The 72,089-nt window shown below is 44.2% G+C and overlaps 2 protein-coding genes across 2 annotated transcripts; one reads left to right on the forward strand and one right to left on the reverse strand.

The window, feature by feature from the left end:
- Positions 1-1,006: 1,006 nt before the first annotated feature.
- On the reverse strand, positions 1,007-12,454 carry LOC306796005 (protein phosphatase 1H-like; the record flags this gene model as incomplete). The annotated part of the gene is made up of 10 exons (XM_079294766.1): positions 12,042-12,454; positions 10,092-10,257; positions 9,324-9,695; positions 7,512-7,624; positions 7,077-7,161; positions 6,823-6,941; positions 4,546-4,609; positions 3,438-3,545; positions 1,882-2,033; positions 1,007-1,154 (listed from the first exon to the last, which is right to left on the reverse strand). The coding sequence occupies exons 1-10, from the start codon at positions 12,275-12,277 to the stop codon at positions 1,007-1,009; spliced, it is 1,563 nt and encodes a 520-aa protein (XP_079150892.1). The 5' UTR covers positions 12,278-12,454.
- A 3,628-nt stretch (positions 12,455-16,082) lies between these two features.
- Positions 16,083-25,712, forward strand: il17rel (interleukin 17 receptor E-like). Its single transcript, XM_079294748.1, has 18 exons — positions 16,083-16,247; positions 17,691-17,718; positions 18,292-18,441; positions 19,521-19,627; positions 20,054-20,168; positions 20,473-20,517; positions 20,858-20,997; positions 21,409-21,480; positions 21,574-21,628; positions 21,760-21,923; positions 22,538-22,582; positions 23,088-23,145; positions 23,252-23,397; positions 23,881-23,940; positions 24,030-24,087; positions 24,681-24,803; positions 25,191-25,247; positions 25,333-25,712. Exons 1-18 carry the CDS (start codon positions 16,134-16,136, stop codon positions 25,452-25,454), a joined length of 1,659 nt encoding a protein of 552 aa, XP_079150874.1. The 5' UTR covers positions 16,083-16,133; the 3' UTR covers positions 25,455-25,712.
- Positions 25,713-72,089: the final 46,377 nt, after the last annotated feature.

Genomic DNA, 72,089 nt, shown 5'->3' on the forward strand with positions numbered 1-72,089 from the left:
AAATAATAACATCCAGCCAAGTTGAAACACCATAACCATGACTGCTGTTCACCAACTAGCTGCAACTAAAAGTTACTGAAGACCAACGGATTCTTTGTTAGGAACATTTTTACATGTTACGACTCCATATCAGATGAAATGACTTGTGCTAGTGAACATCTTTTTCCGTGCAGATGTTTCAATGATGCCAATTTTCAAATGAAACTTTGTTGATAAAACATATCACATTCATACAGAGCTCCCACTCTGATTTGCCTTGCTATTGCGAGGTGGTAAACTTCAGGTCCTCGTCTCTTCTTTTCACCGTCCGCATTCTTAAAAAACATGATGTTCACCCTCCGACCCCACCCCCCGACCTTCCACGTGACAAAAGATTTCACACCAACTGAAAGCCACAAAAGATTTATGCTCGGATTAGGTCGAGCCAAAATCTCAGCGCTGCAATCAGCCCGTGATCTAAAAAGAAAATGTGGAAGCAGTTCTTCAGCGAGTGAGTCCCTTCGAAGCCACACTGTGGCAAAACAGAAAACGCAGCTGACCCCGTCAGCTCGGTCCAAGGTCTCAAGAAGACGAAGGAGGTTTGCTTTTGATAAACAAGTTGACTGCACAGGAGGAGAAGAGGGGAGGACTGAAAGAGTGGTAAGAAGAGGGGACATGTAAAGCAGGGACAGAAAGGGAAGAGGTCCTTGATTCGTTTTGGAAGAACATTCATCTATTGCAGCTTTCACATCTCTGCAGAAGTTCAGGGCCGGTCGCATAACAAAGCAGAGCTCACTGTAGTGGTCCCCAGAGCAGCCAGATTAGGTGGCTGACCAATTCTGAACCCCTATAGAGATATGAAACACCGACAAATCTAAACATCCAAACATTAGGATATCCTCAGTCGAAGGACGGAAAAGTGCAAACGGCACCGAGGAAACCGAACGGGGGGGGGGGGATTCTCAGTTCACATCGATCCGGTTGGTTCTCGGAAGCCGTTGAACCGCAGCCTGTCTGTCGGGGCTCCTCAGGGCTGAGGGTTGCCGTACATCAGCGGTATGATGAAGGCAGAGATGTCGTCTCCGGAGCCCAGACGCTCGTTGGTGATCCTCCAGCCTCGGTCTCTCAGCACGCCACGCGCTCGCATCACCAGGTCTTGTGCTGCCATGGTGTACCTGGACAGCAGAGAAAAACAACAAGGAAGCCTGTGATCCTCAGTATGTGGGGCCGAATAGTTTCACTAGTTAGTCATTATACCGTCCCACTGGATTATTCTCAGATTTTTTTATGACATTAAAACACGTGAAACCAGTTAAACCAGTTGCTCTCACAAGTGTGAGAGCAACTGGTTTAACCTTGAGAGAGAACCGGTGCCTGTTAAATAACACCGTTTAACAGTGTGGTGTCACAATGCAGACAGACACACTTGACATTTACTGGAGAACTAAAGCAGTAAAGCTGAAATTAAACAGAAAGTCTCATAATCAGCCCTGCTCTGAGGTTCTGTTTTGTTTCTTTTCATTCATTCGGTTCCCCATTTTATTTTTCACCTCGTCTTTCCCGCCCATGTGATTGCCCTGATTAGTTCCACCTGTGTCTCATCACCCTCCTTTCTTTGTGCGTTCAGTCTTTGTGCTCTCCCCTCTTTTGTCAGTGCACCCACTGTGTAGCATTCAGCCTTTCCCCCCCCCCTAGTGTTCACTTTATTTCCTTCTATCTTGTGGATTCACTTCCTGATACCGATGCCAGACAAACTGCTTTTGAACTCGGTCAGCGTTTTTACTTCAATTAATCATAGAAATCACTCTGCCTCTTACTTTTCTGCATTTGGGTTCAGTTCTAGTTTCTCTGCGTTGCTAACTGTGACAAAAACAAAGACCGACAAATAAAGAAGCAGCAGACCTGTGTAGGTCATCGGCCTCGCAGTTGGCCAGGAATGTGGCGACGGCTTCGGCTACTTCCTGGTTGGAGAGGACGTCCCAGAGGCCGTCGGTTCCCATCACCAGAACATCGTCAGCCCCGTGCTCGTACTGAATCAGGTCGTACACCATCACCTGCATGCCAAAACATGAAGAGTTCATTAAAAAGTAGCCGTGAAATGAATCGGCGTCTGACACGATGTCATACCAAAGTGAAAGATTCCTTGTAAGTGGCTCGCAAGATCAAGATTCACACTCAGAGAAAAGGAGCTGAAGTTTTTCCACCACACTGAAATCCATACTGACCAAGCCATCACACTACTCAACGCGTGGCGTTTGTTTTCACAACTTAATGAAGTCAGGGCGGTTTTCATTCACCGAGCGCATCTCGAGAAACCACTTGAAAGACTCTGCTGAGGGATGAAAGAGAAAGACGGAGACACAGAGCGCCGAGAGGAGTTCAGTCTTCCACGTGAACCTGGTATGAACCCCGGTTATTAATGAATTAAAGATCAAGCAGGGAGCGCTGGGAGGGGAAATGTAAAACTCTATAAGACAAAGTGCAACACATCAGGAGATGAAAGAGCTTTGAAGCCAGAGCCAGACAGGTGAGCTTAAGTTCTCCCCACAGCAGAGGACCCTTTTATTCAGACAGAGACACAGCTGTGACTGTCGGGCAGATACGACAGGCATAGACGCAGGGCAAGTCATGTGTTTGACTTATCCTCTCACATAGGACATGTGTCGTGAGTCTAAACAAGGTCAGGAATGTGGTCTGGCAAGAACTAGGACGAATGGAGGACAGAAACATCTGCGATGTGTGATTAGGGTCGTTAAGAAGTTGGTTAGTTGAGATTGTAACCTGCTCCATTGGAAGAACGTCTGAGGGTCAATGGGTTTAAGGGGATAGATGCACTATTCCTCATGTTTGGAAAGCCGAGCATGACAAAATGAAACACAGGCCAGCTGCAAGAACAGTTCCGACCTGCTGCCACAATCTGTAACTGTTGGCGGTGAGATGGCGTTCTTATCGCTGCCTTTGTTGCCACATATTCTGTGTGTCTTGGCTCGTTACACCTGTAGATCATTACATATCATGGCGTCCAACTCGGCAGATGTCTCCATGCATGAAGTCCATAGATAACTGCTGTGTTGGGCCTAATAACAGGTTGGTATAGCCTTGTAAAAAAATGTAGCCTTTAATTTAGAAAATATTGTTCTCCTTACATTTGGTTACAGAGAAGAGTGAGTCACGTCTCCATGTTTAATGAATTATAAAGCAGCCGAGCAGCTAATTAGCCATCTAGCCAGCAAACTGACTGCTGGCCTGGTACCTTTGTTTGAATGAGAGCTCTTATGTTATGAAGCAGAAATAAGGTTTCCATTTACGTAGACATGAAAAGGGGATGGCGTCATGAAACAGAAATATGTAAATGTCTCCCTTTTGGTTTAACACAACACAGTTGGCCTTTGAGCACACTTCGGTCATCAATGACTGCGTTTGTGTCAGCAGGCTATATTTGCCGAGTTGGCTCTTACCTCAGGGCAACAGGAAAGGAACGGTTTGATGTAGATGTTGGAGTCATGAACTTTGAGGTCATGGTCACCAAGCCCACGGGTCACGCCGATGGTGGCCAACACTCGTGCCTGTAAAAAAAACATAGACCGGTTCAGCTTTCTTACTTACATTTTAAATTTTTTTTACAAAGCATTTCTGTCAGAAAAGCTGCTGTTAACCATTAATGAATGTGTGGCTGTTCCCATAGTGACCGACAGTAACCACGTTGACCTGTTAGCTCCCTGTCAGAACACGTGGGCGGCTCACAGTGCAGTGTGTTGCAATATAGCTTTGCATTTTGGTGCATTAAATGTAAACTTATTGGGTGGTGCAATAAACAAATATCACAATATGCGACTGTGTTCAGAAGTGTTGTAAGCACGAGGATATTCCTTTCGATTTCTATTCTAATAATCAAATTCCACCCGTTCATCGCTGTGTGAAAACCCGTTTTGTCAACAGACATTCATCAGACAACACTGGCGCTGTGTGGTCGTCAGATGGCGTATTCCTTTAGCTTTGTCTCGCTTCGCATAAAACCGAATTGATTGAAATAATGAAACAAACTGACATGACGGAAAATTCCAAATGTTTTGTGCAATTTATTTGGTGGATTGCTTTCATTTTGGGTCACTTCTCCTCATCCCCTGCAGTCCAAGTGGGGATTAACTTCACTTCTCAGAGAGACGAGTGTCATCCCCGAGTGGTGTGTGTCTGTGTGTGTGTGTGTGTGTCTGTGTGTGTGTGTGTGTGTGTGATGTAGCTACTGGAGTGAAATGGATGGACTGTCTCCTCTCTCTTCGAGTGAGGGTGCACGTTGACACACACGTGCACGCACAGTGTGGCGCTCGCACATCAGAGGCAGAGTGTTCGCCCACTCTCTGGGTGGCTAGCAAGCATGGGGTGTGTGTGTGTGTGTGTGAGTCAGATTGACAACGTTAGAGCGAGTGATTTTCTCTGCAGTTCTGAATTCCAGAGTAGATGTACAGAACTTGGAGTAGACTTACACACACACACACACACACACACACACACACACACACACACACACACACACACACACACACACACACACACACACACACTTACCTTTTTCCCTTCCCCATATATTAGTGGAAACTTGAGATCTTCATCCCCGACGGTCTTGTACGCCCTTGTGTTTGAGGAAAGAATAGAAAAGCAGAACAAGACCGAGAGTTGAATCTTTTCTTTTCTTCCTGTCTGACACATTCACACTCAAGAGGCACATAATGGAGTGAGTGAGTGAGAAGAGCCTCTCCCTCAGGTGCATCATCATCCATCCAGATGTAACTAACTACAGTCGGACTGATGCTTTCTCGCTGAGATGTCTCGCATCTTTCACGGCGCAGTTGAGCCATTCAGAATTAACCGTGCATTAAATAGTGGGACTTGCTGGAGTCCATCTTCCGAAAAGCGGTCAAAATTGGTGCGGCAGGAGCCAAAATATCCTGACTGTTAATCCCTAGAATGGGACAAGCTCCAAACAACCTTACCTTGATGACATCATTAGAACTATTTTTACATTAGAAATTATAAAAAACTGTTGGCACAGGCAGAGTGGGGTGTGATGAATGAACTGATCTTGATGAGGCAACATGGTGAAGTGTAAAGTTTTAACATCTTTATTCAGCGAGAGAACATTGAGGGGGGGGGGGGTCTTCGACTACACGAGCGAACAAGACAGAAATGAGTTCAGAAGTGCACAAACGGAAGCAGAAGATCTGAAAACGCACTAAGAATACGGAGCTTTGATGTCTGACTGAAAGACTCTGCGGCTGACGCTGATGTCCTTAAACTAGCTAGATGAGACTCGGTGTCACCAGTTCAACGGAGAAGATCAACAACTTCAAACGGCTCCACGTCTGACCAGGGTTTGCTCCGTATCTCTCTCTCTCTCTCTGCCCATTTGTCTGTCTCAAGAGCGAGATGTGTACTTTTCCCGTCCCAAAATGCAACGCTCGGTCTGGCTTCTCTGTGCCTTTGTGTCGGACCCTCGCTCGTCAAACTGAACACCTCTTGATCTGAACAGTGAGTCACACGCTGCTCCGACCTATCCGGGATGTCTCTGCACGAGAACCATCCTTCTCACTATTTGAGTTCCACACATTGACTTCTTCATTATAAATGCCACCGTTTTGCGCTTGCCCGCTGCTCAAATGTGGGGTTTTGTATCTTAACATCCTCGGGTTTTCGATGTGTGCTTATGACAAGACAAGCAATTTCAAGCCCTCGCCTCGAGCTGATGAACCTGAATGCTGCCTTGCTCAGGGGCATCTCAGAAGTGTCTGCTAAGCCCCAGCAGCCAAAGGTAGAATAATTATAAATCTCTTGGCTTTCTCAAATCCTACAAACTTATTCTCCAGCTGTGATGGCCCCTCTGTTTGGTTCCCTCTGCTTTGCTTTCCATCTCCAGGGCTGCAGACCTGATTGGAGAGTAATCAGTGGCATCGGACACACCTGGGCCCGGTGTGCCTCGTGCTTAAAAGCTTGAGCAGCAGAATTCTTCGGATGGCACCGCTCCTCTCGCCGCAAACCTTTGTTGTGGCGTTTGGTCTCTTTTCTTTGTTCTTCCACCCATGCAGCACATTTTCATGCTTTCACTCCCTGCACTGCCTTTACAGTTTCCTCCCATCCATTTGTCTGACTCCCACACTTTTTGGGGCGATGAATCACTTTATTTGCTCAGTATACCCGAGATATGTTCGAGATAGGAAGAAAATCAGGGAAAAAAAAAAAAAAGACTTCAAACTACTTCCTTGCTTGGATGTGAAGGGAAACATGAACAGTAGTCCAACACAGTGGCACATCCTGGCTGGCACATATCTGCTCCGGAGGGGCGGTCTGGTGGTGAAATATACATCACAATGCACACTATGTATGTGGCTCTATGCGCCAGTGAGCGAGTGTGAGTGAGCGAGAGAGAGAGAGAGAGGATAGCGGTAAAAGCACATCTCATTACCGGCTTCCTCTGAAGCCACAGTCAAACAGCATGGTGCCCTGCCAGCCCACAGAACACTGCACATGCATCCATCTCTGCTGTATCGTCATATCATATCAAGTTAGGCTGCTCCCTCATTAGCTCTCTGCATGGTCTCTGGCTGTATCGGAGGCTGTGAGCAGCAGCAAGGGAGGGCAGCTCATGGAATATTTTTCTTATGATTGTTGAAGGCGGGTGCAGCTGGAGATGTCTGTTTGCCGTGCCATAACATTAGCAGTTTTCACTTCCATCTTAAAGCACACATGTTGAGGATGGAGGGGTCCGCCATCTTGACGTGCTTCGTCTGCTCGGTGCAAAACAAATAGAGCGTAAGACAGATAATGAACAAAAGACGGAGGGAGACTTACCATCCGGTCATGGTGAAATCTCTGTAGAGCATCCTCTTGCCCACCTCCTTCCTCTGAACTCTCCGGGGAAATTCCAGGTGCGTGAACTCATTTCCTAACAGGTGAGGCTGCATGAAACCCTGGAGGACACAACGATGGTCTTCAAGTCAGTCAAGCAGCTAAATGTGTGCAGATCAAACCACGAAAGCCATCCACGAAAGCCATCCACGAAAGCCACGAAAGCAAACACTCCTACAGCTCAGCGTTTTTCTCACCAGGAACTGGAGTCGCTGTCGTTCTGATTCTGGTGTGAACTCTGTCGACACAGGGATGATCTCGTTGTTTCTAATGATGATAGCCCTGCGGACACAGAAACAAAGTTGGGAGAGGTAATGTACAGGCAAAAACCTTGACGACCATATTTTTGAGGTGTGATAATAAGCCAATGGATGTGTAGCATGTATGCTGTGGAGGCGTAGCAGCAAAAGAAGGTGAGAAGGGAGAGACAGAGGACGCATGGAACAGCTGACTACCCTTCGAGTGTCGGCCAATTTCCCTGCTGAGGTTGGCCACGAGAGCGTCCAAAACAGCGGGAAGGCCGTCACAATGCACTGACATCACATGTTTTTGGGTTCCTGTGGTGCGGTGTGATTATCAGTGCCTGATTTAGAGGCTCTTTCATGTAGTGGACAGAAGATAAGCACACACACCTGCTGTCGCCTGCATTCCCGATGTAGAGTTTTCCAAGCAGGTAAACCACCGTGAGAGCCGTACAGCCTCCTGTGATGTTGTGGACTTGCTTCTCCCTCTCAATCTGGGCATCCTGGGAAAGCGAGAGACGGTTGTCAATCTTGAATGAAGATTCACTTAAGAAGCACAATCGGGGGGGGGGGGGGGAACCTCTCACATCTAACCACACAGTAAAAGTAAAAAAAAACAAATCCACACTGTGTGCAGCCCACACAGGCAGAGGGACGGTTTAAATACATGGACTCTGCCGTCGTGTATTTAATAACATTCATAAATACGACTGTGAGGACGTGAAGGAGGAAAATGATCAGGAACAGACACTGAGCAAGAAACAAGTCTGAGATAATCAGATCGACTTTCTTTTTTTTTTTTTAGAAAGACACTCGATGTTTAAGCATCGTTGTAGACTATTGATCGCCACACACACACATTTCATAATGCTCATTAACCTGTTTTCAGTTTGTTTGTCTGTAATTTCTCCTTTTTTTTTGCATTCCAATCTTGCAGAAGCCCTGCAGACAGACGGTTGACATCTTCCTACAAAGACGACGGCTTTAAATGACGCAGTGAAAATCTCCTACAAAGGGATGTCAAGTCAAATGTAAGAGAGCTTCTTTTGGTGGTGGTGGGTTGATCGGAGGGGAGCTTTCACAGTGATCTTTTTTATCTGGCTACCGCAGGGTCCAGCTTGAACAGCGTGGACTGTTTTCCATCGCCATCTAGTGGTACTACCGCATAGACTTTGGCTTCTTCAGATACGTCGCCACAAAGCAACTGAAAAGAAACGGTGAAGGAAAAATAACAAAGAAACACACAACTGAATGTTACAAAATAAGGAAAAAAAAAAAGTTGATTGGCTTGTAGCTGTTTCTTCAGTCATTTAGGAAGTTTCTGATAAAAATGCCTCGTGAAAAAGCAAATTACGTATTTAGTCAGATGCTGCCCTTGAACTACAGAAATCCGCAGTGCGTACGTGTGCGTTTAGCGTTCCATCAGCTCAGCTCTCTGAGGCCAGATGCCGAAATGAACTGTAAACAGACACTAATAAGGTTGCGGTGGGGAAACTATCTGCACGAGCACCTCTGTAAACCGTCTGTGTGTTGGTGAATGTGTGTGTGTGTGTGCCTTTCTGGTCTCGGGTCAGAAAATCTGTGTGTGAGATATTGTGACAGCAAAGACTAATTCAGCAACTGATACCAGCTTTGGTTTATCTGACTGGATTTGCATATTTGCTGAGTGTTCATGCAAATATGTACTGCATACACACTGGCAAAAATATACAGTTTGACGGGTCATGCACTCCAATGCTAATATTTCACTTCAAATAAGAAAAACAAAAAAGGAAAATGTGGTGAAAATGTTCCTTTTGTTTCCCATACATGAAATCATAATTCATTTCAATTAAATATCAGGATTTGTGAATCTTGTGAATTTATTGTGGTGTGACTGCATTTCAAGATATTTTAGTTCATATATCTATATGTTATTATATGACACATCAACTGACCTAGACTATAATAAAACGTAATAAATACACTTCTAAATAACTGAACTATTTGCCGACCGTCAGCTACAGAGAAACACATTTCTGCTTATGAATTTAGGTCACGAGTCAACTGTCCATGATCTTTATAATATTTAGTTGTTGTCTTAATGAAATGATTCATCGTTTGGATCCAAGAGCCAGAGGTGACAAATTCAAATGTCTTGTTTTAGTTCAAGCTCAATGATATGCGAGTGTGAAAACAAATGAGCTAGCACCAGACTCTCACCATCTCTTTAAAGGCGTTCTCTATGGCTCCGACCACCAGACTCTCATGCTGGATCTTCTTCTCTGTAAAGAAGCGAGGCGGAGGCGGGGTGTTGCACGGGGAACTCGGCGCCCCTGCGGCCCCGCGCAGGGAGGCGGCCCGGGTCAGGGCCCGGTGAGGGCCCGGGGTGTTCCCCTGGAGGTAAGGGTTGCTGTCGGGCTCCTCGCCCAGGACGGTCGGGGGGAAGGAGGCCAGGTTGCGTAGGATCTCGATGACGGCCTGGAGCTGGCAGGCGATGTGGTGCTGTAGCAGGCGGGACGCGACGACTGCCGCGCCTGAGCCGGCGTGGCCGTCGAACAAGGCCCAGTAGTGGAACACCAGTCCTTCACCGTCCTGCAGACACATTTACGAAACATGTATATTCATTTATTATCAAGTGGAAAGTTCAACAGCACACAGCGAGGGAGCAAATTAACAGCGGAATGAAATGTAATCACATCACATCCTTTGGTTTTAGGAAATCACTATTTTCTGATATTTTACTGATAAAGTGAGAAACAACCAATCGATTAGTTAACATATGAACCTGTAGATTACTTGATTATTGAAATGATGGTCAGTTGCAGCCATAAACGCATCATTCTAGACGCATGTCACAACTAAACACACAACGGGAACCCTGAATGGCACATAAACAGCTCCACATATACAGTACATGAAGTACATGAATGCACTCTGTAAACCCTTTGTGCATATGCTGAAACATTGAGTGTATTTGTGTCTCCTTACCTCTCCCAGCTTGCCCTCTCCGTTGGGCAGGGAGTTGCGTCTCTTGGCCGCGGGGGTCTTGCTGGGCGTGGAGGGAGGGCAGTAGCTCATCGGCCTCCGTCTCGCTACGACCACCTCGCAGCAGGCCTGGTCCTCGTTCAGTGCACTCTTACCAGCATTAATCACCCTGCAACAAAAAGGCACGATACGAACAGGTTGACTCATTTCATAGACATGCAGAGGTCCTAATATCAAAATCCTCATTTGGCAACATACTTTTCGGGGATTTTTTCCCCCCAGATACAATTTTGCTGCGAGCAACAGATGCGCCACTTGCTGCGATTGCCCGGCGTGTGACAGCTGTGGTCCGGAACAGGCGGTTGAATGAAAGCCGACGTCGGATGCTTTTTGTTGGATGAAACAGCAGCACTGTGGTCTGTCATGGTTATCATGGCTCAATGCAGGACCACAGCAATTAGTCTGGAGAGCCTGCAGCCGGAGGTTTCTATCTGTGCACATTTATCCTCATTTCACCATTTGCAGGAAGAATAATCGTTTTTTTTTCATTTCCCCGCCAATCACGGTTCATTCGGAGCAATTAGCTTTCCTCCCATTCGGAACAAAACCCAATTGTCAGACATCTAATGCCCTCTTTGTTTCTCGACCCTCTGCAACAGATTCTGGGCCAGACAATGGCCCCAAGGATGAGATAATTATTTGGCGAAGCACAGTGCTTCATATAGCTTTGCCTCCGTTTAACTGAGAACGTCAGAGGAACAAAAACAGCGAAAGATCTACGAGTACAATGCATGAAACAGTCTTTCACAGTCTAAATTTTTGTACATTTTCTTGAATGTTTTGGTCAGGATTGCACCACCACCTGACTATCAGAGATAAGAAAACACAACGGCAAAATGGGAGCGTTTGAATGGAATGCAAGAAGAATGGATGGGTTCTTCTTCAACATGAAGTTGTGATAATGGTGGAAAATGTACGCTAAAAATGTGCTTGTTTTCCAGTGTATTTATTGGACAGGCGCAGTTCTAAGGGTGGTTTAGCAAACAGTCAATTCTTAAAGCACTTCAACAAAAAAATGTGAATACGTCACTTTATATTGTCTCGGACTTTGCTTCATTCCAAAAAGAAAAGGAAACTTAGCAGAGTTCTGCTGTTTGGATTGTGAGCAGAAAAGAGAGTGTGTGTGTGTGAGGTGTGAGAGTTAAGAGAGGCGAGAGCCAAAATGGCTGCTGTAATGACAACACAGAAGGCTTTAATTACAGATGAATGGCGGTACGAGCTGAACTCATTAACGACACCGGTCCCAAAGAGACACTCTCGAGTGTCAGTGAGAGTGTGTGTTAAAGAGAGAAAGGACGATGTGACTAAAGGCATGTCATGGAATAATATCCTGGATCCACGCTTTTACATCAGATTATATGGAGGGATGTGACATGATTACCAGTACACTGGTGCTTCTCTGCTATACTACAGTGTGTGGTGCTGACGGGGCAGCGATGACGAGCATACTATGCAAAAAAAAAAAAAACCTGTTCACCAAAGTGCGTTAAGACGAGTCAGCAGTCTGGAGCAGGAAAGCCAAGGACAGAATATGAGGCTGCATCTTTTTGAACTGGTTTACTACCCTGAGAGTGCAGCTGGCTGTAAATAGAGCACCCATGACGAGACTAATACCCAGATGCTGCTGGTGCAGAAGTGGATGCATCATCCTCTTGCACGTGAACACCAGCTTGGGCTCTCAGGGTGGATGAATGCCGTTTATCCATGACGCCGGAGAGCAAAAGGGGATGCTGGGGATGGATGTGGGTCACAACAGGTGCGGGTGTGTTGTGATGGATACCTGCAAGCATTTAGGCCTCCACAAGACTTAACGCACATATGCTTTATATCAAATGCCACTGTGATGATGATGACACGTTAAAGGCATCAGCAGATTTAAGAGCAGTTACTTACTCAGCGTATCCGGTGGCCCACGGTAATCTCCTCGTCTCCTTCAGGATGAGGATGGGCCGCGCTATGTGGTCCGCGGAACACTCGATCTCATCCTGGGACAGCCCAAGGAACTCGGGTCGCATATATGGGAATTTCAGCGGCAGCTCGGAACCAGCGTTGTCCCCTCCGCCGGAGCTGCCCCCGGCCATGAGTCCGCCCATGAACCCGGCCACCGCAGACTTGACCCGGGTGAGCATGTTGGTGGCGCGTCGCGGCGGGGTGTCCGTCGGCCGGTGCGCGGCGCCGCGGCTCCCTTTCCCCGGATTCCCCCCCAGCTCGGCCGTGCTGGTCGACGGCAGGCTTGATGGAGGATAAGAGGGCGGCGGAGGAGAGGAAGAGGAGGAGGAGGAGGAGGAGGACCTCAGACGGTTAAAGCTTCATTCATTCAGAGCGGAGACAGCAGCCGCAGCCGGAGGAGAGGATGATGAAAACGGCTATGATGCACAAACAGCTCGGCCGTCGTGAACGCGGAAATACATTGAAGATTAACGGGTCATGTGACAGAACCATGGATTCACACTGCAAAAAAATCTCAATTCCATGTTTGGTCTCCACGTTTTTATAAAGCCCACAATACATTTTATTTAAAAAAAGAAATAAAGTAATATAATCATATAAATATTAGTGATATAAAAATAGAATATAAAACAGCCAGTGGTGTGGGATAAATCTTTTTCTTTGTTTGATACTGTATGACAATTGTAATCGACATTTGATGTGATGAGTCATTGTTAATATAGCTCTATTTTGTAAACAGTATGGGTTATGCTACACCTCTCTACTGGAAAAAAAGGAAATTATTATAACGGATTCTAATTTATTCATGCAGGACTGTAACGTTCGTATAGGCTCAATGACTGTTATTTTTTGCAGTGCAGGATGAGCAGCTTACAGAGGCTGACAGCAGGTTAAAGGTGACAGCCCGACAGTCTTTACACGGGCTGTGGAAACCCTGCCCTTGTATTGTAGATTGTCCTAATCAAAATATGATATATTGCAATGTAACACGTCATACCGGACGCTTGTATCATGACAGAAATGATTATGAGTGATATCGCGAGGACTTTCCTTTAATAACAGATAACTTGAGATGCGAGCGGCTGGAGCTGTGCGTACGCATGCGCATCATAGGACAACATGTAATCAACTAAAAGTACTTTAGACATAATCAAGCAGCCGAGGGAGATAGTGTTGGTAAGCGCAAACATTTACATTTGGAATACAATGGAAACAATGAGTTAACATGGTATTTTTCCCCTTCTTCTAGTATCATGATTATTATTAATATTAGCATAACTTGCTCTTTAATTCGCGAGGAGGGCCCCTACTGTACTGTTCGACCACTCACATTTAGGAAAAGAGCTGCAGAGCATCAACAGAAATCTGTTAATGGACAAATCATTAACATTTACAACCGTAAACATGATGGATTATTCCACTGGAGGAATCCCTTTTTTATGACCGACAATAGAAACTGCAGACTTGATGACTTATCAAGTCATCAAGTGAGAGTCTACTCATGAATTACCAAACGTTATGACTGCAGCCTTGATGGTCCACTATCAATCCAACCTTTGACTAATTATTGATGAATTGCTAACATTTATAACTTCATTATTGTTATGTATGGGAAGCGGCATGACTGTGGGGAAAAAAAGGAAGGTATTGTAATACACACGGAGTCCCAGTAGATAGAGCCATTACACAAACGTAGAGCAGGTCTGACCTGCTGATTACCCAATGATGACTGTGCAAGGTACCAAAAGTATTGATCCAGGAACTGCTTCAAACAATATGATAATGCTCTTCTGTGAAATAGCAACAATAAATACAACAATAAATGGTCTTATGTCAACAGTTCTGTCATTGATGTTCGCTCCAGGTCTTGGTCATAGACCAATATTCTTTGACTTCCCCAACACTTTCGTTGAGGAAGCTCAAAGGTGTCACAGGGCTAAGAGCCAGAGGCAAGTTAATAGCCTGTTATTTACACCTGCCTGACATTGTCTATGTGTGATTTGATTGAAGCAAGGCATGTGATGGGTGTGTCTCCTCTGTCTGCACATAGCTGGATAATGACTAATATATGCCACCTGTTTTACTGGCACCCTTGAAATGAAAGTATTTCGCATTTACGTCGTGGAAATATAAAAACCTGCTTTTTAAGGCCACGAACTCCAAGAATGACTTGAGTTTGGCTGTGCCTGGAATTGAGCGTTGCGGTTACCAGCTCACTTGTCCCACTGGTTGAACGCCTTCATGGTCTTGCTTAGATGTTATTGCACAACACTGCGTTTCAAAGAAGTTAAGTGTCTGCTAGTGAAACACAAGTGAAGCTATTGCGCATGCAGTGACGCTGCAGGGTCGCTGTTGACACACGTACCAAATACCTTTGCCTCTTTCTACCCCCCGTTAACCCACGTTTTGGTAACCAGCCATTGGTTGCCATCAAGACCATCAGACAACCTGAGAATAATGAGTTTGTGCTTGGAAGTGCCACATGGGTGATTTCTTCCCTGTGTCATTCCCAGCAATAGAACGGTAGGAGGTGCACATGTTGCTTGGAGACATTCTTGACAGTTGTTTTGTTTCCTTAACAGAACATGTTGCTCCGGGCATCACAAATAGGCCCAGACACTGATTTATTTATAGCACCTTTAATTATCTTTTTCTTTTGTCGTAACAATGGGTCAAATGACTGCTTTTTAAAAGTGTTTACTCTCACGGCTCTCACAGTGTTGTTGTTTTGGCCCAACCCAGATGCTGTTTTCAGCAAAGACAAGTTCTGAAAACACGACCTGTTTGGCACCAACCAGCAGACAGTCACAGTTAACAACAACATAGTGGAGCATTAACCCGCTAAAGAGACAGATGTTTCCCCTCAGAAGTTGGTCAAAAAGAAGAGTAAACATTGGACTTCGCCAGGTGGTCAGAAACCCAGCATAAGTGCTAGTGGGGCTAATATGTGAACTAACTGTTTACTGTTTGTCATATTGAATTAAAATGTTATATTATGTAAACGTAAAAAAAAAGAAGTGATTATCCTTTTTTTTAAAGACTAAGAATGTCCTTCCATGCTACGTTCAACCGTGCAGTATGTTTTCCATGTTAGGGCATGCAGTAGCATAAAGGAAGGAAGAGGAAGTTTTCTTTGTGGGGGAGTTACATGTCAAGAGCCACTATTATGGTGAACTGATGCCTTGGGTCAAAGTAGAGTTGAACAGAAACATGACCTGCTCAAGAACCTTTTAAGTAGCCAACTCTTTCCCAATTTCTCTTCTGAATCTCGAAACAAGCAATTATGTTTTCAAAAAGGTTATACAGGTTGAACGCAGCACAATGATTGTATCAAGTTGCATTCTCCGAGTCGCAGTCGTCACCTTCTTTGACTTGAACCAGATTGAACAGAAGGATCGTTGTGTTCACAGGAAAACAGAAAAGGCTTTTTGTTCAGGGAAAAGATGCAACAGGTATATGTTTCTATCACAGAACTTCACAGTGTGTAGCTTGAAGCAACAGTAAAAAGATGTAAGTTGTGAAATTTTGCACACTTCCAGTCAATGCGGATGCAGATTTCCTGGTGGTACAGTTTGTCTGTGTGTGTGTGTGTGTGGCAGTGGCAGGGATTCAGTATTTCCACTTAAATGAATTGCTGTACCAGATTGAACGTTTTAAAGTGTGTCACAAGTTCCAATTATAAACACGAAATGAAGAAGTTACGGGGACATGCAGTGCTTGTGTGACAATAAACCTTATTGGAAATGTTATTAAAGAGGCAAATGAGGAGAGTTTGTGTCCACCCAGAGGCCACACCTCCACTCAGGAACATTTAAATCCACTGTTAACAGCAGCTTGTGTCTCACTGTGTGCTTGGCTCTGGTAACGTCACACAGGACAGCCTCCTCACCATCTACCTACCTGTCATATATACAGCCCGAGCCTCACCTGACCCTGCCGGAAAAAGGATACAAAAAGATTACAGATAACCCAGGGACCCAGAGAAGCAGAGCAGGAAGAGAGAAGAAGTCTGTGTCTCAGCGCTGGCTGGTGAAAATGGTCCTGTGGGTCGCCTTGCTGATGTCCCACTGTTGTTTGGGTCTGATTGGAGCTGCAGCAGACAGCACGGGATTGGAGAGGATAGAGAAATGCGGCACCAGTTGTTCTCAGGTAAAAACTGCATCCTATGGGTACATTAACGACAAACAGACATATGCCGGTGATCTCTGAGCTTCTAAATATAGTAGTGTTCTATTATTACCTCCTACGATTCTGCTGATGGTGCTGCTAGTACCACAGTCTTGTGTTGCTGCTGCTTGATGTTCTTCCATTGGGTGGCAGAAATACACCGATGTCAATCACAACTTCTAGTGCTACTACTAATACTATGATTACCTGTAAAGTCCCGACGACTATTAATAACCCTTCTACACAGTTTTAGGTGACAGGACGTTTGAGGTAAACTCTGAGTGGAAACCCTGGATGTGTCATCAGTTTAATTAGGATGAACGTGCCGCTGTAAAGTTATTTCCCATCATCAAAACTTCCTGTGTGAGTCGCATATTGACTCACTGACACATGTTTATTAGAATATTATCAGGTCACCGTGACTATGCATATTATACTAAACGCACGCATGTTAAGGGAGCTGGTGTCTAGTCCTTTAAGGCTACAGTATTTTTTTAAATCCCATTCTGTATTACTCAATTTATCATTTACTCAAGCCGAAGGAGGAAACTAAAACAGCTGCAAATGCAGTTTTGGGTGGAGAGTGTGTACCGTAGATAACATTTACCTCTCTACCCGAGCTTGTTTGCTTCTCTCTCAGTGAACTTCGACCTATTGGGTCTTCTTTGAGCAGCTATCAATGCCCCAAATATCCCAACACTTTCTTCCAGATGTGACTCCAATGCGAATTGTGTTGGATTTCAAAAACGTCATTACCTATGAGGTCAGGTGAATATATACTGTTATGGGATACTGGATACTGCTTGGTCTTATAACACACCTCCTGAAGACAGTTTGAACAAAGAACAATTCAGGATTCATGTATATTTAGCATTACCCAGAAGCATTCAGTGACGTCTGACACGTCTGACACACAAGCTTGAACACTGTCGTCACAGTCATCACTGGGTGCAGGAACAGTTTGAATGCGAGTGTCTGGAATAGTTTCCACATATTTCGTGACTGGTGAATAAACCAGGATGTATTCTACAAAGTGAATTGCACATGATGTCATTGGTGATTGCTTGTATCACTGTATGAATGTTTGTCTGTAATTTAGCTTCATATAAAGTCGGCACAGACTCTTGTTGCAACTGTTTAACAAATTAAAGCGGAGAAAGACAAGTGGAGTAATTGATTCATAGCTTTACCCTTTGTATTTGTCTGCGTGTTGGAGCAGAACAAACTGCAGCACAAACACGTTGGGTTGTACCTGAAGGGTTGATGAGGATAAGCTCCTTATTGTCCGGAAATCCCCTGTGCTGGAGCGGTGCTACCTTTCTTCTCTTTGTTATGAATGACTTTATTAATGGAGCTCCTGTTCAGAAGGATTCACAGAAAAGAGTTACAGGGTGTTTCACTTTATTTTGTTCTCTCTCCTTGCAGGGCCTTCAGTGCAAGACCAAGCCCGACAGTGAGTGTATACATGCACGGCTGCTACATCACATCTTCACTCATGCACGCAAACACGACTTGATAGAAATAGTCTATGAAACCACATCAAGGCACAAATTATTTTTTGAAGATCTGAAAGCAGAGTGCCCTACCTACCATCAAACCTTTATTCCCACAACTTGTTGACACGCAATGAAAAATAATAATGCACCGTAATGCACCCACGACGGACATCTGTGTCAAATGAAACCTTTGAACTGTACTCGGTGAGGTGTTAAAACTGAGCAGCATTACTTCAGAGAGTGTTTGTTTGAAGAAGCGCTAAAGAGGAATCTCGATGCTGCGCATCGACAAAACAATGATGGAGGAAATGTCGGTGTGTTCTGTGTGGAAGAACAAACATATTTTCACACTCTTCATTGGACGGGTGACAGCAGAAACGCCTCGCTGGAACACAATACAAATGTGGACAGTTTGCCGTGACAAAAGTGACAGTTCTGTGAAAAGTATGTGTCAGTGTATGTGTCAGTATGTTCCCTGTTAGATGGTGTGTGACGTGTATTTTGTTTTCTCGGGCACCTGTCCCACGTAGATTGGTTTCCTCCTCCGTGTCAGAACCCCGCTGAAGGTCTGAACCGTTCCTCTGTGTTCCGCGACATCAACATCTCCACCGTCATGCGTTGTGAGGGGAGGCAGAAGTGCTCGCTGCGCCTCCGAATCAAGACCGCATTCAGACTTACTGGTATGTTGACGTGACCACTTAAAAAGGCACAAAAAGGCTGTGTGTTTTTGTTACCTTAGAATGAGCCCTTTATATGTACAGAGCGGCCTTTTCACAGAGGCCACCATGTTGGACCGCCATGTTTCTGCAGTTGCCCAAAACAAAACACTGGCTCGAGAGAGAGCGCCGTGACCCCAAGGCCACCGTAGTTCTGCGATACGCTTGGGACGGGAGGGCTGAACAGCCACCTCCCGTCAGTAGGCCTAAATATCTTTAAACAATAGACTGCTTATTAAACCCCTGTGTGGTGGAATTGGAATTGCCTCCCTTACTACTTAATCCTGACAGTGATGTAACTAATTGCTTCTCATCATTTTTTTACAAAACCAAAAAGTATGTCAACAGCATGACTTAAAATATGTTAAAGGTCCCTAAAACTGTAATTGTGTTGAACCCAGAAGCATGTCACAGTACATTACTCCCTTAAGCACACGTGATGCAGGTGACGCGCTTTATTTTCTAGAATTTCTGCATATGCTCTATAACTGACCCTCACACCAAACGTTGTGACTCAAATTATTCAACTTTGTCTCAACGAGGAGGTTTCAAATGCAACTCTTTGGGTGTAGTCACGTTAAGTGGGACTGGTCATGGTTAGAGGTGGTTATCGTTGAAAGGGTTGGGGATGGTGCAGGTTAACAGTGAAGGAAGTCTCATTTATAAAACAAACTACTTTACATGATCATTGGTATGTCAATTGACGTTTTTTTCTGTGATCTGATAAGGTGTGGGTCAAAATTCCCATGCTGGCAGACACGTGCACACTTTTCCACCTCTGCATTACACAATAATAATCTTTATGGATTTGCCAGGCTGAAGTGGGGAAACCCCTTTGATCCTGATTGAGTCTTTAATCCACAAAGCCAGTGAAACGTGACAAATGTTCTTCCTGTGTGACACCTAAAGTAATGCCAACTCATGCTGAAAAGCTTGAATATTTTTTGAATGGCTAACTGCCTGCCTGGTTACCGGTTACTGTTTGATAACTGTGTGCTCAAGGCCTCTTCTGGCTTCTGACTTTGACCTGTTTTTCTCCCCAGAGTCCATCCATGGTTTGTCCATCTGCACCGTCACCGCGGGGATGATGGCCAGCTGCCGAATTTTCAGCTTCAGAAGAGAGTCGCGACACCGACTCTCTGGGCTGCAGGTACTGGCAACAGTTATAATTAGTGTGATGCAAGAGTAGCTTTTCTGTTGGAGTTCCTTTTCATGCCTCACCAGTGTTGTAAGCAAGCAAATGCGTGGCGGTAATTACATTGCCAAAAACTGCAGCGTCATGACAATGTTCTGTGATACCTGGAAGGTTTCAGATCTAAAATCCTGAACGTGAAAAATGATTTTTCCATATAAAGACGAAACATTGTCAGATGACACATCAGTCGTGGCTTTGTGGCAAATATTCTGATATGTGGTTTATTTTTTAATATCATATATTGGCTACAAACCCTCAAAACACAGAATACAACAGTTGCTAAGTTTCCAAACACATACATCAGTTTCCGTGATGAAATTTGGGAACCGTGCCAGACGTGTAACAGCTGGTGCGTTTTTACTTTCCCTTTTTTTCCTGAAGGTGGAAGTTGAGAATGATTGCACTGACGTTTCTCCAAGCCAACGCGTGCACGTTACAGTGAAAACTGTGCCGAGCTACTGCGGGGTAACCTGGACAGGCACTTATGACGCTCCAGGTGAGAGCACCTGCATGTTTGCATAATTATCCAAATTCGTCGTGTCGTGGCGACACGACTGTTAACAAACAATACAACGAAGTGGCTGAGGATTGAATGCGTAACATAGCAAATCCAAGTCAACAATGGGTGTTTTGTAACCTACCAAGTCTTTCCTTGGAATGTCTTGTCAGTTATGTTAAAGGTTAATGATTAATAATAGAGAAAACTGTAGTCGGTAAATATTATGTCAAAGTTACACATGTCACGTTGCTCTAATCTTTATACCAATGACTAGTTTAAACATTATTCCGTTTCTCCACAGAATGCATCAGTGAAGATTTGCGCAGACATGTCCCAGAATGCATCAGTGAGTACATACTCGGCATTACATCATTATATCTAACACACAGTGTTATAAACCTGTGCTCTCCAACCTTTTGCCCTTTTAGCCTTTAAAACAAAGCCACATTTTTTGAGTGACTTTCTCCTCTGGGGTTGTTTTATTTGAATAAATTCTAGACAAACTGCTCTAAAGTAATGAAGAAAAGCAAAGACTGGGAGAAAGACAGAAGAATAAAGCTTATTGTGTCACAGATGTTTTTCTTCATGGTATGGCCGTTCAGCCCCTAGAAACCTAATTTAGGCCCCCACATGTATCCATGACGAGGCAAAACTATCTCACTAACATTGACCTCCGTTTCGTTCAGCCGGGAGGATCTCATATGATGTGAACCCACAGAGGAAGGAGCTGAGTGTCAGTGTGTCAGAAATGTTGGAAGATAAAGACTACCACCTCCGCCTCTGCCGCAAGGATTTCATCTGCGGTGGCACAGGGGCCTACACACTGGTGAGTCCCGCGTCGTCCTCACATGGAACTGAAGCATCCTTTCAAACACCAGCACTCTCACGATCTCTTCAAATGATGTTTGGGTGTCGTAGTGCCCTTTGTCACTGAAAACCTTTCTCCTGCTTACCAGTGTATGAGTCACTTTACTTATCTAATCACTCCCTGACCTACTTCTGTTAATCCTCTGCAAATGTTCAACTAATGCAATGCTGTTCTCTGATCCATAATTAATATTTAGAAGCATTGACCCCTTCACTTTTAAACCTCTTGGGAACTCTCACAGCTTGCTTGTATCAGACTGTGCCGGTGAAAAACAATGTGGCTTATCGATCATGTGACTCAGGAATCCCAAAAACACACAAAACCCCATGCTCACACATGCCAAAGAAAGATGTCGTGTTTACCTTCCAGATAAAGAAGGGGGAACATGTAAAGAGAGCCACCCTGCCTTACTCCCGACCTTTGCCCTGCCTCTGCATCGAGGTAATGTTTCCGCCATCACGTTTATGATCTGTTTCTATTGGTAATCACTTTTAGGAAAAGGGGTTTTAACCTTTGCTCATACATTCCTCACAGGGATGGTCAGCTGTGACGGATGCCTCCAGAGTCCAGGTCTGCCCGTTCAAACACCGTGAGTCACTTGATCGCTTTCAGTCATGAGAAATTCGTAGTGATGTGAGCGTGTGTGGGGGGGGGGGTTTGTAGCATTTCACAGCTGATACAATATCAGTCGTAAAAGATTGAGCTCTCCCCTCCCCGCAGGTCTCGAGGAGCTGTGGCTTGGAATTAACTTTGACCCGCTTGAGGAGACGCTATCGTGGGAGCCCGTCTGTCCCGTGACTGCCGTGGTTGCGTTGTGTCAGAAAAGAGACGACGGCGTCTGCGTGGAGCTGCCTCACGCCTCACAGAATGTGAGCAGAGAAAAGGTACAAGCCTTCTGACGCGTTGAAGCCGAAGTTGTGTTTACCTTGCGAGCTTTCTGTTCACAAAACACTTGACCTTGGTGTTTACGCGATACGCAAAGTATGACATGGTTCTGCTGAGGCCTTCGTCAATGACTGAGCAGGCTTCATTCTTGGGAAGAGGTGGGAAGAGGTTATGACGACGGCAGTTTTTTTTTCTTTTGGCCAGTAACATTTGTCTCATCTCCCGCATATGATGTCAGAGAAAGGAGTTTATAAATTAAAGTAAACTGTGTAATATTGCACTTGGCCAGGCATGTTAAACTGTTTATTTTCAAGGGATTCAAAATAAGAAAAAGTGGATTCAAACCTCTTGCTTAAGCTCATTTAATTGTTGAATCAGAGCCATATAAAGCTTATCCAAAAACTCGCTCTAAGCGCAGTTGCAAGAAGGAAGGTAGAGACTGCACACCTGTGAATCCTTAAACGAAACCGAGATTGTGTTTTGATCAGACAGAAGAAAAAGGGAACTCCCTGTTGATGTAAAAATAGCCGGCAGTGACGCAGAGCGACTCCCATCTGAAAGTGATGCTCTGTGTAGTTCCTCAATAACTATTTCATCAATCTTTGCTTCTCAGATTACATTTACGAAAGTGGATCCACACCCTGATCTGTGCATGAAGGTAATGATCACTCTCTCCCTTTGACATCATGTTTGTTGTTGGTACAGTACACCGCTCTAGCTCTACGCTGTGGGCCAATCACAGCTTCGGTTTACTGGCTAACGGTAAGCTATAAAGTGACAGAGCTACGAAATGGGAAAGTAAATGGATAAACGCCTCTGTTTGAGAATAATGCTATTAGCCTATAGCAGTTCCTCTGCTACGCCTGCTCATGTCCATATAAGTACACCACCCGCAGTAAAGGATCAAGCTTTGCTGTACTTTGGTGACTGCAAATAAAAAAGGGAAGCGCTCTGTTCAAACCCTCATCCTTTGTAGCTCAGCTCAGCAGTGAGAGTTACCTGGTAATCTAACCACAACACAGAAGTACTGCTGCTATTGTTATCTGCAGTTTATACTGATTGACATCAGTGGTTGAACAGTGCATTGGAACTATTCCATGTGGGCTTGGTATAATGTGTATAAAGAGGAGCACTATTAAATACAACTGTGCTATGTTCTTCAGTTCACTGCAGGCCATCAGTCCTGGACCAGGTGCCCCTTCGCTGATGCCAGATTCCAAGGTACTTTTCCCAATATCTTATAAGCATAATGCCACTATGTAATGTAGTATTGTAGCATTGGTCTCTGCAATGACAGCTGCATACTAACATTAATAATAATTTCCAGCGTGGGAGGTGCTCGTGACCAGACTAAAGGGTCAGGAAGACGTGAAGATGTTGTCACAGATCACTGCAACCTTTTCTTTGGGGCTGTGTGCAAAGTCTGAAGGCTTGACTGTCTGCCAGACCACCGACGCGCACACCATGCACGTGGTAGGTGTCACACAGAGCGTTTGAATGATGTCCTTTTCATACTTGCCAGACCTTTTCGTGACCCATTGCGTGCTGCACAAGGAGCATCTGCGTCACGACGGAGCTGTCACAACGATGCTTGTGAAGATTGCGCCGGCAGCTTCTTGTGTACCTGACTTTGTATTGCTGGAAAGCAACAGCTTTTTCTCTGAGATTTAAAACACAGATTGTAATCACAGCAATACAAAGTAATTACATCCGCAATCAAAGGGTGTCTGACACGTATATCGGTAACATGAAATGTGTTAAAACATGTTTTCGGTGTAAGCCGTTTATCAGTGTGTGTTCATCAGTCAAGCATCTCTCTGGTGAATTACCACTGAAAAGGGGTATGACTGATACCACACAATAGAGCCAATGAAAGCAAAACAGAAACCGTGAAAACATCCTGCACAGCTGAACTCATAAGGTTTGTTCTTTGTATGTCTTTCTTCTCTTCCTCAGGAGAAACATAAAGCTGTTGGCCTGAACCTGGCAGGGGAGCAATGCAACTCCTGTTTCCAGGTATGTTTGTGTCGTTCTGAGGTAATCTGCATGTTCCCTCACATTTAGCCAGACGATGACTTTGAATACACATTGTTGTGTTCGGACAGGTGAAGAGGCTGGATGTGAAGTTTGCTGCCACGGTCATTCACTGTCTTGAGCAATGCAGTAAGTAGAGTTGTACTGCTCCCTTCTTCTCTTCTCTTTCTGCTCCCATCATGTGTTGTCTGTTACGACTCTTTTCTTTTCCCTCCCTTCGCTTTAACTGTTTACAACCTGAGGCGCTGCAACAGTTTGAAGTGCAAATGGTTTCCAGTACCTCTTTTTTTTAATAAACATGGGTTGAAGCAATAAGTCTTTACTGTCACGCAATCTCCAATAGCGTAATCACAAACATATGCGTCTCTGAAGTTTGCCCGAAGTGGTTTCTTGGCAATACTTTGAGGAGTAAAAGGATCCTTTGTCACAAGCATTGTGTACTTCATTATAATTGTATGTGCTTTGATGGATGAAACTCTCTGGGCTCTGCAAAAAGTGAAGTAGACCGTCTTCGATGCATTTCAGCTCCAATTTCTTTAGGCGTAGTTCACAACTTAAAACATTGAGAAACTGAAGGGAGAACAATGCATGCAAGTTGAGTCATCTTTCAAATCTCTGAGAAACACAGATAATTGTTTTGTTGTCCTCAAGAAATGGAGAAATCCTATCAACCGAGTGCCACGAGTCTCACAGTCTTCACGCTGTGAATTGTCTTATCGCAGATCAAACCGGACCCGTCCTCTCCAGCCGAGCCTCTTGGGACTTGAATTGCATCATTTTACCTGCTGCCTTCTGCCTCTCTGGCGTCATCGTCTTCACTTTGGCGCTCCACGTGCTGTTAACCGGTAGGTAGAAAGTCACTCCATCAAGCTCGGGCATGCAGTGTTGCCCACTCTCGTTCAAGGCTCCAGTGCTGCAGACTGCTTAAGGGAACCAACCACTTATTCACAGTGTTCTAATATGAATAAAAACAGTTTTAAAGTCACGCATCATGTCAAAAAACAAGGTGATAATATTTCACAGTGCATACTAAAACGAGCATACTGTAGATGTACTTTTTCTTTAAACTTGTATATATATTAGTTTTTAGTAACCTAAAAACAATTGCAAGTACCATGGGTGCCCTGTATCAGGTAGTGCGACATGCACAACTCATTTGAATAAAGCCACTGACTTTGTCATTGTGTTGCATTTCCTCATTCTCGTCTGATTAATCCTGTGTTCTATTTTAGTGTATCAGAGGAGGAAACAAAAAACGAATCGAGGCTGCATCTCTGAGAAGAGAACAGGTGAGGTTTATCACAATGATGATGACAAGAACACGCGTGCATTTCCCACCTGAAAGCTGAACCTATAAGCCTGTGTTTTGGACAGATCCTGCTTCTGACTGTGTCGTCCCTGTATTTCAAACACAACCTGCTCTCCATGGAGGGTTCCTCATTCCCGATTCACCTCAGTGTGGGAACACTGAGAAGGCCAACTTAATCTCTGACTGACCAAAGAACGGTGCTCCGGTCGAAGGCGTTACTTGTGATGTTCAGCATACATCTGTAAAGTTGTTACACAGACCAAATGAGTCCTCTGTTGAATGCAGCGCACAATGTTGGGAAGAGATATTTCAAATGTCATGTATGTTGCTGTTGTTTTTGCTGGTTATGCTTGTTGTAGTTCATGGCTGTTGTTATTCTGTTCGGTGTTGTCTGTTTGGGTGAAAGTTAACGTGTGTATTTCTTTTAAGTTAAAATATTCTTTCAGCTTGCAGCTAAATGGTCCGTTCTCATCCTTATTTAAATTTATATTTTCAATTAAAAAAAAATGCAAAATATGAAAGAAAACCTGATCAATCTATTTGTCCTCATAATGAACTTGTGGCCATAATGTCCACACGTCTTATTGTCCTCGTATCAGAAGCAAACAGTCGCAGCTTTAAAAGTGGCACATCGCTCACAGCGTGACCTAATCTGACAATTGGAAATGTCAAAATAACAGACATGGTAACGCTGCACGGTGGTGTAGTGGCACCTCACAGCAAGAGGGACCCGGGTTCGATCCCCGATCCAGGGTGGTCCTTCTGTGTGGAATTTGCACGGTCTCATGCCGACATGCAGCTTAGTTTATTTGGAGACTTGACATTGCCCGTAGGTGTGAATATGAGCATGAATGTTTGTCTGTCTCTACATGTGCCCTGCGATACACTGGCGACCTGTCCAGGGTGTCCCCTGCCTTCGCCCAATGCCAGCTGTGATCGGCTCCAGCGACCCTGAACAGGATAAGCGGTTTGGATAATGGAATGGGTAACGCAAACGGGAGCAGCGGGTTTAATCCTCTGACACGTCACCAAACTGGTATTTGCTACTGTGTCGATCTGTATTGAAAAGTGTTTGTCTTATTTTGGCCAGGCTCCAACACCATGCACTTCGTTTTTTTTTGTTGCTGAGTTTCCTTGTGAGTGCCACTCCACTTTACACTCACATAATTTGGCTGCTAAGTAAATTATCCCCCATGAACAATCAGAAGGAAAAAAAAAACATACATTTTAATTCATCTGAGCTCATAAAGCATCACAAGTGATGATGAGCACATTATATTAATAGAAAATGTAGTAACAAAAATATTAAAGCTGCTGTCATTAATATTTTTTATATTAGCAATGCATCACATGAGTGAGGGTAAAGTGAAAGGAGTCACTTATACCGAGGATCCGATATATACTTATTGCTCAATTCTGCAGTGTTTTACCCTTAGCCAACACATGTTTCTTGTTTTACAATCTGCAATTACACTGTTTTGGTTCACTCTCACCGCTCTCATCAACCTTGATTCCAGCAGCAGCAGCTTCTGTCAGCCTACAAGGTCTAATAAATCAACTATACGCAGCCTGTGCCGCGCTAAACAACAGACACACTGTGGTGAACATAGTGGAGCATTTAGCAGCTAAAGAGGCAGATATTTCTCTCAGGGGTCGGTAGAGACCAAAAACAGAGTGGCCTGGGAATGACGTGATGACTCGATCACTTCATCTTTCTGCGTACAGGAAGTATTTGCGCTTGGTTTACATAGGCAGATGAAGTTGCTCAGAACAGGACAGGACACTGTAAGAGAACAGAGGCCTCTATGTGCAGACACTTACTCAAGTACAAGTGCACAATCCACCTGTGATCAGGGATTTCACACACAAGGAACTTATCGCTGTGAAACTCTAAATGGGTCAGTCTTTTTGGTCCGGGTGTGCTGGCAAACATTTCCTTGTTAGATTGGTTTTGAATGCAAGCAAAACAAGATGAATAATGTGTTATTCCAAAACTGATCACGTGACAGGAGGTAGGAAAGTGAAAAGTTGTTGTTATCCTTTGCCACAGGGCTGAAAGCATTACGCAGAAGAGTATTGTTGGGGTCTGGCGCCATCTCCTGGCTGGCTGAGCTCCTCACATGCTTTCCTCCTCACCAAAAGTCAGAGCAACATCTGCCCAGATGACCACACCTCCCGGCTCCGGCCAAACCTAACACCGACCCCTCCATTGGCCGAAAAGCCGCCTCCCGCTGTGCGCGCAGGCCCGCTTATAAGCACCCACACAGCGATATTCATCCTCTAGCTAGCGACGCTGGCCACGAGGAAGCAAAGGCCTTCTCCCCTCCTCAAACCCTGACAGGTCACGAGCCATTTCGCTGGACGAAACCGCCGTGTTCGATCCTGAGTAAGGCTCCCTTACCCCGCCGAGACGAATCCCTCCCACGACCCGTCTCCGCTTCTTTTTCTTTTTGTGCACACAACCCGGCGAAGGAGCACGACGAAGCCTCCCTCCTTCTCCGACGATTACCGGAAAGATGGCCCCACTATATTGATGTATTGCCTGCTGTAACTGTCTGCATTAGACCCGTCGCTACTGGTAGATTCAGAGTTTGTGTATTATTACTTGAGAGATGTGATAAGAAACATAAACGCTCATCTCACCGCAGCGATAGAGGTCTGTTTTATTTGGGATTATTTGATTTCATTTTGTTTTCTTGCTCTATTTCCTTGAATCGTCTCTGTGAGTGAAGTGTGGGAATGCGACTATCGTGCACAAGTGTCGTCAGTTTGCGAAGCGACAACGGCAGCTGGTGCAAGATACGATCTGCGACCCTCACACTCACTACGACGCGACGCCGCACACAGAAACTCTGATTCCTCTCTCTGCCCTTTTATTTCTCTTGGTTTTCCGTAACTTGCATACACATAGTCTGCCCCTGGGTAACCCCGTTGCCTATTGTCCCAACTCACGCGATGCATCGGCACATGTGATTACATACAGCTGACCCCCCCCCCCCCCCCCCATCCGCCATTTTGTCTAAGTCACTCGACTACGCCATCTGGTGGTGGTTTAGCTGTAGTTCTTTAAGGCCCCTCCTCTTTTACACACGTGACTACACAGAGACTCCCCCCTCCGCCATCTTTGTAGTTTTCGACTGTAGTTTTAAGACCGCCCTTTCTTTTCACACACAGACCCACAGACCCACACACACACACATACTTGTATACATACATCCTCATCCATTTTATTCATTTGACTTTAGGTTAGGCATATAAAATTGTATGATAGCATTGTTGGTTGCAAAATTAATTGATTTGATCATTTACTATTTTGATTTAATAAACTCTGTTATACTTTAAGGAGCAGTCGTCTGTGATTACTTGTGCATATGTGTGTAATAAAACTGTATGTAGTAGCCTTGTGTACGAACTTAACCCTTCACTGTCACTTCGAATGTGTAGTCGCACCCGACTATTGACATTAAGAGTGGCCACTAATTATGAGACTTAGTTTTATCGTTTGGTTGTTGGTCCCTGTTCGCAGGGTGGTGCCCCGTTGTTATTAACAATCATTAATAATTGTTACATACATTAATAATTCTATTGATGTCAAGAATTCAGTTTCTTAAATGCTGATAACCCAAACACGCTCCTTTAGTTCCCAACAGTATGTTCATCTTGCCTTTCCACAAAACCTGCATACACGCATATCCTTCCTCATTGTAATTGAAATCTAATCTTCTCGCATGAGTCATAAAACATGTCCATGTTTGTTTCGGGAAAATATACGCATGTGTCATCATTTATCATCACTTCGTCATGATGAGGAAATAATTCAATTTGACGGTAAGCGGATCATTGCAATCATGACAATTCATGATGACTCGGTAGACAATCCACAGCAGATATCAGATGATGGTTAACCTGGACCAAGTGTTGGTAAATGTTCCAAAAAGAATTACTGCTTGCTTACTTGTGGTGTTCAGCCAATTGCCACACTTATGTCTGATATTACATGCAGATAAAAACCTCGCTGTTTACATCTATAAGTAGATACCAAAGAAAAGATCTCCATATGTTTTCACATGTATTTATTCATTGATTCATCTTCTCTAAATGTTCATTGTAAATGCTGTCCTGTCCACAATGCCGGGAATAAACACTGAATCATTTATTTTAATTGACTTAAAAGTGGACACATTGTAATGTTTTAAGACTACTTGAGATCAGCTTCTATAAGTTTCCATGTGTAAGTTTCCACATGTAGAACTCTGTCTAGGTTGCTACAACTACTGGTCTTTTATAGGAAAAGTCAAAATGCAATTGTTATTTCAGAACCACAAGCTTTTGAAGAAATGTATATGAGCCTATAATACGATGTTGACAAGGTAAATGTGTAACTGTCCTACTGTTTACAGATTGTGAGAAAGCAACCAGTACACGGAAGGAAGAAAGAAAGAAACTGATATGGAATGAAAACAAAGAGAGAAAACAAAGAAAGCAGCAATTCCCAGAATGAAAGAAAACAATGTAAGAAATAAAGACACACCTAAACTGAACAGGACACAAAACAACAAACGTCAGCCAAGAGAAAAATGGTGCTCGGACACAACGACTAAAAGAATATTATGATGAAAAACACATTCCAAAAGTACTGTTGCAGGGACGGAAACCAAAAGGCACATTATTGTGTGTTCTTGGCAGCCGGCCTGAGGGACCAGTGGGTGGTTCTGCCCTGATGCTGCCCCACCTGCATGAGAGTTCGTATGAAACTCTAAACTGATCAAAGCAGAACAATCGTCTTCATCAAGTTATCATAGACGAGTGAGGTAAGGTTTTCCTTCAGCTTGCCTTTCCGTCTGGGGCTTGGAAACAAAGACCTCGACTGAAGACTGAAGCTGGCAACTGATCTGCTTGCAACATCAGGTATCATAAACACAAACTCACTTGGTCGACTTCCAACGATGATCTCATTTAGATCACCGGAAACAACAGCACAGTGCAGGCGGTTAAACTAGGTCTACAAGAGAAACATGTCCCTTTATGATCAATTTGAAAAAGGTAAACAATATTATTACCTCGTTCGTAAAAACAAATGCTGAGCTGATTTTGAGGACATGTTGCACAAGTCCATGTTTGATCAAAATGATACAACTTTCAAAGAACAAATGTTTATATTTGATAATAATCCGAAATCAACCCCCCCCCCCTCCCTTAGAAACAACTACACAACAGCTAATAATACAGTTATCTTAGCTGTACTAATAATGATTTCATTTACACCAATAAGGAATGGTGAAAAGGCAGTCTACAGTGTACTTAAATACATGGTAAACAGCGCCATCTTCAGGCCAGTTTTTCCCAGAGGAAAGCAACCTGTTCAAAACTGGCCTCTTTTTTAGGCCTCTGGTCGAAAATTGCATTCCCATACTAAAAAGAGTATATCTCTGCAACTACAAGGTCTATTTGAATAATTGTTGTGTTATAATAAAGGGAACACTTGTGAGGTTTGTTCAGATGTGTGTGTAAATATCAGTATGTTACTGGTTAAAAGTAAATGAAGATGGGACACAGCACAAATTGAAAAGTCTCAGGTTCGCCTAAGAAAAAGCACTTACAGGATTATTATTTCTTTGGAATGAGGCAGCTGCAGGTCTAAACCTCTCCAAAATCACAGCACAATATGTGAACAGCCTCTCTGCAAAGTTTGACTTGGATAAAGTGAAGCAGAACAAAATTAGAGAGTTCAGGCCAGGTCTCCGAAATGGTCGTTTTGCCATTGAATTTTCTCATGTACCAAACGATATATTTCACTTGTATATCACTAATGGTGTTCTATACATCCGAAGAAGAAGAAGAAGAAGTTCCCCTCCCTGATGAGGAGATCCAGATCAGGTGTGTCTCTTCCCACACACCTGATCTCAATGCAGTGAATGCAGCAGCCAGCCACTAGCCTGCCCCTCAGGCCCTTACAGTGGTTCAGTCTGGAATTACCGGGAAAATAAATAAATAAATCGATGAAAAACAGCAAAGGTAAGGGAAGTTTTACAACTATCGTTTGATGAAGCGATTTCTGTTGTTGGTGTTCTTCGGCTCATATCTCGCTGATGCTGTAGCTGGGTTTGAGCCGGAATCTGTGGAGTATCTGCTTTCTTTTGAGATGTGTGCTTATTGCATGAAATACCACAGCGGTAGAGCCAGAAATGTGGCGAGGGGGTTGACTCGGTGGTGCTATATGGATTTTAATATTTGGTCATTCATTTAGTTAATGTTTGAGTCAAGATAAGTGCATTTCTTCCAGACGGTATATGCTAAACTTTCTCCACAGCTCCAGAAGCATGATAAAAGCGCATGAATTTTCCACCATGACATCCTGGTGATGAAGACAGGTCCCAGTAGGGCCTACCTTAGCTTATGTGCAAACATGAATAATGTTGTCAATGTGCGGGCACGCTGCCAAGATAATGTTTCATCTGTGTCATGGTGCGCCGCCACCAACAACTTTCAAGTTGTATCAGTGTCATGGCGAGCCGTCACTCTTGTGTGTTACATTTTGTGATGTTGGGTCTGATTTTGAAAGGCCGGCCCACTTTGGATATCCTGTATCGGGGCCCTGTGCTGCCTTGTTGCGCCACTATGGGCATTGACTGCATGTTTCTGGCCAGGTAAAAGAGCTGTCAATTCCAGTTGATTTTTTTTTTTTCTAACATGAAGCACAGACTATGGATGTGTCTCAAACTGATCCGACAACTCATTTTATGACTGTGGCAAGCAAAAACTGTTTCAGTGCTCTGGAAACTCAACCCTTGTCAATTGCTGGAGAAGTTGTCGAGGGTTGATCTTCCTGTGAGTTGTGTTGGAGGTCTGACTACTTGTCACTGACCTATAAGGCCATTAGTCTCTACATGTCGTTCTACAGTGGCCACAAGATGGAGGCGTTCACCAACGCTTGACTTGAAATAGACACACACAACGTATGGATTGTATCTGTTCATGGTGCAAAGTAAAAAGTCACGCCGATGACAAAGTTTAGACCGTTGAGTAAACACAACAGCCACTGTCAAGTATTGTCTGATAGGCTCAACATGTCAGCAAATACGTGAAGTGGAGCTTCTACTGAATATATACACCTGAAGCCTACCTGAGCAAGGCATTAAACCTCAGATCAATTAAGAGGGTTAAATGCAGCCAAACATTAATGGTGAAATTGTGTAATTAACCTCTTTTGGTCTTGTTTAGTGCCTTACTATATTCCCAGAATAGCTTTTGGATAACCTCCAGGGGACTGGAAATGTTCACCTGGAGGTTTTACATGCATATGAATAGAAAATGTGAAACTTATTCCAACAATATGCAGAAGAAAACGAGAATTTCAGTCTTATTTGAAACGATTAGCCTATATGTTGAAACTGCATTGCAGATCATTATTAAACTCGATTGTGATTTGATGGAATTATTTGAACATGATGTCATGCTGTCTAAGCATGGCTGGTTATCCACGGGGATAAAGATGCCGGGTACAGCGTCAGCAGCTGCTTTTGGTGGACTTTCCTTTAAAACAAGAAATGACCAGAGTCCAAATAAATAGAGGCCTTTCTTTTTAGGCTGGCATTGGCACATAGGATGATGATTTCGGCCTTCAGGTAAAACACTACCACGCTTGTCTCTAGTTGCCTATCTCTGTCTCTAAGCCCATGCGGTGAAAGAATGACGAACTCCGAGGCCAGAGACAACAGACAGGCATGAGCTAATCCTTGTTGTGTACAATTCCAGACATTCCGATGGGGTGTTGTTCCCGGGCGGGCTAATCGGTGAGCGCCGACGCAGCGCTCACGCGGGAGGGCTTTGGGCTAAACAAACAAACGCAAACAAACGCCTCTACGGCCTTTTAGAGCCGTAGAGGGGAAAGCTGATGTCAAATAGGCAAGTATTCACATACAGAGGCACTCACGCCCACAGGTATGCATGGAAAGACATGCATCCGGAAACGCATACAAGAAGCAAATGGATGAGGGGATGGAGCGATGAGGGTAAATTGTTGTCACTTTGGCTTTTAAAATGATGGAAAGTGTGTCTTCACACAAATACATGCTGTACAGTCATAAAGATTTGCTCCCTGTAGGGATGTTTTGAATTACCATTAGGTGAAGCGTACAGGTGGATGGGAGACTGTGTGCCTAAAAAAAAATGTACAGAGGAGGAAGAGGAAGGTAAGAGGTGTGCTGTAGGTCCAAGTGGTGACAGATGACAAGGTAAAGAACCTCCTGTAGATGAAGGACGGGGGTTGCCAGACGGACAACGAGCAGACATGTCTCCCGTAGAGAAGACAACAAGCTCGTCGAAGGAGCTTGGGGCTTTCGAAGAAAGGTACGGTGCGCGTCGGTAGGTCCCGTTGATGAGAATGGGGGGGGGGGGGGGCGGGGGAAAGCTCTTTTCGCACACAGAGGCCTCTTTGTTCCTTTTGTGAGTCATTCTAGAAAGGGCACAGCTGTAAACAGTCGAGATCAGTCCATTAGGCCCTGAGGTACCAGAGCTCCAGTGTTGACTGTGTATCCGGAAAGAAACGGCAAGCTTGAGTCATCAATAAACAGAACAGTCAGATGAGTGTGTACAGTAAGTGTGTGTGTGTAATGGGAGGCACAGAGAGGAGGAGTGCAGGCTTTAGGGGGGATAATGGCGCAGAGTTACACGGGGCAATGATCTCATGCCTCTCCCAGCTGGCAAACAAGGCCTTTTCCATGGGCTCCTATCTCACCGTCGCCCCTCCGCTGGCTCTCCAAATCCCTCCCTTTCTCTCTCACACCAGCAACTCTTTCTCATCCCTCACTCTCTCACTCTGCTCAGTGTTTACACTGGAAAGAAACATGTTGTGGTGGTGGGGGGCGATTCTTTCCGCTTCTCGACTCACTGTAAATGTCTCAATTGAAAGCGAGTCAATATCTATCCCCGAAACAAAGCAGACCTTTAAGTTTACGTCCTGCCTTTTACAGTAATTGGCAGTAGCCTCACTCATATTCAACAGGCCTTGTGCTTCAAATCATCGCGGATCGCATCATGAATGCCAGGTCCCTGGAAGCGCAGCTATTAAAGGCTGCAAAAATAGCCCTGAGTCAGTGACGGCAGTGGAGTCACTGGTCTTTGTCAGCTATGTTGACCACTGACCTGTCGCGACCCCGGCACACGCCAGGCCTGCTGCCGACTCCCACCCCCTCCTCTAGGCTGTGTTTGTTGCCACGTTAAAGCCATGCGAGTACCCCTGTTGGAAGGCAACCTGTGACCCTTGACATTTCAGTAGTTGAGGTCAAGCCATGTAGTGGTTGGCCAGCTGTGGTGATTCCACGCTTCAGTTTGAGTGTGTGTGTGTGTGTGTGTGAGAGGGAGAGAGACACGGGGGCAGGTGGGAAAGAGTACCAGCTTAGCTTTTTGCTAAGCTAAGCAGCTGCTGGTTGTAGCTTCATATTTATCATTTCGACATGAGAGCGGTAACTCTAGGCCCTTTCCCTTTACCGCCATTGTATTTGGGTGGGATCAGAAGTATCAAAGACTGTCTTAAAACCTAACAATTGGCAGTAAACCAGAGCTACTAAAAAAAAATATATCTATGTTTTTTTAATTTAGGTGAACTGACCCTTTAATCTGCATCATCTGTGTCATCATATTATTATATCTCTGTGTTTTGATTGTGAAATGAAACGAAAGAGACAAGTATGGGGTTCAACATGACTGGAGTCTGTTGCATGTCTTTCTGTGTGAGCCCTGAAACACTTTGATCCGGGGGAGATGTCTTTGTCAGAGTGAAAGCTCAGCCGGATCTCAGCGCTCCCGTCTTCACTGTGAGAGCAAAAAAAAGAAGAATAACATGGAAACACGATACAGTAGCAGTTATTTCTGCAGGAGGTAGAGTCTGTGTGTGTGATGACCCCCCCACTGTGTGCTCAGCAGAGTGGGTGGGGGTAAGGGTCCCGTGGGTTGATGAGTGCCAGGCCTTTTCCTGCACTTCTGTAAGCTCCCCACTTGTCGGGCTTTGCTTGATGATCACCGATTTTGTGTGTGCGTGTGTGTGTGGCACAGGAGCTGGCAAGGCTTCAGAAGGATCTGCCAACCCCCCCCCCCCCCATGCACAATGGCTTTTGTAAGAACAGGCCCACTGCACCAGACCACAGTCATATTCTATACAAGATACCAGGATCCCATCAAAGAAAGAAGAGTGTGTGTGTGATGGGGGAGGGGCATCAGCCACGAATAATTGACAGACAAGTACAAAAAAAAGGAGAGGAAGGGATACTAGCTAATTACAGTGGGGAGACAAAGAGAGACAAAGGGAGGGAAAGAAAAAGTTAAGCTTAAAAAGGAAAGAAAAAACTGAGTGGGACAAAAGAGTTCACTGCGGAAAATAAACCAACCAGGAGAAGGGAGGTTTGGTGGAAAAAGACACACACATACACACTGTGTCGTGCTGTCGTAACACACTCGCCACCTACTATACATCACACACCACATGGAGGAAGTCAGTGCTGGTATTCACATATGGCTCAGATCCTGGCCATCTAAGTGAGGCTGGCTTATTAACGATTGAGGATCACACTGATATACTGCTACTCTTAAAATCCAAGGCGATGCCAAAGATGCACTAAAACCTCCATATGGACATTCACTGCCGGTTTTTATTCCTGGAGACAAGGATTTGAAAATATATTTTTAAAACTGGTACATATGCCTTGCTGTCATTTATTGCCAAATTTGAGCTAAATTCATATTGGCATCATCTAAAAGAATCTGTTAGCGGATTGGGATCTCTTAAAGTCTTTAGATTCAGAATGATGAAACTGACAATAGCTCTGATAACTACTAAGAAGTGCAAAATTCCATTTTTGAAATGGCTTGACTAGAGATCTCTTCACAGCAAGTACAGACGGGAGCAATGATTGCACATTCCAGCCCTCCCAGTGGAGTGATGTACTATACAGTACTGGCAGCGCGCCATTTAGCGCATTGTTTAGCTTGAGGGATGCACATTGTGTACCTCAACAGCAATGTCGTCCATCATCACAGCATATCCATGTGGTGGGCCATATATCCTGTGTCCCCTCACAGATAGGGGGCCCTGTGGGAATTAAATTCTGCTGTAATCAAGATGGTTGGATCCCCCAACCTCACACACCCCGCTACCCCCTTCAACCTTTATTATTATTGTCACCTTAGGGGCCAGATTCAGCCCCATCGGCCCTCAGACCTTTCCGAGGCGTACGTCTCCGGGGGGGGGGGGGGGGGGGGGGGTGGTGTACATCTCGTACAATTCACTGTGATGTATGCATGTGTGAGTCCCGTGATATTTCTGCCTGCAATTGAATCATTTTCTGTGACTGTCTGGTCCACTGGGGAAGCTCTCGGCGTGGACATCAGAGTGGCCCTGAGGGGTGAACGCCCTGTAATTATACTACAATACCCAGGGGGGCACGGGGCTAGCCCATTAATGCCAGAGCACTGACGGACTGTTGGTAATTGCCATTTTAAAAGCCGAGGTCACACAAGAGCACCTTCAGCTGAAAGATGCTGAGGTGGCATTTTCAGGAGAGCTGAACATGTTGTACAGCAGCTGTGGCTCACGTTTTTGCTTTCTTTCTACTTTTTCATTGTGCTGCTCGCGATTAACTCATTGAACCCCCCCCCCCCCCCCCACACACACACACACACACACACACACACACACACGCACACGCCATGTGCCATGATGTACATGTAGAGCTGGCATTGTAACTTGCTCACAACAACAATGACATGCTGATACATTTTAAGGTATGTTCATCATCTTAGTTTAGCGTGCTAGCATGCTAACATTTGCTAATTATCACTAAACGCGTAGTACACCCGAGTCATCATTTCTGCAGGTATTTGGACATAAATTAAAGCATTGGACAAATTAAGATTTTGACCTGATTATAGCAACAAATTAAATGTTTAAGGATCATCAAAATAATTCTAATTCATCCTGAGTGGGGCATGGACCTCTGTACTAAACCTCAAAGCAATCCATCCAACAGATATTTCAGTCTGTATACCACAGTGTTGGCCGACCACTAGGGGCTAGCGTGGCTAAAAACCCTCCCTCGATGAAAACATCGTGAGTTAATGCATTGCCCCATGGCTTGTCATGTCCCTTTCAGGGACATCATAAGTAAACGCTTCGTGATGGTACATTACAGCTATAAGAGATTTAACCATCAAATTAATTGAGTCCTTTTAGCGTAATCCTGTGGCCGTGACTCATCCCTCCATATTAAAGGTCTATTATGGACCGTATGACTTCTGTTCTCGTCTATTCTATACATAATATATAATTCAGCATTTTCAAACCAAGCCACAGTGACAACTACATGTCAATAATAGATGAATTGCTGCTCTGTCTGTAATGGAACACACACACACACACACACACACACTTATATGCACCCTCACACAGCTGGGCAGCCTATTTAAAGGCGTATCCACAATTCAGTTGTCAATCACGAGTCATGACAGGTTGTCTCCTTCTGCTACTGGAACAATACATCAAGACACAAAGAGGCAGACACTTGTTACCACTCTCCCTGAGCATCCCGTCTCTCTGCCTCTCTTACCCTCCCTTCATCCTTCCTGCTTTTCTTCTCTTCCCCCAACCAGTTTCTCTTTCTTTCCGCCTACCCTCTTTCTCATTCCCCCCCCCCCCTCTCTCTCCTCCCGCTGTGTATTTTCGTGGTGGCGGTGATTTTTCCAGCATTCACTGAATGCCCTGATTCAAAGGACAAGCATGTGTTTGCATGTGTGCTTCTGTGTACGTGAGTCGCAGCCGCACCGACACACAGACGGGCTGTGTGAGGAGCATGTGAGTGTTTGAGGTGTGTCTTTGTCTGTGCTGATGAGTGCATTGTGTGCGTGTTTCTGATAACCGTACAGGCACGTGTGCACCATTTGTGGTTGTAAAGTGTGGCGGGGTAATGCAGTGGTGGGTCACTTGTTCATTGATGGTCGCCTGCATGCACACACACACACGCACACACACACAAGGGTTTCTTTATACTGTGGAATATAGGAAGCAATCCTCAGAGGACCTTAAAAAAGCCGGGAGAGGTGGATGTGCAGTGAGGAGAGTTGGGTGGAGCACCCGTGGTTGGGGGTCAGGAGTCAGAGCAGATGGCAGACATTGCTGTCGCCCCTCCCCCTATACTCTTTCTCTCCTCCCCCTCCTCCTCCCCCATGGCAGCTCAGCGGGTTATGGAGTATGGGCAATTAACGAGCATGGAGGAGGTCCCTCATATACCCACCCAACACACACACACCCCATCCACCTCGACCCAAGTGTGTGTGTGTGTGTGTGTGTGTGTCACGGAGGACCACTCCATCAAGCAGCCCGCCCCGGGGGGCTAACACGCGCACACACCCACACACTTACTCCACCTCCTGTGTTCACAGCTCCATTAGTGAAGCCAGAGACGGGTGCAAAGAGGCTCGACGCCTGCCAATCAAAAATCCCCATTTCCGAATACAGATACTCGCACGTAAGTGCAGTCTGGAAAGCATACAAGTGGGGCCGCGGCATCAAGTGGTGCTAAACACGCATGCAAACAGAAACACACACCTTCCAATAACAGTGACAGGATAGCCCAGATAGAGCGCTTCAGTCGCAGAAACAGTCTTGCCATCCCTCCCTCGATTTCTTTTTCCTCTTCATTCCTTCCCCCTCCTTTGACACCCTCCCTTCTCTCGCCTCCCCCTCCCGGTGGCACGGCTTGTCATTTCCAGCCTATGATTAGAATAATAAGACAAATTAAATCCATATCGCCGAGGCTCTCAAGCACAGCAGTGTGTGTGCGTGCCCACTCGTCTGCTACTGTTGCCTACCGTTCAAACCAGGCTCCACACATGACAGTGGGTTACTGTGGAAAGCCCTTTCGAACATAAACAAACTATTATAAATGCTCAGCTGTTGAACAGAGTTCTGCGGCCTTCACAAACATGCAGCGCGTATAGACTTTCCATTTAAGGCTGCGTCCAAGAGCAGGAACAGTAACACTGTGTATAAAGAGAGAGAGAGCTGTAAAAACCAGGAGAGAGAATAGTAATATTGAGACAGAGACAGAAAGGGAGACACTGAAATACTGAGGACAGAATAATAACGGTGTATAAACAGAGAGTCACACAGAGAAGAAACAAAAAGACATGAAGGAAAGTGCCGAACTACATTTACATAAGAATTGTACCTAAAGATAATTTGAAGTACTTGATTTTGTGCTACTACTTCACCTCACTTCAGTCACATGCTATACATTTTGCTTCGATGAACATCGGTGTTCCGAAGCTCTCTCTGTCATGGAACTATACTTTGCACTTTTCATGTCCACAACCAGATGCACGGATGCCTTCTAGGAGAAACCAAGAGTCCAAAAGTGTGAGACGCTTATCTGATCAATGCAGACTTAACATTTTAGGTTTATCGGAGGCAACAAATCTACAAATTCTTAGTGATTGGGTGGGAAGTGAGATGCAGCTATGACACCTTTTGCCTTTAGATGTGGTCACACGTTTTATGACCTTACCTGGTTGAAACGCATGAAAGTGGCAATTCTGTTAATAATTCTTCTGGACTCAAATTTAATTAATATTTGTAATGCCTGTCCTGTACAAGAATATTTTCTATACACTGTATTGGCATGTTGCTACTTTTATTTTTTGTTGTAAATCATCTGAATATCTCTCATCACTGACAGCGCCTCAGACGGAGGGACAGACGAAGAGACAGACAGACGGGGAGACAGGCTCGAGTACAGAGGACTCTTTCTGTTGAAAGAGACGAGCTCGCCTTTCCCTCTTTCTGCGTCTTGTTCCCTGTTCGGGAGAGTTTAAGTTTTCTATTAAACATGTGGTGCTGAAGGGGGCAACTCAGGGGATCCCCAACCTGATATAAGACACACACACACACACGCGCGCGCATGCACACACACAGTGGAGTTCTGTCAGTGTTGCAGACTGTCTGTCTCCTTGTCGATCCAGCGGTGACTGTAACTAGGTGTAATGGCCAGCCTGTGGTTAGACACTCTATGGGCCTATTCACAAGCCCCCCCCCCCCCCACCCCCACACACACACACACACACCTTCACAGTGGGAAAATAGGGATGCCCTTTACTCCTTTCGATGGAAAAATAAATGTTTCAATTAGTAGCTCAGTCCAAATACGTGTGTGTGTGTGTGTGTGTGTGTGTGTGCGTGCTGTGGAATAACTCAACTCCAGGCTCCACTTTGGCTTGGGGCCAAAAGCATTACCATAAAAATCCAAGTGGCGCTGCCCCCACAGTCATACAGCCAAGGTATTTGGGGTGTGTTGCACACATACATAGAAACACAAATACACAGTGCTGTTCTATACATGGCCAGAAACCTAAAATATATTGTGGATTTTTTTTCCCCCCTGGCAAGTAAACATTTACGTACTTTCTCATATTATTCCCAGGGCTGTAACAGGCTTAGAGCTGTGAAGCCTCGTGTGTATATTTGGCTGAGGCTGAGGAAACATTACATAATTTAGGGGGAAAATATAACATGTATGAACATCCACGGATATCTTAAAGAAACAGTCGTCTTTGTGGGGATCTCAAACTTTTTTTTACATGCAATAAACGTGGATTGACTATTGTACAAAACTCCTCTGTATTTCTGTCAGTAGCTGGGCTCATTGCGGTTACTCAAATGAAACAGAGGATTGACTGTGTGTATGAGAGAGAGAGAGCATATTGATAATAACGATAATAATAATCTATGTACTATGTACAACTATGTACAACTATGTACATCACATTTTAACAACACTGATAAACGTGATCATTTTTGTCACGAATTGTGATATGAAATTTCCACAGCGTTTCATCTCTAGACCACAGCGATGACAAAGTACAGAGAAAAGATCTTCTGTTTCTGAAAATGAAATTGGAACTTTAGTAAAAGATCATAATAACCCACTTCATGTAATATGGCATTTAGAGAGGAAAATAAAAGCTTTACCTATCATTTATTTTTAATGGAGCAGAGCAGATCAATGGATCAGTTTTCCTTTTTATAGTAGTCAAAATGTCAATTCCTCCACTCTCTCTATGCTGTGTTTCTCCAGCTTCTTATCCACGGGGTCACTTGAGGAGAAATGCAAATGATTTCTTCCTTTTATTCAGCCCGACCTCACCAATGACCCCCATTACACTCCTCCGGCTCCAGAAGCCGTCTCTCTTTTAACGCCTGCAGAGAGAGACCCAGTCATCTACAACCGCCTCGAGTTCCATTCTAAGTGGATTTAAATGGACACAAGGGAAAGTCCAGTGATGAAGTTATTAAAAGGTTTCTGTAGGTCACTGAGGCTACAACTGTTCTCCAGCTCACCTTGCATCGTGTCAACTGGATTTTGAGGGGATTTGATCAAGACGGAGTCTGCATGTGGATGTTCTCCACAGTGCCCAGGAAGAGATAAGAGGAATATGGATGGGTATTCTTACTAAGGAGGGTGAAATTAAACCTTTTTTTTTTTCTCCCTCCCGTGAGGCTGAAGCGAGTCTGGATTTGTATGGAAATCGGCTGCAGGGGAAGTTGTCCTCGGATAGAAGGTCAGCGTTTGTGTGAATCTTTGAAATAGCAGTTGTGCTGCAGAGGTGTGTTTGAGCTTTGCAGGTGAAGACAAAGAGGCAATTTGGATGCATCTCACAATGGGAGCATACGTGGTTATTGATGAGTCTTGTTTCATTACCTTGCGATTCCTCAACTTTTAATGAAGTCGAGTGTCTTCGTTCGGATGACGTCCGCACACACACACTTGTGAATTCAAAGCAGCCCTACAGCGGAATCTTTGATTCAAATCATCAACAGAATAATAAAAGAGAGAACACAATGTCCTTCACAGCCGCCGAAGGGCTGATAATCCAGTGCAGGCTGCAAGTCCATGGTGACCAAAAGGGCAAAAAAAATGTTGTGGCTTCAGCAACAACAGACATACAACCACATTAGTTGATTCAGCAAATGCCCCAAAAATGACAGGAGACGACGCTCGCAGGCAGCCATAGGAATGTATGTCCGGGAGCGAAGGAGGAAATACTGTGACGTTGTTACAGAGCCTCGAAGTTCACAGAAGGTAAGCGAGAGGTCAGCTAAATATCAGACCGTCTCCTACCGATGATGAGATTGTTTCGTCAACTCTTATGGACGATCATGCAGTAACTATGAGCTGCCTACATAATGTGTGTATTTGTTATGTACATATTCCTGCTCTTAACACATAATTTATGACAGGACACCTGCTTTTAACAGCTGATGCAAATGTGAAGAACAAAGGAACGTTTGCATATAATGCAGCATGAACCAACAGCTATTGTCTCCGAAACATGCGGCGCCACAGATGAGCTAAAGTGATGAAGATGAAGCCGATACTTCATTAGGCGTCAACTCTTTGTGTTTTCATCGTGTTTGCGGCCACTTGTAACGACGAACCCAGAGAGGATTGTCATGTGACTCTGAAGCTTGCGGAGCGTTTTGCTGCCATTTGGTGTCAGCGTATTGTTTTGGTTTGACGGTCTGAAACTTTGCTATTTTCAGATCAGATCAGTCTGACATCTCCCTCAGGAGTCAGCGAAGGAAATATCCGAGCAGAGCGAGTGAATATTTGACTTACATTTGTCGGGTCTCCAGAAAAACGACGGGTTCCTATAACAACACTACCAAATACATAACACTGCTTTAAATATCTGACACATGAAATAAGTCTGAGTAAATGCACATCAGGAAGAAATCCTAGTTAATCACTAAATACTAACTAAAGAATTTGAAGTGGCATGTGTTTTGAAAGTCTATTAATGATCAATGACGTGCACTCACGTCTGTTATTGTTTTGATCTAACCTTGGCGTCACCTGATTCTTCTCGTGTGCGCATGGAGTTTCTGTCACATGCTGCTCGGCACACACACTCTCTCTTGCTCATTCACACTCTCTCACACGCACACACACGCACACACACACACACACTGGGGCATCAACTGCTGACTGTAAGCAGGGAGCCAAATGGACGAAGATGAGAAGATCATAATAGTGGAATTGATAATAAATAGTTCTGGCTGAAGGCAGGGTGGCTGTTCTGGGAACAGGCTGGTATGATCCTCCTGAAGAAATATTTACCACACAGTAGGATGAGAGCCAGCACACATTCTCCAAAGCTTTGCATGATCATCACAGCATATTTTCACTTCCAAGTGGAAAATAAGGAGCTGGTGAGAGTGTATCGTCTCAAGCTCAGCGTGTGTGTTCCCTTTTCTCTTCTCCTGCAGTTCTCCGTGAAATACAAGTCACAGTTATTACAGGCAGTACAGCTCAGACCGCCTGTGTTGTTGCAACATTTACAACTATCTCAATCTTTAAAGCAGTAGTTTGATCTTTTGGTCGTGTTTGTTTTAATCCGTGTTAAAATGATCATTCAGGAATAGAGTGAAAACATCTTCCCCGCACTCAAACGCATTACTAGAAGTCTGTCTGAAATTTAGATTTTTGGGTGTGATGTGAAACAATGAATAGCAATGCTAGTACTACAGCAGTAGGTCCTGTTTCAGTGCCATAAATTACCAAAACAAGATGATAAGGGGCACAGGTTTCAAACTCAAGGCCCGCGGGCCGAATCCGGGCCGCCACGTCATTTTATGTGGCCCGCGAATCCGCCAGCAAAAAAAAAAAAGGGTTTTTATTTTTTTTTTTGGGAAAATAATTAAAAGTTAGACTTGAAAATAAAAGTATCCCCATGGGCGAAATTATGAGATAGCATGTTGTCTGTGTACCGACATTAAAACGATCACAACAGGTGGACAGGAGAGGCAACAGGCCGTAAAGCGGTTTTCCAACGATTGAAAAAGATCGACAAATAATCCCAAAATGTCCACGAAGAGAGAGATTGATGCAGAGGGAAGAAAATGTAATGAAAGATGTGAAAGAGAATACATGTTTGTGCTTCAAGGAGAAACACTGGTCTGTCTTCTGTGTTATGAGGCGTGTCGGTGATGAAGGATACAATTCACGTCGGCATTTTGACACCAAACACGGAGCTAAATTTAGCCTCCAAGAAAAACATCAAACTGTCCAAGAATTAAAAGGCAGACTGCAATCACAGCAGCATATATTTACACAGCTACAGCCCAGTGCATGCTGAAGGTATGTGAGCAGAGCTCCGACCAGATACAGACTTTTACAAATGTCAGTTTGTGAAGAAACACCATCGCAGACCGAGTTCATGAACTAGCAGCAATCTAACAACACAGCAGCTAAGAGACGAGCAGGTACTTGTGTATTTAATGAACTGTTGATGAAAGCACAGACAACACGGATACATCATCTATCCATGTTCATCAGACCTGACTCTCAGTGAGCAGCTCTTGGATGAAGCTGCCATGCACAGGACGACGACAGGGAGGAACATTAGTGATGCAGAGAGGTGACTCAAACTGTTTGAACAAAGTTAATGTAATAACTCGTGTTTGATATTTGTCTTTGTTATTTTCTTTAATAGTTTGATCTTTGATAGAGTAATGTGGGAAGTTAGTTACACAGTCTTACAGTTACAACCGGCCCTTTGAGAGCGACCGTGATGCTGATGTGGCCTAGAGTGGAGATGAGTTTGACACCCCTGATAAGGGGGATCATTCAAAATGTAACTTGTCAAAAAGTAATTCCCCCTTTGATATCTGTGTGTCTTTAAAACTGCCGTTAGAGCTGCTTTCACAGTCTCTGTGGATCTCTCTCCGCACACAAAGTGCCAAGTGCAATTTAGGGAAATACTTTTACAATAACCAAAACTGGAGGTGGGAGAGAGCTACTGGGAGCCATGTGAGGCGAGTGTGGTGGAGTGTGGAACTTGGCACCGGCACCAACTCTGTCTCAGCAACACGGCGCTGCCAGGCAGCCGGAGGGGAGGCAAACATCCACGTGAGGTGCCCCACACACACACACACACACACACACACACACACACACACGCACGTTCAAATGGGGACACACACGGTTTCCATTAAAATGCATGCAGTTATCACACACGTACAATAACGACACGCAGACGGGTACAGACACCGTAAAACTAGCATGCGAGGACACAAACATCAAGGGCTCAAATACAAAGGGGCCTGACTCAAAGTGTTTACTTTATGTGACTGTGCACCGGGGCTTTTCTTTGTCTGTTTCAGAGCTACAGCGCTGAAGGGTTTTCATGTTTCTTTTTAACATTTCCAATGTTAAATGTAGCACACAAAAGGCTTCACCAACTTTACATCCAGTATGATGGGGATACGGATGCTTGTTGGTGCATTTAGCTCGTTTCATTTATATGTTACATTTTGTTTTACTAAATTAGGAAAGCAACTTTTAAGTCCAGCCCGACGTTGTCTTGCATATAAAAGAGCCCAGATATCTGTATTGGGACTGAAAAAGTCGCTTCGGTGCATCCCTAGCTGTATCCATTGTTAGAATAAAAAGATTGCCCACTTAAATGTATATCTTTGTTTTGCTCAACATATCAGAAATCCAGCAGGGAGTATAATTCGTCATTCAACTGCAAAACAAGCTATAAAATCCATCATTTAGACGGCCATTGTCCTGCAGAGTAACTCAAGCGACCAATGTTGTTGGTTTCATGTGTGGAGGGATGTCATATAGAGTCGCATTGTTTGCATGCCTCAGCATCCATAGCTTCATCACCTCACTGTGTCGGCGCGTGTAATGGCTGTTCATATGTTTATGAGTGGCCGATGTATGGACGGGGCGGACAGATGGGTGGGCCGCCATTAGAGCTGATTGACAGAAGCACAAATAAACGAACACACGTGCTCCCCCGGAGAGAGTGTTTGACTGACGGATGGATGTCTAGAGGGGGTCTTTGTATTCAGTGCGCTCTGCTGCAGCTGCCACTTCTAAGCTACTTACTACACACACACATACACATATATGTATATATACATATAAACCATGAATACAAACGCATTAAGATGCAAACTCGTATGCATAGAGACACATGCAATCATGCTTCCATGTATTTGTTCACTGACACACTTGCAGACACGCATGCATAAATGCACACACAACTATCCACGTGGGCCATGCATAATGCAGTAGCCCCTCTGTGTTTACACTTCATCCAATCAATACATTTATGAAATGCTTCCCCCTCACACACGCATGAACACACACTCAAACTGTCACAATGTAACAGCAGAATAGAGCTCATCTGCCTTCTTAGAATAACCAATATACCTTCACAGATGATTGATCGGATGCATGACCATCAGGTGCGGTCACCGTGTGTGTGTGTGTGTGTGTGTGTGTGTGTGTGTGTGTGTGTGTGGCCCTCCCCCCACCGTGCACACCCACAAACAAAAACACACAAACTGACCTTTGACCCGAGGTGTAATAAGGTCCTCTGAGCAGAGCGGTAATGGGCCTTAAAGGCCACTGCACGCTGACGTTCTCATCCTGCGAGTTTACCAAGAGGCCAGAGAGAGACGGAAAGTGATGGACTGATGAATGGAAGGAGGGATGGCAGGATGGCTTGGTTGACCTTTAGCCCGGCAGAAGATTGACTGCATGCAGCTGTCCCCGGCTATAAACTCGCAGTATCCACTCAGCTTCTGGCCTTGTTAAATCAGGATACCATCAAGCCAATAATAGATACTCTTGCAAAATACAGTCCAGGGACAATTGATGTGTATAAATGTCCACAGTCCAGGGACAATTGATGTGTATAAATGTCCATGTTGAGGACAACTTTGCAGCCCACTGTTACGGGATATTAAAGTTGTCAAGCAGCGTTCAAATCTTCAACATGTTCGCTGACATCAAAGGAGGAGCTTGAATGAAAAAACACAATTGATTTGGAACATGAAGTATGAAGTGTTGTACCAGTGGTTTGTAATGACACAGCTGCTTTTCACCTGGAGGGCAGAGCTTGTGTTGTGGTCTGGACTGGTGTTGGCTTTCACTAACCAACCAATTCACTAGCTGTGGTAAGGCTTTTTCTCTTTTGATCCATTCCTTGAAACCTTTAAACCTCCTTTGATGTTATATTTTATGTGTCTTTGTCGTCTTTTTTTCTTCAAAGAAAATGCGTTGTTTTTGGGCGTTCCGTTTTCTTTTTTCTCCTTGTTTGTCTTCTATCAATTTCGTGCCAAAATAAACTAAAAGGAAATCCATATGTAACCCTGAATTATATACAGTAAATGGTACCCAACTCCTTACATGTGGCAGCCGCTGTATAGCCTTCTCTCCTCTCTGTGGGAGAACACTGGTTGAGCATCCTCCGCTGCCACCGAGACAGACTGGCTGGTCTGCTTGGTGGGGGGCAGAGATGGACATTCATATCTCACTGCCTGCCAGCCGCACCGCAGGAGTCGCCCGCTGTAATGAGCCACACACACACACACACACACGTTGGAAAGCACTCATGGACGTGCGATGTGTGCACGCAAACATGCGACATTTATACGCAGGTGACGCGAGCGTGCCACAACACATGCAAGGATGTCGTTTGCTACATGTAATTACAACATAGAGGTTGCATGCATGGGCACATATAACAGCAAATATTAAATAAACACACTCCACAGGGGCTGTCTCGTGTAATACGACTTATGCATTTATTTGTCACGCTATACTGTGGCTACCGCAGTGTACGGATTAGCGACGGCTCATATCGATGGATCATAGTCTTAACTGAAATGACTTAGATTTTAGACATGGAATATTAAGACTGCCTTATATGGACATCAAACAAAAAAGTGCATCTTCTGTCTGAATGGATACTTTTACGACTTTTCGCTCATTCCTTCCATTACAGGATGACAGCACAACACATGTTTGTGTACCAACGCTGCAGCCTCTATTTCTACACACAGCGGCGGATCTTTGCTGCACGCGTACTGTTCTCAGATGAACCTCAATTAGTAGTATATGTGGTCTTAAAGCTATGTCCAGTGTCCTTTATACCGGTTAGCAAAGGCAGATAATGTGGTGTGTGTGTGTGTCGTTTACAGAAAGACGTGTTATCACAGTGAGCATCAAGTTCACACACTGAGTCACGCAAAAGGATGCCATGCTTTTCTTTACACAAGTTGGTTTGTTATTAATTTTTTTCATGCCACCATTGTCTAACAAGCCAGACCCATTCAAGAACAAATTCTTGTTAGAAATGACAGCCTGGGAAGGGAAACAAATATGCACGGAGGAAGGGATTTGGCTGAGGGGGGATGAAAAAGAGATGGAGTGATGGATGGGAAAAGAGGGGGAGAGAGAGAGAGGAGAGGAATCATGAACACAACACCAGTGATATGTCACCAATGTGCCCTGGCTGTGGCAGCAGAGTTTTAGAGAACTGTTCTGGTTCTATTTCGTTTCTATGTTTCTCTATTGTGCTTTTTCCATTGATACCTGCAGTTTCAATTAAAAGCAGTAAACGGGAAGAGGACAGGTTTGTCTTTTTGTTTGGGCTGGAACTACAGTATCAATTCATTGTTTAGTAGTAAATAGTAAGCCATCAAAACGAATACATTTGGGATGCTGGAATAAGCGAACATTTTGTGTTTCTGCTTAAAACGTGAATTCAATTATGAATTATGAAAAAGTATTCGTACTCGATTTATGGACTAATTGTTTTAAATCTAAAACAAACGCATGTCCACAAACCAGAGAAGTGTCAGAGCTATAGCTTGAATATTCACAGTGCACCTCATTGAATTAGATTTATTGTCCTTTAAAACCACCTGAAAGACCTCACGTAGACATAGAACACTGATACTGACTGTGATAAAGGGGGGGGGGGGGGGGGATTAAAAAGTTGCACATGACATGATGCATTTAAATTATAAACTACAAACTGCACCCGTATCCCTTAAAGTTCCTCAAATTGAGCTGTAGTGGAAGACAAGCGAGGAGTTTGGCCTCTAGGTGGTTGAACAGTAATGTGACCTCTGACCTGGCCTCAGTAAAGGAACGCCTGTTCAGTGTCACATTCGTTGAATGTATTAGCTCCCACTTTACACAAACCGTTCACTAGTTACTTGTTCATAGCATTGAATGACCTAAGGCAGCGGTTCCCAAACTTTTTAGGCCGCGCACCCCCTTCTACATCCCGACTGGGTTCGCGCAATCCCCCCCCCCCCCCTTAATAAAAAAAAAAAAAAAAAAAGAAGCAACAGAGCCTTTTAAGCCTTCATAGCCGCATAAGAATCGGACCAATGAGAGAACAGTTTGCTCGCGCGTGGCATTTGTTTACAAGATTTAGTCCGCTGTTAAATGTTGCAGTGTGAACACAAACCGAACAAAGGAGCAACTGCAACAAAGCAAACGAACTGAAGGTGTGAAAACGCCCTGAAACACTGCAACAAAGTTTCAATTACTTTCAGTGACACAAGGCGTCACTTTTAAAGAGCAATCAGGATGGCGAGCACACACGCACAGGCTCAGAGGCAGATTATCACATTTAATTTACAATTAATGAGCGACTAATGTAGCCAGGATGTCTTCGGACAAAGCATCGATGCGGCGACACAGTGTTGTTGGACACCGGGATCATGTCCAACTTTTTTGCTTCTTTCTCCCCAATCATACATTCCACCATCTCTCTGGCAGCTGGCAAGCTCACGTCTTCAGTGATTGTGTGCGGTAGCCCCTTTCTCGCTATTCTGTAACCAGATATGAAGCCCGTAGTGCGTCATTTATAGACCAACACATGAATGAGACTGCAGTTGTTTTTGGCTGTTTTGTAACTCCTCCAATTTCGATATAAACAATGTAAGGGGCTTTTGACTTGCACTGGCATGCTTGGTGTTCAGGTGGTGACGTAAATAAGAGCTTCAGACTGTTAGCCAGAACCTCACTGCACACCACGCACTGTGGCTTTGGGGAATCTGCGTTGCCAATCCAAGTGAAGCCCAGACACAGATACTTTTCATCATATTTCCTCTTTTTTTTCCCAGTCTGATGCTCTCTCTCGTTTCCTCTTTTTCACCTTGACTCCGCGATGGGCCGATGTGCTCCCGATTTGTCTGTGCTGCACCTCTCCGTTCCCCTCGCCTCCGATTCCTCTCTCTCTCTCTGTCCCTCTCCTCTTTTACGACTGATAGCTTCAGATGTCCCACCTGACAGGTTTTTAAATTAAAATTACATTTTTTTTTAATATTTAATATTATTACACCATCAGACCGCCATTACACTTTTCCTCTCGCGCACCCCCTAGAGGCAGCTCGCGCACCCCCAGGGGTGCGCGCACCCCACTTTGGGAATCCCTGACCTAAGGCATCAACACGCGCTTCACAGCAACTGTCAAAACAACAATCTGAACCCTTGTGCTGGAACAGAACTTAAAGATACTAACCTGTTTTATTCTGCTGTTCTGTAACAACACACACATCCCAGATGAGCTGCCCCTCCTCCACCCTTTCTCTACTTTTATTGACACAATGGGGAAAAAATAAAGGCAAATAAAGGCAAATACAAGGCAAACATTCAAGTCAAAACAAAACAAGATAAGGTTGGAGATTATACTCACCCACACACACTCTCTGACACACACACACACTGTACATCACAAGCAGACATCAGTACCAAACAGCTTCACACACATCAAGCCTCTCTGTCGGAGGCAGAGCCGACAGCTTAAAAAAAAAAGGGTGCGTCAAACAGCCTCACATGCACAGGCAGACGGAGGGTAAACTCTCATGCATACCAATCAGATGTCAAAGAGCATGCAAAGAGGAAAGCTGCACAAACAAACCTGCATGCGTTGTGTGTAAGGCACCTTTTAAATACAAACAGGCTGAGAGAGAGAGAGAGAGAGAGAGAGAGAGAGAGAGAGAGAGAGAGAGAGAGAGAGAGAGAGAGAGAGAGAGAGAGAGAGAGAGAGAGAGAGAGAGAGAGAGAGAGAGAGAGAGAGGTCGAGGTCATTTGAGGAGAAGGAAACCGACTCACAGGGGAATGAAAAAATAAAACGAGAGAGAGAGATGGATGCAGAAGAAGGGAGGGAGGGAGAGGAAAAAGGAGAGAGGCAGAACTCTTTGTCCCTGACGCATCTCACACATACACACACCAAAATAGATATAGCATGCAGAAGGAATGTCATATCAATGCCAGGCAACAGAGTCTGGCAGCAGACTCTCAGACACACATACTACACGGCTCCCATTCTCTCACACACACACACAGTGTTACACATGTCAAAGTTCAGTTACAGTACATGTGCCATTGACGTCCATGTTTCTTTGTCTCATCAGAGCACACACCAATTCCCTAACGTGCATGTTGCTCGGTGCAGTACGCCGCTGTGCTCTACATTTACTGTGATTTCAAAAGGTGTCAAATTTATGTCGAGGTCGGTCACTTTGCAGCAAAGATGCCGTGTTGCTGTCAATCACCTTTTTTTTTTTTCCCCACACAAACGCATCAAAGCCAGCGGTATTCCGGAGGAGATTACTGTGGTCTCGCTGAATATAACCTGTTGGCAGAGTCTCGAAACTGCACATGTAGCGTCAAACACTGCGTCAGTGCATCAGACACTCAGACGGAGATGTACGCGAGCAGACGTAGCTATGCAGCAGGCGATGGAGTGCTTGAATCGTTTGGGTGGGGTTGTCTGAGGACAGCGGCGAGCAGAGAGGGAAGCACGACGTTCTGTGCTTTCCTCTCATTAGCTTCATCTCACTTTAGTGAGATCAGCTACGTGTAATCATAGATGGAGGGACTGATTGATTGAGATACAATCATCAGCATTTTGATCATCTTATTAATCGATTAAGTACATGATCAAGCTGAGTGTGACAGAGAGCTGAACCTCTTTGGCTTTTTATTAATTGGCATAACAATGATTGAGATAATCGAGAAACAATCAATCAATGTGTGTGTGGGTGCTGGTCTGCAGTCTGTAGATGTGTACATTGTGGTGTAGCACGTGTGTGTGTGTGTGTGTGTGTGGGCAGCAGACTGATGTGAATCGAGTGTCGGGAACACAGAGTTCAGACCACTGCGCCATCCCTCTCTCTCTCCCCCTGTCTCAGCGCTCCCGCCCTGCTTGCATCCTTCCTTTTTTCCTCTTCTCCTCCTCTCTTTCCTCCCCTCCATCTCTTATCCATTCCTATACCTTTTTACTCCTCCTTCCCTTCTCTCCCCCTTATCCATCCTTACCGTTGCTCCTCTTTCCTTCCTCTCTCTTCTTCAATCTCCTATACTACTTCCTCTTCTATTTCCTTTTTTTGCCTCTGCTGGCCACCCCCTCTTTCTCTCTACCTCCCTTTTTGTCTTTCGCTACGTCTCTCCATCTGAGGCAACCCGCTCAGACGTCGATGAATAATTCAGACTGTGTTGCACTGCAGGTTTTCCCCCTCTCCGCCCCCGCACCTCCACACTCTGCATCATCCCTTTTTTTTTTTTGTAAACACAGGAAGATTTTTTTTTTTTAATCTCCGTTTCTTTTAATAGTTTGATTCTTATTTTGGATGATTGATTAAATGAACACTCGCACATATTTCAGCGTGTCGGTGTGTGAAAAAAGCAAAGCGAAGAGGGAGAGAGATCCCCTTCGTGTTTAGTATTCTGCGGGCTGTCTTTCTGGGTGTGTGGTGTCTCCTCTCTCTTTTTTTCACACAGACACACACAGACTTCTAGAGGAGGTGCCATGCGCACACTCGACAGCAGGGCTCTCCCACTGCCCCTCCCAACCTCAGCACACACCTCCATCAGCATCGCCCCTCTCACCCCTCCATCTATTTTCCGGTACTACCGGTTTGTGATGAGGTGAGGCTCCGAATGTTCAAAATATGTGAAGAGGAGGAGGAGGAGGGGGGGATGGAAGGAGGATGAGTGAGCTTTGGAAGTAGTGAGTCACTGAGTGGACAACGTGATCGCTCAGCAACCAGGAAACCAGGCACGCTGCAGGCTGACCTTTCCAAGAAAATCTGCCTGTGGCCCTTTACTGATAATCCATAACACACACACACACACACACACACACACCACCTGCTTTACAGGAAAAATGACGCTGCATGTTGACGTGACTGCAAGCTGGAACAAAATAGTGACGGTGATTCCTGAAAGACGTCTTGTGATCAACAGTCACTCAGGAGATTAACCCATCAATACGACATGAAAAATTCAATTACTGTATTAGATTTATTGGATGAGACCTTCATCGTTGTAATTCTTATGCGGGATGCCCTCTACCCCAAAAGTCGATAACAATAAATGACCTTCACTTTAAACATGAAATCATGGAGGCTGTCTACAATACATTATGGATGGAGTGGGTGGTCCTGATGTTTTAAACATACTGTGTGTTTGTCAGATGAGTTATAGCTGCTCCTTCATGTTTGTGTTCATCGGGGGGCGAGCCAGAAATGGGCAGTGGGATTCAGATGGAGGGATGTGAATTTGGAAAAATAGTGTATTTTTCATTTAAAAAAACTGCCGAACTTTTCTACCCACAACATGTGTCTGAGCCCTTAGAAGGGAAAGATGGACACTAAAACAGAGACGGGTCATGATTGAATGAAAGGAGAAAAAGACAATCGACAACAAAAAAGAAGGATGGAAGCAAAGAGACCCAAACACAAGGTGCAGGAGGTGAGGAGGAGAGGGGGAAAGGAGGAGAGGGGGGAAAGGGGGAAGGAGGAGAGGGGGATATTTACACGAGACTACTCTCCTGAAGTGGCAGTTGCCATGGTGATCACGCCCGAGCATCTGAGCACTCCAGGTTTGTTGGAGGCAGTGGGCGGGGCTGGACGGTGGGGGAGTGAGCCCAGTGAGCCAATCGTGGCTCTTTGCTGGACCCTGACACATTTCCCATATGCAGAGCCCCGTTGTTAACGTGGTTACGCAACAGTCCCCCGAAAAAAAAAAAAAAAATACAGAATCCCTTCCGCTTAAGAACAAGGCAGCTGCCGGCGGATGACTCGGGTTGTTCATGCGTGAGTGTGTGTGTCGCAGGAAAGATACAGAAATATAGACATGTGACTGATTAGCACATACGCAAGAGGACACACAACCCTCCAAATAAAGCAAGTCACTGGCGTTGCATAATTACTCTGCTGTGTGTGCTTGAACCAGACACTGCACAAAGTCAAAAGAACAGTATATTTTACAGTTAGACTTCTTGTTACTTCCAATTATATCTGAATTGTCCATAATCAGTTTTCATTATTTGTTTATCTGCTAATGCTAATTAGCTACGTTGGTCGGAGAGACAGTAGAGTAATAGGTCATTTCACAGTTGTAAAGGTAAACTTTCCAGATGTGTCCTATCTGCCGTGTATGTGAATGACATCAGCTGACAGGAAATCAACATGGGCCCAAGTATAAACAGTTGTATAAATAGTGTCCAAATGTGAAAAGCTCACCAAGTAACAAGGTTGTAGCCCGTTTGTAGTACAGAAAAGACAGTTATATGACAAACTATATCTTTTGGACAGAGCAGCTGTTTTCAATCATTTCCTGTCTTTGTGCTACAGGCTAACTTAATCAGCGGCTGGCTGTAGCAAGAGTTGCATGGATCTTTTAATCTCTCTCAAAAAGTGTATTTCCCAAAATGTCAAACTCTCCCCTTCAGTTACTCTTTCGTCTTTTGCCTGACATGGCTGTTGTGATTTCCTCGACCAGATTTAAACAATTAAGAGGACACAACAACCGCAGATGTGTTTGGTCAGTCAAACTGAGGAGCATGTGGTCGAACCTGAACAACTGCAAAACAAATGTCTTTTTACTTGTGTGCATGCGTACTTTCAACTTTTTTCCCCAAGTTCATATTTACATCAGATATGCATTACGTCCTGTAATAGATGCGAACAGTCAAGCAGAAAATGAGATATGAGCAGCAATGTGGAACGGATCACGAAGGCCTGCAGCCTATGAGAAGACACTGCTGTCTCTGTTGTGTTGTGTTTGTTCTGTCAGCTGTGTGTGTGTGTGTGTGTGTGTGTGCTGGTGCCCACAGAGGACGTCACATGACTGGCAGCTGCCACAGGCTCGTTACTGTGTGCTTGAGAAGAAGACTGAAGCCTCAGCTTCTCATGGATGCCACCTGACCCTGTGCCGATTTGAGTTTGCGTGTACCCGCTTTATGTCTCACGGGAATGTGCAACAGACTCCATTTATAATCCCAAATGTGCTTGACTCTGGTCATGACGTCATAGGCGTTGAGCCGCCATGTAAATGATCGCCTATGTCTCAGCAAAAGATGGTGTGTTGCATAGTGCACAGATCTAAACACAAAGCAACCAAAGGCTGCTCAAAAGACACGTTTAGGCACACGTACTCATTATTTGACACGTGACGGACAAGTGAATTGTAATTCCACCGTCTTGCCAGTATGTAAAATGATGCTCTAAACCCAACGCTCTTCCTGGGGCCTTGACATGTACCCCCAAATTATGCACCAAGATAAAACATTGTCTAAGTTGTAATATAGTTGCTAAAGCCAAGATGTCCGACGGCAGCGTCATTCTTTCTGTTGACGCGTGGACGAGTCTATTGCAGCAGTATTTCATGTTTTTGACTAAAGTCAGACATTTTGATGAATGAACCAGAATGCAGCACAATTTTAACAGAAGTGTAAAAGGTGGAACATCAAAGATGGCTGTGTCTTTGTAAAGAATGTGATCAGGAAGCGTTCTGCCACCAGCTTGACAGCCTCTGCGTACGCCAGCTAATTCGTGGCATGACGACAAACTTAGAGACTGAAATAAACATTTCAGATGTCATTTGAAAGACTGCTTCAGTTTGATTCTTCTGCATATTCCCTGAAAAGACAGTTTCAAAGAAAGGTTAATCCATTAAACACTTGAGTTCATCCAACGGCTGACAGATTAACACACTGCATCCTGGAACACACACACGCACACATACATTAATAACTGGCAGTGTGTGGCTGCAGAAACACACTCGGGTTATTCAGTGTTTTACTAGACTCGGCGGGTCGCTGGTCAGACTGATGGAGTAACGGGACAGTCGACGCCATTAGTGCACTGCTAGCTAGTTGTTTAACGTCGTCTACATGATTTGCTAGGAATCGTTTGCGTCTGTCTTGCTCCCCTACTTGACCAATCCTGCTTAAGAATGAGGTTCGGACCGCCTAGCTCATTAACATACGGACACAGAAATGCAGAAATAAATAAATAAACGTGAACAAAAATGTAGAAATTGATTTATTGATGTATGTCCTGTTGAGGTATCAACTTTTATTCATTTATTTCAGCATTTATTTATTTATTTCTACTTTTATTTATTTATTACAGCATTTAAATATTTATTTATTTATTTCAGCATTTGTTTATTCCTTCATTCATTACTTTCTGTATTTGATATACAATTGTATTATAGTATTTCAGATGCAGAACTGTTACTTGTAATGGGGTGCGTTTACATTGTGGTGTTGGTACTTGATCTGAGTACTTGTCCCACAGCTGGTAGTAAGCCAGTCATGCATCTGATATTGTGGCTCTGAGGCTCCAGGGTGCAGCGCTCCCTTTTGGCCACCAGAGGCTCCGTAGAGTCTCTGCAGCAGCCGCGAGGAGGGGCGCGGCTCTGCGCCGATCCAGGTCAGTGAGTTCCGTGTGGTGAGGAGAACAGTCAGGCTCGGTACACACGCGCACACACACACACACACACACACAAATGCGCATAGGTAGTCAAAAGCAGTGTGACTCCACATTAAATCGTCTTATTATTCGCCCTTATATTTGTCTGCTTGTCTCTGATATGCAGCTTAAGAGTGTGTTGGGGTGAGGCAAACATCCACACATATACATGACTAACCTGGGTACAGGATGTTCTGTGACCTGCTGTGTATGTTCCACAGTGTTGAGGATGCCAAATGTAAGTGATGCTGCTTTACCTCACAAGACCCCAAACCAGCAAGAGTAGAAAACTGTGTGTGTGTGTGTGTGTGAGAGAGCTAAAAATAATCACTCCTGCTGCATTGTATGTGCATGCATGTATGTATATGTCAGTGTGTATTTGGGGGGGTTAGTGTTGATGCGGACGGTGTGGCGTTGTGCAGCGGTGGGAATTGAGTTACATGTATATAGTGCAGGGAAGAGATCAGGGAGCTGCGAGGTGAGCCAAGCTGGGTCGTGCTGCTACAGTACTGCTGTGACTGCAGCACGCACGCACGCACGCACGCACGCACGCACGCACGCACGCACGCACGCACGCACGCACGCACGCACGCACGCAAGCACGCGCAGAGTGGGGGAAATGAGGTCGGCTTGGCGCTCTGTCAAAATTTCTCTCTCCCGCTCGCTCTTGCCAAGCGCTGCGTAGGATACTACACTACACACACACAGGGGTTCTGCTCTACTGCACCATTTTAGAATGCTGGGGGCGTACAGTTCTCACACACACAGACTTACACATATACACACACACGCGCTATAATTTTAAAAAATGTATCCAAATTGAATATTGGGGGATATATTAATCATGCTAAGTGGATTCACCTGAATTTCAATGCAGCTGAGCATTCTTTTTGAATAGCCACAATTCCAGTATTAATTTATGCGTATCTCCCAATTCCCAAATTGGCCAATTTGTTGACAACTTGTAAACTGTATCAGTTAATTGTAGAATATGCTCCAAAGGGATCAGAAGCGTAGATCTTTTATTGTAGTGCAGAAGCTTCAGCTTCCCCAGGCAGCTCAATTACTGTACCGATGTGGTTTTCATGTTTTATGGGAACGCCTCCATCATGACAGTTCTAGCACAAAAAAGTGCTTTGTGTCTTTCACGGAAAAAGCCGCAAAACATTTGTTTGTTCAAATGTACACATGGGCCACAGTGAAGCCTCTCAAATTACCCACAGTTGGGTTTTTTCATCAGTAAATGCGTACTGCTTGCAGTTTCACTTATATAAAACCACAACACTTGACGCGAGTGACATTTAAGTACTCTCTGTGTGTGTGTGTGTGTGTGTGTGTGTGTGTGTGTGTGTGTGTGTGTGTGTGTGTGTGTGTGTGTGTGTGTGTGTGTGTGTGTGTGTGTGTGTGTGTGTGTGTGTGTGTGTGTGTGTGTGTGTGTGTGTGTGTGTGTGTGTGTGTGTGTGTGTGTGTGTGTGTGTGCGCGCGCGCTTCGCAGCTGCGCTCCTCGACTCCCACTCCCACGTTTACCTTGAAAGACATGTCTACACTCCCTTCCCTTCCATCCCTCTCACCCGCCTCCCTGCACGAGGAAAAACTGCTAAATTCAGTTTGGTCGATATATAATCCCTTCTGAGTCCTCCGTGGTGTTTTAAAGGACATTGGCCCTTACACAAGCTAAGCTGCTTAATATTAATACTGCAGTCCTTCCTCGCAGTTTCCTGTGTGTGTGCATGTTGGTGGCTATATGTGTGTGTGTGTGTGTATATATGTATATATATATATATATATGTTAACTGGGCCAATAAACAGGGATTAGGTAAATCTTTCGCACTGATTGAAAAATGGGATACATAAGGAAGAGCAAACTGACAGATTAGACCCCCCCCTCCCCCCAGAGGTTATGTCTGATTTACAGCAGAGCAAGAGAATGTGACTTTCTTTACGTGCAAACATATCTTTTAAATTGACAATCATCATTATGTGTAATTCATGGCACAATTCAAATGGCAAATCCCAAAACAAGGTCCCATTGGGGACACTGATAGGGTAGTGACTTGGCCTCTCTATGACATGTTTGACTCTCATTGATTTTAAACGGGAGTACTGAGGAGTACTACAGCATTATGTGAAAATAGTTGTATTAAGCCTTTTGTGTCTCTAGAGATTGAGAGAGGTCTGATGAATGTCCGTAAGCGATGCAAATTTAATAATGAAATAAATCTGGATTCAAAATGTTCTTAATAAAAAGTACAATTGTATACAATGTTTCTCTTTTAAAATGAAGTGGACTAGAAGTATAAAGTAGCACTTAGTTACAGCAGACCGCTGGGAAATAGCATTATTACAAGTAAGTACTGAAGGAATAACTTGGAGATATAGACAACAAATAAAACCACTGATCCAGAGGAAAGAAGACAAGTGAGGGAGGAAGAGAAAGAGAGATGGCAGGAAGAACAGGCAGGCCTATTGTCAGGAGGACAGAGGGATAACGTTACTGTTTGTGAACTGAACACGAAGCATTTTGTGATGAGTTTGCCAAAAGCAGCTGCTAAACACTTTTTTTTTTTTTCTTCTAATTTTTAAAACAGCCATCGAGTTCACAGCTCCGCACAGCCGAGCTCAACTTGCAGCGTTTTGATTGTTTGGCACGCCGGCTGCTGTTTGAGTGACAGCTCTGCGCTCTGCAATTTGGAACGCCGCGGTTACGCTCCCGCCTTTTGATAGCGGACGCAAAATACGGCACCGCAACGCGGAGGAGACATGTGGAAGCCCGTCGGCTGTCTCTTGACAACCTTTTCAACGCTGACATTTTATTGTTTCCCCTCTGGCTGGGTTCAGTGCACTAAAACATCTCTGTGTGTGTGTGTGTGGTGTGTGTGCAGTTGCTTGTGTACAGTATATTGAGTGGTGCTCTTGAGCCTTGCTCCCTGACATGCTAATAGCAGGTTTCCCCTCTCCTACAGATGTGTGCATGACTGTGTTGCTTTGGTAAATTTGATTGAAGGTGCTGATAGTTGATATTCAGTTTAAATTTAAATGGGACAATTTTCCGTAAATTACATGGATTCAATGTTTCCCTCAGACCTTTAATCTTGGCAGTGTAAACTAACTGTGCCTCTAAAACAACATTTAGAACCACATCAGAGGCACAAAACTGCACTGGATCACTTACAAACCAAACCATTTAGGTGGCTTAGCAGCAAAGAGTTCCGATTACAGGAAAAGAAAAGTATAGTAATGCTGGTAAATAAAGGAATTAATTCAACTGAATTTTAAAACATGTTGAAACAGGAGACTTAGTCGCTCTTTGAGGCTGCAGGCATTTAAAGCTACATGCCAACATGTGCTCACAATGCTACTATACTGATGTTGGTAGCAAGCAAATGGGACTTCCTTCATAGCATCAGTAAGCCAAGGGTTGTGTTGAACCCTAGTGCACACATAACACACACACACACTCACACCACATCTGTGGATTTGAACCAACAGTGAAAGAAATTCAATGCATCCAATGCGGACGTTGGCCGCGAACTCCAAAGCGGCCGCTGCGTTTTTCTCCTGAGTTGTGGCGCGATGCGGCCCCCTGTAATTTACCTTCTGCCGGAGCGCTAGGGCCCGTTAGCCCGGCATTCCTCCGCCTGCCTACTGCAAACACATGAAAGCTTCGGCCACAGCTGTTCTAGATGGGGTTAAAAGGAGTCCCAGATGTGCAAAGTGCCTTGTGTGTATGTGTGCGTCGGAGTTTCTTGCCACATAAGAGAGTGCTTTTATACTGTACAAGTGGCCTGAGTCACATCCCCGGGGTAATGTGGGGGACATGTGGGTGGAGCCTAATGTATGTGAATGCACATTGGCTTTTTGGGTGTTCATGCTTGCACTCCAAGACACAGGCGGAAACAATTTTACAACTTTGTAATCGACAAATTGCCACCGCCGCTCCGCATATATACTGTATATATGCTGTGTCATGCAAGCTCAATACAGCTCGAAGGCTATGAAAAAAATCCATCCTGCTGTTAAAGTATGCATGTCACACTATCGAGGATATTCTTTGGAAAAATGGGATTATCCTGCTGGTTGGGGATTAACAACCCACTATACTGTATAAATGAATCTGTGTGCCATGCATCCATGCATGCAACTATTCATTTCTTATCTCAATACTAACACAGTAGCCTCGTGTATATATATATGAAGATCTTTCAAAATCCACAGTGTTGATGAGCTGAATGAGCTACTGTATGTCAACCAAGCGCTAAAAATAAATCACAATAACCTGCAGTCTATTGGGAGCACAGTTCTATTTGTAAACTGCTCGTTTGCACGAGGCAGAATACGCGTTAGATGACTATTCTCATATTGAAATGTAAAATATGTCTATTTAAAAATGATGTTTGAATAAAACAATAGCAGGTTGGGAAGAGTTAAAACTCCAGTAAAGCTGGACAGTAAGAAAACAATTGGCTGGTGACGTTTGAACTTCTACCTTAAGCTCTCTTTCTTCAAATCTTCCATACTTTTTTGTACTTACAACTGAGTGCAGCACATTACATTTTACATTGGATTCATTTCGCAGACGCTTTTGTCTAAAGTGACTTACTGTACAATAAATCCATTCATGCATTCAAACCTCTAAGAAAAGACTGCACAAAAGGGTTTCCCCAATCCACATCTGTACTATTTATGGTGCGTTCTCATGGAGTCACCTTCTAGACAGCACAGGGAAAACAAACAAACACTCCAACGAAACACTCATGACGGTATGTTGCTATGGTGATGAAATTAAATGTATTAAATACAATTATTTTGTGTCTATTTCATTTAATTGTAATGCATGGCACTATAAAATGGAGCTTTCTCTTAGTGTGTTATTGAAAACTTGAATAACTTCCTGGAGCTTTGTGACATCCGGTTGTAAATTCCACTGTGGAGAACATTAAAAGGTTAAAATATTTTACCACTACCGATCTCACCTACCAATTTTACCATCCCGCTCTCGTCCACTAACACGATGTCTGGTTTGCCGTCTACCGTCTGCCTGATTCCATGTGAATGTGGCATTATTGCGCCTAAGCTACACGCAGTTTTAAAAGAGATTGCGAGGCAGTGTTATGAAACCAGAGGAATATGATGGCATGCTTTCACCCATAGATGTTGATGGACGACATATTCCAGACTTATTTATCAAGCACGCTGAAGCCTTTACCAACCTAGATCCACTCATAATGCATAATTGCAATATTTTAATAAACATCTATTAACTGACAATAGGTGACATTTAACCAAACAGCATGTGTCTCATGAGTACAACACGTCTGTCTGCCATCTTCAGACAAACAGTAAATGTTAATGCATTCCAAACTAAGGACAATCTGCTTGAATGAAAAAAATGTATTCGTGGCAATGAATCAGGTGAATTTGTGAGTTTCATCCCTATCTTCCCTTGCCTTTCACTCTAGGTAAGAGTTCATGCCATTAGCTGCTGTTTATTTGACTTAAATAGGCCCAGAGACTGCTGGTAAGCAGGACTACTAATGTGTTATAGAGGTCAAAGGTTGCGTGCATGCTATGGAGGGAGGGCGGGCGGGAAATAACAGGGATTACAACATATTGTCTGTTGCTCAGAAGAGTCCTGGCGGAGTTAAGCAAGAAGGTGAAAGTTCAAGCCTTGAAACCAGACAGCGGAGTGGTTGCTCCTTTCTGAATAGAGGCGATGACGGTGAATGTTCTTTTGGCTGTTGAGCCTCCAACACGGTCAGTGATCGATGATGCTGATTCTGCATGGTGAATCATCTCGCACTGTTTGGAGCCTTGCCCTTTTGTTTTCACCTTTTAGGCCTTTACCATACTCGAATGAATACATTTTAAAGCCTTGAAAGCCTTGTTGCAGTCACAACAAAATGCATAAAGAACAGAAAAGCTCTTTAATCTTGTCTATTTGACTCATTTGACTCAAATCTCTTGGTATTAAAATGTTCTTCTATTCAATCTGTGAGAAAAACTCTCACAGATTGAGCATAAAAGTTGACCGGACCCTTAAAAACATCTCACTCTTCACGCAGCCCACCCTCACTTCTAAAGTACCGTGACAAAACTGTCCTCCACTTTTCTCCGATGAGGCCTGTCGAGCAAGAAAGACGCCACTTATTCAGCCTCACCGTAGTGAGACAGTCAGGCGCCACGTTAGCGGCTTCTGCGTCTAGACACAGCCAACAAGCCTCCTTTTCTCCAGTCGCTAAAACATGGTGTGAAAAGCAAAGTACAACTTTATACTGCGCTCACACGGTGATGTCATCCCGCCGCTGCCAAGGAAGCAGCGGCCCGTGTTTGCATTTCATTTTCGTCTGACAGCATCTTTTAAAATCCTTTCCAAATAACGTCAGACAAAGAGCCCGGTTGGTTTTTCTCATGTTTTTTTTCTCTTCCTCTTCCGTCCCTCTCTTTTCTTCTTTCAATCACTCTTAACTTTTATCTGCACTTGTTACGACACACACACACACACACACATACACACACACACACACACACACACACACACACACACACACACACACACACACACACACACACACACACACACACACACTCCACAGCTTAGAGAAAGAGGCCTCTGTGTTCTGGAGACAAAAGCTCCCCTTTCTCCAGAATGGGAGCCGAGCTTCCGGTTGAAGCTCACTGTGTCAGAGGGGAGAGGAAGGGCAGACGACGAGCCAAGAATACCAAATGTGTTGGCGTGTGTGTGTAAATGTACATCTCCTTATTCATGTGTTTCGATCGTGTGCTCTGTGTGCGAGCTTGAATATGGGTGCCTTAGTTTGAAGCCATTAAATGCAATTGTATCTCTGTGCATCTCTTTCTCTGGTGCTTGCCCTCTCGCTGTGCATGTGTACGTGTGTATATGAATGTGTGTGTTGTCAGGGTGGTCCGCCGGCTGGGTTGAGGCCACTGAGTTTGTATCAGCCTGGTGTGAACCGGTTAGCCGCCCCCCTGCAGACACTCTAAGACTGATTGGTCGCCAGGGAGCGATGGGAGCGAGCTCAGTTCTCACCATTTAATGCGGCGATACCAACACCAGGGACTCTGTCCCTTTCGTTCTCTTTGTCTTCCTCCCAAGTTCATCCACATCTTTCACTTCCTGCCTGCCTCTGTCTTCTCTTTTTGTCGTTTTCTCATCGTCCAACCCTCTCATCCTCCCCTTCCTCTGCTTATCCATCCTCTTTTTGTACAAATGTCTAATCTCTTTTGCCGTCTCTCTTCAACTGTTACGTTTGTTTGCGTCTTTCCTTTCTCTTTCCCGTCTGAGTAATATCAAGTACAACCTACAAATGATCAAATGACAGAGATGGAGATAAACACAGCTGTTGCTATTTGAACTATGGTGTCGACTGGATAACGAGCAACAATAATGGTGGATTCAACCAGAGTGTGTGGCTCTGTGTGTCTGCATGTGTGAACAGTGCAGTCAGTGAGCCTTAATGAGATTCGAGGGGTGTGATTGAACGTTTAGCTCTAGTTGCTTGACATTCGCAGCTCTCAACTACAGCATCAGTAGTAATGAAGGGGGGGGACACAGTGGTCCTTTTGATCTGCCTCCTGCAAGTGTTTATTCAAGGAGAATGAAGCCTAAGTTCCACTGAGGAACGATAGTAACACCAGTGACAAAACGTAATGGTCCCAATTTATTGAGAAAGTCCAATGCTGACACTAAACTAACTATAAACTGTGAAGATTTGACAGTATGTCTTCATTAAGAGACACTTTCTATTGATTTTGATGTTTTAATGGATCATTTCTTCCTGTTCATAAAACTGGAAGTTCTTTCTATCCGTTGCTTACGAGGCTCTTTTGACATCTGGGGTTCCTCAGGGTTCAGTTCTTAGACCCATGTTATTCTCTGCCAGGTTGACTTTTATCGCTAGCTTGCTGATGACACACTGCTTTATGTGTTTCAAGAGCCTAGAAATATTTCAAGTTGTTTTTTCACATTTGACTACAAGTACGTTATAGCTTAGGTTAATAAAAATGGTAAACAAACAAAGTTATATGTCCTTAAAAGACCTTACTTTCACTGTCCAATTCTATAGACAGAGAAGGGACTTTTTGCAAGTTTTTCTTTAACCTTTCCATGTTAAGTGATTTCTTTACAGCCTTCATTTTGTAATTCATAAAAAAAGATATATATCTTTTTTCCTGTGTAGTCAATCGCTATCTACAGTGTCCCAGTTACAGTACAAAAAGTTACATTCTTTGCAATTAATCCTGGCTCCCTTACACTACATCAAATGGGTTTTGGTAATTGTTCAGTATGAAGAGGCTAGACATAACCTATGATCTTATTAGTCTTCTTAACTGCTGCTACTTAGGAGGCTATGATTGTAACCCAACGGCATGCAAAGACGTAGGGGAGTTCCTCTGTTGGTATAATGGATTATGTGAAATGGACAGAGTAGACACATGCATGCAGCTCTACATTGTGGGTAAGCACTACCGTATGTGCAGTCTATACTGTAAGCATGTCATGGTCATATACCAGGCACATCAAAATTCCTCATGTGCCCACCACACGTGTCCACACACCTCCACCATTCCTCACAAAGGCCCTCCTTTCTGCTCTCGCTCCTCCGCCCATTGATCGCCGTCTGGAGCTCGCTATAAATCTGCTGCGGGCCGACTGGAAAGAAGATTGCGTTGTGGCCACCTGGCACAAATACAACCAAGTAAGCCCAAATCAATTGCTCCAATAACCCACCTGTATGCTCATGCAGACAACAGTAAAGAAAAATGTTGTGTGGTTTTTACAGTCGGGCTTGAGAGTATGTCTGCATGTGTCAATGTTGTGTTGAAAACGTGAGGTTTGTGTGGCATGTAAGTGTGCATATTGCGTAACCGGTTTGTATGTCATAATATATCTGCATACCCTGTGTGTGCATTTGCCTGTTTGTGCATGTCGTGCAGAATGTGCGCGTGTGTGCTGCCTTGCACGTGGATGTATGTGTGCATGTTTGTGTGGCCGGGGGCTGTTTGTGATGCCCCGCCTTTATTGCTCACACCAGTTATTAGCACATGCTGCTGAATGTGTTTGCTGGTTTATTGGCTGATACTTTGTACAGCCCCCCCCCCCCCACACACACACACACACACACACACCATAATAACTCCACGCTTTCATCCTGAGACATGCTTCACACATGCACACACATACAGATTAAGAGGATGTGAAAGTGACGTCCAGTTCATACTGTCCTTCAGCATGCTCTGTGGTTGTAGTCCCACTCTTGGGTGTGTATGTTCACACACACATCTTGTACGTTGACACCACCTCCCTGCAATTAGCTTCCTCTCTGGTGTTAGCATAAGCTACCGTAAACGAGTGTAATCCCCGTTTCTTAACTGTTTATACACCTCCCGCACATATCCTCCCATACATGGCGCTGGTAGCTTTGCGTTTGTGTGCTGGCATTAACATCAGATGTGGAACGGTGTACTTTGTCGAGGGACAGCCCATGCCTCGGACTATCTAACTCAAAGTGTAACACTAACGTGCAAATACTGTGAATTATTTGAGAAGAAATAGTGGTTAAAGTTGTTTTGCTTCAACTGTAAAAGAAACATTTGCCTCGGATGAGCTGACAGCTGACATCCTTCTATATGAACATGGAAATATTCCTATTTCTCTTTTATGTTTCTATGTTTTTTTTGTGCCTTTCACAGCACATCACTCTACGTCTTTTACATGCGTTCTACGACTTTGTCTGTATTGCATATTTCAATTCCAACATTCTCTGCGCAGCGTTTACACACACACACACACACACACCTACTGTATATCTACAGGGATGTCTTATGAAAGGTTTCCATGGCGGGATGTCGCTGATGTGCATGGCTTGGGGAAGAAAACCTGTGTAGTCAGCGTTGGAAGGAGAGGGGTGGTTAAGGCGAGGCTAATTTGTTTGTGATTGGCATTGATTAAAGTCGGGCCCCAGGAGAGCTGAGAACACACAGGGACTCACTCATGATACAACTACAGTGTGTTACAAAAGCTGTCTCTGCTGTTTCCCCCCCAAACATATTCACTGTAACGCTGATGATTACTGTTGATGTTTTCTGGCTTGCAAGCTAAGTCTGAGAAATATTGTGACCTCATCTGTATTATTTCCTGTACATTCAATATTAATCTGCAATTTTCTGTAGTACCGTCGGTAATATTTCGTGCGCTGAAGGAGCATATGACATGACATGGTTATGCTAGGTTCGAGTCAAATAATTGACTTTGCTTTATGCATGCATGAAAGTATGCATTCAGCCTGCACGTGCTTCACTTGGTGCAGTCACTTTAACCGTTGACAGTCTTTTCCCACCCATAAGGTTGAAACTAAACTCAACACAAAACCGTGGTCGCTTTAATGACTGCCACATTTCCTGAACAGTCTGGGACTGATGCTTGGCTCCTTGTATGAGGTGACGGAAAGTAGGTGCTCAACAAAGTGTCTCTTGTGTGTATTTGCTGCCAACATAATCCCACACTCTAAAGCAACAGTTTAACCCTAAACCTAAAGCTCTCCGCTGACAATATACACAATATTTTCACAAGACTGGGAGGTCTTGACGGCAGCGTGAACAAGTCACTAATTCAGTGGTCCGTGGAAAATCTTTCAATGAAGAATTAACAATGGAGCAATTGAATCAATGGGTGTAAGTGTACTTCTACTAAGTCTGTGACTACACACATTTGCAATAATGATGACATATCATTCATTTATCATACATCTGCTATTCACTCTTCACGCATGCTCACTCATAATTTCCTTGCTGTCATTCGGAGCTGTCAATCATGATAACAGCTGTCCTGATCAGCTGGTCTCGTCCTATCCAATAGAACAAACGAAACAATTACAGCGTGAACCATCACATAACATCCGTTATTAATCAACAATTATCTTTCCTTCATCGAACTTAAAATGAATCCATATCTCCCTTGTTGTTTGGCTCCTGATCAAACATTGAGGTCGGGGTGGGTGGAGGCCATCGCTCCTCTGTATCTCAACGCAGCTTTGCATCCTGCTGAATAACATCCATTCCACATCAGCAACATCATCCTCATGAAGGTTTGTACTTCCCGTCAAAGGTTAAAAATCTCTGATCTGCGTTTCTTTATTAACAAATGATCAGCATCCTTTAAAGGGGGTCAGAAGCAGGGGTGAGGCAGATAAACATCTGTGGCTGATTAATGTTGAAGCGCTGATGCTGCAGGCGCTGAACCAGGATTAACATCACACAGGGAATGTATGACCTTTCCTGTTTTCGCAGCCTGTGGACTCCTGCTGTCCCTTTCACAGTTTTTGGCAGGACTAAGACATCTTATGACCGTCGGAGCCTAAGGCCGATGATATTTTTAAGCACAAACCCGCAATTCATCCGTTTTCCGAATGTTTTTAAATTGTCTAGATACATTGCTGTATTTTATTTTACGAAGCGAATGGAGAGGAATGGTTCTCCTCTCCCAAACACCACTGGAAATGTGTGTGCCTACAACTTGAGAGAATCGTGAGAGGAAAAAGACGCCCTGTTGCAAAACCTTGATGGGATCCTGCATCACTCTTCTTCTTGCCTGTAGAGAGCGTGTGTGCAGGTGGTTGACAGCAAATGGGGTGCGCTCCTCACCATTTGATTGCATTTGCATTAAACTCGTCACAGTTTTGGGAGAAAACTGCCGATTTCATCACCCTTTTAAAAAAACAACTTCTTTCTCTTTGTGTCTGATTGCAGTCTATTGACACATTGTTTTTCTTTTCCACACAGACTTGTTTGTGTTTGCACCGCTCGTTGCGCAGTGCTTGCACTGCTCCGTCTGTACGACATGTTGAGGCAAGACAAGCAAACGCTGATGCAAACAGGTCGTCCTATAGCCTGAGCTATGGAAACTTTTGGCACTGCACTGATGTAACTTCCAGTGTTGACTTGGCTCCCATGATGCCATCACGACGCACATGCACACACACACACACAGACACCATCCATCCATACCTCCAAAGATCCTTGACGGAACCAGTGAAGCGGAGGTCCTTTAATGTTATGGTCCCTATCGCTCTTGTTAATCTGTCTGACGCGACAGACACAATAATGCCTTTTCCCCCCCGAGCTTCCTGTGTTTGTATGTTTAAAATATTGCAGTTAGAGAAGTGCAAAGGGGGACCGAGTAATGTACACAAAGCCCTAGAGACGAGTCAGGGCCCCGCTGGTGTGACCCACACACACAAACGTACACTCACCCTGACAATGCATTCATTGCATCACATTAAGCCCGTTTCCCTCTGGACTTCTACTATGAGCAAACCCCTAACCCCCCTCTCGGTACGCGATTCCCCAATCGCGTACCGAGAACATGTTTGAGAGAAAGCATCTCATTACACACTGGGAGCGTTGTACATGAGCTGATAGGTCCCCTGCTGGATCGGCAACATGTTAGTTCAACAAAGCGGCGCGTATCCTCGAATGCAGTCACAGAAATAATGGGCGGAGGGGTCGAGGGAAGGTGGATTAAAGAGAGAGAGAGAGAGAGAAAAAGCCACAAAGAAGGAAGTGCAGAGGTTAAAGACGATAAGATGAAACAGTAATGACCCCCATGGGGAGACGGGGTTATCTCAGATAGCAATTTAATATGATTCAGCAGGGAGACAGATTACACTAAAGCAGGGGTGTCAAACTCATCTCCACTCTGGGCCACATCAGCATCACGGTCGCCCTCAAAGGGCCGGTTGTAACTGTAAGACTGTGTAACTAACTTCTCCCTAACCTATTGTTAAATAACTCTCTCTGTATTTGATTATTGTTTATTGAAGTGTAAACATATTGTACATGCAGTTATATAAATGAAAAATGATATTTAAACACATTTCTGTTATTATAACATAAATCATTTTAATTGAGGGTTCAGAAACCCACATGACTATCAAAGATCAAACTATTAAAGAAAATAACAAAGACAAATATCAAACACAAGTTATGACAATAACTTTGTTCAAAGCTGTTTGTGTCACCTCTCTGCATCACTAATGTTCCTCCCTGTCATCGTCCTGTGCATGGCAGCTACATCCAAGAGCTGCTCACTGAGAGTCAGGTCTGATGAACATGGATAGATGATGTATCCGTGTTGTCTGTGCTTTCATCAACAGTTCATTAGAAACACAAGTACCTGCTCGTCTCTTAGCTAGCTGTGTTGTTAGATTGCTGCTAGTTCATGAACTCGGTCTGCGATGGTGTTTCTTCACAAACTGACATTTGTAAAAGTCTGTATCTGGTCGGAGCTCACCTGCTCACATACCTTCAGCATGCACTGGGCTGTAGCTGTGTAAATATATTCTGCTGTGATTGCAGTCTGCCTTTTAATTCTTGGACAATTTGATGTTTTTCTTGGAGGCTAAATTTAGCTCCGTGTTTGGTGTCAAAATGCCGTCGTGAATTGTATCCTTCATCACCGACACGCCTCATAACACAGAAGACAGACCCGTTGTTCTCCTTGAAGCACAAACATGTATTCGCTTTCCCATCTTTCATTACATTTTCTTCCCTCTGCATCAATCTTTCTCTTCGTGGACATTTTGGGATTATTTGTCGATCTTTTTCAATCGTTGGAAAACCGCTTTACGGGCTGTTGCCTCTCCTGTCCACCTGTTGTGACAGTTTTAATGTCGGTACACAGACAACATGCTATCTCATAATTTCTCCCATGGGGATACTTTTATTTTCAAGTCTAACTTTTAATTATTTTCCAAAAAAAAAAGAAAAAAAAAACTTTTTTGGCGGATTCGAGGGCCACATAAAATGACGTGGCGGCCCGTGGGCCTTGAGTTTGACACCTGTGCACTAAAGCAATGAAACCATTAAAAGGAATAAAACTGGAGTAAAACTGCAGTGACAAATGTGGGCGACACAGGAACAGCATGGGAACAATGACAGATTACTTTGTGTGTCCAGTGTGCAAGTGTTTGAAAAAAAAGATTAAAAAGAAAAATAATTTCCTCTGTGAATGGACGACCCTCTTCCTCTTCCACTTCTCTTCTCCAGTGAAACAACAAATGAAAGGATCGTCAAACTAGAGGGGGAACAAAAATAATCACACAATTAATTCAAGCAATGTGATGCTACTGACGGGAGCCTCGAGGGAGGGCTGTAACTGACCCTGTGCTAATTGTCGCTACCGGTTCATTAAATGGAGCTTATACTTGGAGATGCTAACAAACAGAATTTATTACAGAAACAATCGGAAAGCAGTAATTAGCCAGATTCACTACTCCGTGGTGTAGAATGTTAATTTATTCAGATGATGAATTACAAACAGCAAGACGCCGGCTTGAATTTCTGAGACATGCTAACAATATGTTAGTTTTTGTTTATCTAATAAGACAATTTAAAATACAGTACAAATGTGATGTTACTGTATTTCTTTATGTATTTTGATGTATTTTGTACTCATTTAGCTGTATTAATTATCAATAATCTTTTTTGTGATTATTTTCTTTTTTTGTATCTATGGTATGTGTCTGAAGTTATTACTAATTATTGCATACACAATCATTAATTCACACATTCAAAACTGAAAAATTGCTTTTCCACCACCCTTTGCCATTTGAAGAAGAGAAAACGAGCTCTTTTATTGGTCATTATTCGGCCTCTTTAATCAAATGTGTATAGAAGAGGACAGTTGTCCCTTCATCTCGTCCCTTTTTCAATAGTTTTCATTTAAAATGTCTTCTTTTTCTTCCAACACCTCAGGGTTACATCTACTTGGCATCACTTAGATTTTCCTTTGAGCAGCAATTCATTGGCATCGTCTTCCCGCCCTACTGCTACTTATCCATAAATGAACACTCCACCTTAAGGAATGTCTCTGAGCTATGTCTGGTAAAGGCTGGGAACATTCTAACATACGACTAGTCTGTTCTGCAAATCAATAAACAGACCAGACTCATGAAAATAGGAATTGGTTTATTCCAAGCATGCGGTCCTAGAACATGTTTACTTTGTATGCCATCTCCATTTCAGTGGAGCAACATGATGCAGTATTTACATTTCAATACAAATCCCCCGCGTCGTCGTCTGTGCACTCCAGTGTGGAGTTTATAGCCCTCACGGACCAATATCAAGCCACTATGTAATTCAATATTAGGCTGATAAACATGCGGTACAATAACC

This window comes from Melanostigma gelatinosum (genome assembly GCF_949748355.1).
Source record: "Melanostigma gelatinosum genome assembly, chromosome: 22".
In the NCBI taxonomy this organism is placed as follows: Eukaryota; Metazoa; Chordata; class Actinopteri; order Perciformes; family Zoarcidae; genus Melanostigma; species Melanostigma gelatinosum.

What these genes read in the sequence shown, in the direction of transcription:
- il17rel (XM_079294748.1), top strand. Translation starts at nt 16,134, where the DNA reads ATGGTCCTGTGGGTCGCCTTGCTGATGTCCCACTGTTGTTTGGGTCTG. An exon ending in GCGGCACCAGTTGTTCTCAG is followed by an intron (nt 16,248 to 17,690) that starts GTAAAAACTGCA and finishes CTCTCCTTGCAG; the next exon opens with GGCCTTCAGTGCAAGACCAA. An exon ending in AATGCAACTCCTGTTTCCAG is followed by an intron (nt 23,941 to 24,029) that starts GTATGTTTGTGT and finishes GTGTTCGGACAG; the next exon opens with GTGAAGAGGCTGGATGTGAA.